The following is a 72,089-nucleotide window of genomic DNA, read 5'->3' as shown; positions in this document are numbered from 1 at the left end:
GTAAGAAAAACAATAAAAGAAGGATTAAAGCACCCAACAACATAAAAGTTTCCTTCTGGCACAGGCAAACACCTGGCAACTGAACTTAAAGCTAGGTCAGAATATAATGAATTAAAAAAGATGTTTAGATATACCTTTCCCAAAAACCCTGAAGCATTTCTGCTAGGTTTGATGGAAGAGGAAATTGCGAAGATAGACCAAAGACTATTTATCTACGCCACAGTAGCAGCAAAAACTTTAATGGCCCCAAAGTGGAAGTTACAGGAGTTACCAACGATTGTGGAGTGGCAGGTGAAGATGATGGACTTTGCAGAATTGGCCAAGCTGACCTGCAGGATTCGAGACCAGGAGTAAATTTATAGTATATTTGAATAATAATTGCAAAATAAATTTCAAGACACTAGCAGGATTGAAATAAATCCTACAAGGTGGACAATAGAGTTAAAGAGCTAAAATGTGAGATAGGACTTGAAAGCGGAAAACCTGCTAAAGGGAGAGAAGTCATAGGCTTGGCAGAGCAGAAAGAAAGAAAGAGAGAGAGAGAGAGAGAGAGAGCGCTAGGATAGAAGAGCTACAGTATAACATTTGATTAAAATCAGCTTAAACCAGTAAAGGCCAAGGGTTCGTTTTATAACGCAAGGTCAAAGTGCATTGTCAGGATGGGCATTCTGTCTGCGTAAGACATTCTGAGATGCTGGAATGCTGATTGGGTGTTGGATAGGAGGGCAATGAAATGAACATTTTGTTGCAGGCCATCACTACACCAGGTGATGTGTGTGGCGCTGTGGTCTAAACCACTGAGGCCCTTGGGCTTACTGATCAGAAGGTCAGCGGTTTGAATCCGCCCGACGGGGTGAGCTCCCACTGCTCTGTCCCCGCTCATGCCAACCTAGCAGTTCAAAAGCACACCAGTGCAAGTAGATAAATAGGTACCACTGTGGAGGGAACGTAAACGGCATTTCTGTGTGCTCTGGTTTCTGTCACTGTGTCCTGTTGCACCAGAAGCGATTTAGTCCTGCTGGCCACATGACCCAGAAAGCTATGTGTGGCCAAACGGCGGCTCCCTTGGCCTGAAGGCGAGATGAGCGCCGCAGCCTCATAGCCGCCTTTGACTACACTTAACCGTCCAGGGGTCTTCTTCCTTTTTACCTTATACCAGGTGGCAGTGAGTTCCAAAACTTCAGTGCATGTCATACAAACGGGGACTTACCCTTTCCTGTTCTGAATACCCTGTCAATCAGTTTCACTGGATAACCTTCACCATAGAAACATGGACCTGGGTTTTTTTTTGGGGGGAGGTCCAAACTTCACATTCAAAGCTAACATTGAGAAATTGGTAAAATTCAAATATTTGAGGAGATTCTCCTTTACGGCCTTAGACCTGTGCCATTGCAATCAGGGCTGGATTTAGGTTTGATGAGGCCCTAAGCTACTGAAGGTAATGGGGCCCTTTCTAGGTCCAGCTGTCCTTTGTCAACAACAAATTGTCGCTGTTTTTTGTGTTGAATATATGCTATATGGTAATTTATGGATCTAATAGGTATCTAAAGCCATTTGCACATGCAGAATGTAGGCACCCTATATATAGAAATGAGCAAACCAGTGATATTTTAGAGAACAGGATAGCAAGTGGGGCCCATTACTTATATCACAGGTGCCTAAGCAACACAAAACACAGTTGCTGTATGTAGGTTATATTTTATTTGTTTTTTATCTTATATTTTGGAAATGTACATCCAGTTATTTTTCCTTTAATATATTTTGGAACCCCCAAGAGACTGGGGCTAAAAGCTATAGCTTGTTTAGCTTATATGTAAATCAGGCACTGTTTGCTGTAAATAAAGGTAAAGGGACCCCTGACCATTAGGTCCAGTAGCGGACGACTCTGGGGCTTCGGAGCTAATCTTGCTTTATTGGCTGAGGTAGCCGGCATACAGCTTCCAGGTCATGTGGCCAGCATGACTAAGCCGCTTCTGGCAAACCAGAGCAGCCCACGGAAACGCTGTTTACCTTCCCACCAGAGTGGTACCTGTTTATCTACTTGCACTTCGTGCTTTCGAACTGCTAGGTTGGCAGGAGCAGGGACCAAACAACAGGAGCTCACCCCGCCACGGGGATTCGAACCGCTGACCTTCTGATCGGCAAGTCCTAGGCTCTGTGGTTTAACCCACAGCGCCACCCGTGTCCCTTTTGCTGTAAATACCCTGGAGTAAATTACAGTAATTCACAAGACAGCTACACAGAGCAAATGACTGCAAATCTCGGCTTGCAGGTAAGATACACAAGGTGTCCCCTGCTGCTTGTTGATGTAACACTTCAGTGATCCTCTTGATGCAGTGTTAACATGTTTATCCGAGCGACCCCCACCCTGGCGTGACATTTATCGCATGCTGGTATCTACTGCTGCTAAACGCTTAGCTCAAAAAGGCTCGTTTGATGCATCTCCACATTGGGCCCTACACCTAACGAGAGCCTGTCACAAGGTGGTTAAGTTCAGCAAATTGAGTGATCTTGACAGCTGTCTTGTTCTGTAGCTCTTTTCCCAGGTGTTCCTGGCATGATAACCGGATCTTTGCTTTCACTACAAAAGTAAACTGGATTACAGCGAGAGAGAGAGAGAGAGAGAATGAGAGAAAAAGAAACAACACTGGGTGCTGTCCTGGCTATTGGCACTACCATAACCTTTGATCATTAGTACCAAGGCACCAAAATCCATCCCCTTCCATTTTGGCTCAGTGGTAGAATCCATGCTTCATGGACTGAAGGTCGCAGGTTCAATCCCTGGCACCTCCAATTAATAATAATAATAATAATAATAATAATAATAATAATAATAATAATAATAATAATAATAATATATTTACACCCCGCCCATCTGGCTGGGTTTCCCCAGCCACTCTGGGCGGCTTCCAGAAAAATATTAAAATACAATACAGTGGTACCTCAGGTTATGAACTTAATTCATTCCGGAGGTCCTTTCTTAACCCCAAACTGTTCTTAATCCAAAGCGGGATTTTGCTAATGGGGCCTCCTGCTGCTGCTGCACCGCTGCCACGCGATTTCCGTTCTCATCCTGGGGCAAAGTTCTCAACCCGAGGTACTACTTCTGGGTTAGTGAAGTTTGTAACCCGAGGTACCACTGTAATTCATCAAATATTAAAAGCTTACCTAAACAGGGCTGCCTTCAGATGTCTTTTAAACATCAGATAGTTCTTTATTTCCTTGACATCTCGTGGGAGGGTGTTCCACAGGGTGGGCGCTCATCTGGTTTGGGCTGGGTGTTCATCAGTATGCAGATGACACCCAGCTCTACCTCTCCTTTAAATCAGAACCAGTGAAGGTGGTGAAGGTTCTGTGTGAGTGTCTGGAGGCTGTTGGAGGATGGATGGCGGCTAACAGATTGAGGTTGAATCCTGACAAGACAGAAGTACTGTTTTGGGGGGGCAGGGAGCGGGTGGGTGTGGGGGATTTCCTGGTCCTGAATGGGGTAATTGTGCCCCTGAAGGACCAGGTGCGTAGCCTGGGAGTCATTTTGGACTCACAGCTGTCCATGGAGGCGCAGGTTAATTCTGTGTCCAGGGCAGCTGTCTACCAGCTCCACCTGGTACGCAGGCTAAGACCCTACCTGCCCACGGACTGTCTCACCAGAGTGGTGCATGCTCTAGTTATCTCCCGCTTGGACTACTGCAATGCGCTCTACGTGGGGCTACCTTTGAAGGTGACCCGGAAACTTCAATTAATCCAGAATGCGGCAGCTAGACTGGTGACTGGGAGTGGCCGCCGGGACCACATAACACCGGTTCTGAGAGATCTGCATTGGCTCCCAGTACGTTTCCGAGCACAATTCAAAGTGTTGGTGCTGACCTTTAAAGCCCTGAATGGCCTTGGTCCAGTATATCTGAAGGAGTGTCTCCACCCCCATCGTTCTGCCCGGACACTGAGATCCAGCATCGAGGGCCTTCTGGCGGTTCCCTCATTGCAAGAAGTAAGGTTACAGGGAACCAGGTAGAGGGCCTTCTCGGTAGTGGCGCCTGCCCTGTGGAACGCCCTCCCAGCAGATGTCAAAGCAATAAACAACTATTTTACTTTTAAAAGTCATCTGAAGGCAGCCCTCTTTAGGGAAGTTTTTAATGTTTGAAGCTGTACTGTTTTTAATATTCAGTTGGAAGCCGCCCAGAGTGGCTGGGGAAACCCAGCCAGATGGGCGGGGTATAAATAATAAATTACTATTATTATACCGAGAAGGCCCTCTGCCTGGTTCCCTGTAACCTCACTTCTTGCGTTGAGCGAACCGCCAGAAGGCCCTCGGCGCTGGACCTCAGTGTCTGGGCTGAACGATGGGGGTAGAGATGCTCCTTCAGGTATACTGGGCCATGGCCATTTAGGACTTTAAAGGTCAGCACCTTTAAAGCCCTAAAGCTGGCTGACACGCCTACCTTAAACCCTAGGGACCCAATACCAGCCAATGTAGACAAGGAGTGGAGAACCTTTGACTCTCCAGCTTGTTGCTGAACTACAAGCCACAGAGGCAAAAATGGCCACAGCAACAGATGTGAACCATAGGCTGGTTTCTTTTTTGCACACACCGCTCTTGTCCTCCATTCAGGCAAGCAAAGGGCATTCCCAGAACTCAAGGACACATTCCAGCAGGGCAAAAACTCATCCGAGTTGCCAAGCAAGGGCCAGTAATGTGTGCGTTCTGGGCAGAAGGGGTGTGGAGACTATATTTGGACCCTGGGCTTGGATTGGATAGCCATCTGTCAGGGATTCTTTAACTGCAATTCCTGCAGGAGTTTGGACTGGATGACCCTTGGCAACCCTTCCAGCTTTCCAGTTCTCTGACCCTTTTTACTTCTCAGCACATGGTCCCTTTGCCTGCCTGCGCAGCCTGATCACAGCTCTTTTTCAGCCAGCCTCGTTCTTTCTTTTCTTTCCTTTTTGTAAAAGAAAAAAAAGGAGTAAAATCCAATTTACTAAACTAATGAAGGGTACTTCGTGTGGCTTTCTTTGTATTCCCGACGCTTTGCATCGGCAATGGTTTATAAGATGCATCAAAAGGCATTTGCAGGGGCGTAAGGCACTAAATTAAAATCCAGTTGTAAGCAATTTGCTTGCAAATAAGCAATAGCTGCTCCCAGACCTACTTCCCACATTATGAGAAGAAAGGGTATATTGTTTTCTCAGGAAGTGAACATCCAGGCAAACGTGTGGCCTCATCCTTCTATTCTTTATCAGCAGAATGCCCATTGTTATAGGGGATTTGAGTACAGGGGTTTATACCTGTACTCTGAGAGCGGGTGGGTGAAAAAAGTATCTGTGTGTGCCAAACCTCCCACCTTTCTTGTAAGATCCCAACTATCGGGAATTGGACGGGGAGCAGATTCTTCATTCATTGCAATTCTATGCTCATTACAACACTGTCTTCATGTGCAGGATTTTAATCCCCCCCACCCCCACTAATTTGAACATCACCCATTCGGGTAGGTAGCCGTGTTGGTCTGAAGCAGTCAATATATATATATAAAATGTCCAGTAGCACCTTAGAGACAGTGGCGTAGCGTGGGTTGTCAGCACCCGGGGCAAGGCAAGTAATTTGTGCCCCCTAACCCGTGGATTTGCGCCCCCTAACCCGTGGATTTGTGCCCCCTAACCCTAACCCCCAAATGTTGCGCCCGGTGCGGCCGGCCCCCCCCCCTGCACCCCCCACGCTACGCCACTGCTTAGAGACGAACTAAGTTTGTTCTTGGTTTAACCTTTTGTGTGCATGCAAACTTTTTCAGATAAACTAAAACGTAACAGAAGTCACCAGACCCTTCCACGATTCGGATTCTGTTCGTAGACAGAGGTAAAGTTCTCAAACCAGGACAATATTTCCGGTTTTGCGGACTTTGTAAACCAAATCGTTCTTAAACCGGACTGTTCTTAAACCGAGGTACCTCTGTATAATATTGATTGTGTTCGAATCTTCCTATTTTCAGTGCTTGATTTATAATGTAGAACACAACTACTTTATGATATGATCCTGGGACTTCTGGCTCTTGAGTCCTTCAGAACTGTTCACCAGGCTAGACTTGAATAGCAGATGGTGATGATGATTAAAAAAAGAGAGAGAAAAGGCTCCTCTTATGTTCTTAATGGCCAGCTCCCCATTTCCAGAAACGCTGGGGGGGGGGATAATTCAATGACTCGGCTACATTAGTTAAAAATAAAAATAAAATCTGTTATACATGTGTTATAACCCTCTGACACCAGACGGCGCTGTAGAGCTGAAACCGGAACTCTATGAAATTTTCCATTGTGAGCTTTAACATGTCCCCCCCCCCGCAGAGAATTTTTAGAGCGTTTTTAATAGCTGTGTCGATGCAGCCCTAACTTAGCTATTCAAGACTAGGCTGGCGAAGAGGTCTGGAGGATTCAAATCCTTGCACGTTATTTAGAGACATTTTCGTTGGCCCATTGCAGTGGTTCTCCAAGGGTGTGTTGTGTGCCACACTGGCAGTGGCGTAGCGTGGGTTGTCAGCACCCGGGGCAAGGCAAGTAATTTGTGCCCCCTAACCCCTAACCTGGAGGGACGCGGGTGGCGCTGTGGGCTAAAGCCTCAGCGCCTAGGGCTTGCCGATCGAAAGGTCGGCGGTTCGAATCCCCGCGGCGGGGTGCGCTCCCGCTGCTCGGTCCCAGCGCCTGCCAACCTAGCAGTTCGAAAGCACCCCCGGGGGCAAGTAGACAAATAGGTACCGCTTACCAGCGGGAAGGTAAACGGCGTTCCGTGTGCGGCTCTGGTTCGCCAGAGCAGCGTTGTCACGCTGGCCACGTGACCCGGAAGTGTCTCCGGACAGCGCTGGCCCCCGGCCAATAGATGTGAGATGGGCGCACAAACCCCAGAGTCTGTCAAGACTGGCCCGTTCGGGCAGGGGTACCTTTACCTTTACCTTTAACCCCTAACCTGCCACCGCTGCCAGCTTCTTCTTGCTGCTGCCTGGTCTGGTCTGGTGTGGTTCTCTCCTGCGCTCAGCGCTGCGCTGGGCGGCCGCTGCACTGTCCCTCCCCCAGATAGCCCCTCGCTCTCTCTCCGCACCGCACCTCCCCACAGTGGGCGGCGACCCGGCGGCTGGGATAGGATTCGCACAGCCAGCACTGCAGTGAGAGAGAGTGAGTGAGCCAGGTAGGGGCAGAGAGCTGAGAGTGCGAGCGTGCCCCCCCCCGATGTTGCGCCCAGTGCGGCTGCCCCCCCCTGCACCCCCCACGCTACACCACTGCACACTGGTGTGGCAGAGAGGATGGCAAGTGCAGCGGTGAGACTAAAGGATAATCAATATAATATTTTGGGGGCGAATGCTTTGTGTTCTTATGTATCTGCCTTGTTTTATGCTTTCTGGCTGTCCCGTGACCATATTATGAAGGAGTTTTGTTCTGTGCTATAGCACAGCTAGGCATTGTTGCTGTTTGTTTTCCAATGTATTCCTCCTCAGCACAAAATCAGGGGTGGCATAATAATAATAATAATAATAATAATAATAATAATAATAATAATAATAATTTATTTATACCTCGCCCCCCCTAGCCAGAGCCGGGCTCAGGCAGACTAACATCAGTAAAATTACAATAAAAACAAAATGGGGGAGGAACCAATTTAAAATACAGGTTAAAAATACAATTTAAAATGCAGCCTCATTTTAATAGTAGCCCATAGATCAAAACCACAAGGGGAGGGAAACATAAGGGTCAGACTGAGTCCAAACTTAAGGCCAGGCGGAACAGCTCCATCTTGCAGGCCCTGCAGAAAGATGTCAAGTCCCGCAGGGCCCTGGTCTCTTGTGAGAGAGTGTTCCACCAAGTCGGGGCCAGTACTGAAAAGGCCCTGGCCCTAGTTGAGACCAATCTAACCACCTTGCGACTTGGGACCTCCAAAGTGTTGTCATTTGTGGACTTTAAGGTCCTCCGTGGGGCATACCAGGAGAGGCGGTCCCGTAGGTATGTGGGTCCTAGGCCGCATAGGGCTTTAAAGGTCAAAACCAGCACCTTAAACCTGACCCTGTATTCCACCAGGAGCCAGTGCAGTTGGTAAAGCACTGGATGAATGTGATCCCGTGGCAAGGACCCCGTAAGGAGCCTCGCTGCGGCATTCTGCACCCGCTGGAGTTTCAGATTTTTATTCTGAAAGTGTGGCTCAGAGAAAAACATTTGAGAACAGTTAATGAAAGGTTTACCTTGATATGGAATATGGTTTTTTTCCCTCTCCTCCTGGGCCAACACAGCTACTTTCCTGTTTCCAGGTATGCTTAGTCACCGCCCTTGGTGAGCAGCTGCCAACAGGGCATGTTTAACTCCCTTGATTGCATTTTTAGGACATGAAAACCTTGTTCAGCTCAGCTTAGCAGGAGTCCAGGGGGAAATCTGGATCCAGAAGGGAAATGTTTCTCCTGCTTCTGGCGATAGGTTGATCATGGAAATCTGCAAAAGATGCACTGCCATAAAGAGACCTTGATAGAAGAAGGAAAGGAGAAGGGAACGGGCACAGGGATTTCTCCTCTCTGATACCACAAAGAGAGCTGCTGTCAGTCAGTGTAGACTGGGGTGGGGGGTGGGATAGAAACTTTCCTTTTCATCCCGAGCGCCACATTCCCTTCCAGGCAGCGTTCCACGCCCACATATGGGGGGGGGCAGAAACAAAAGTGGGTGGAACAACAACTGCAAATTTGATAAGTCACTTTGAGTTGCCTTAGAAAAAAAGCAACTCACACATTTTATTTATTTATTAACTTTATTCTTCTTCTTCTTATTTATTTATTGAATTTACATACCACCCTATAGCCGGGGGTCTCAGGGCAGTTCACAGAACAAAATCAAGATATAAAACCTCAAAATACCCAATAAAAATAACAACAACGCAATAGCCTCCTTCCCCCACCGCCCCCAAAAAACACATTTTAAAAGGGCATAGGATGTAAAGGAGATCAACCAAAGGCCTGGTTAAAAAGGAACGTTTTTGCCTGGAACCTAAAGGTGTGTGATGAAGGCGCCAGGCGAACTTCCCTGGGGAGAGCATTCCACAGACGGGGAGCCACTGCAGAGAAGGCCCCGTTGTCATGTTGCCACCCTCCGGACCTCTCGAGGAGGAGGCACATGAAGGAGGGCCCAGAAGATGATCTCAGGGACCGGGTAGGTTCATATGGGAAGAGGCAGTCCTTGAGATATTTTTCAGGCTCTTTATCTCACCCAGGGCAGCCCAAGGTGACTTAACAACCAAAGAAACAGCCAACAAGCCCCACACAGGTACATTAATTTTTTTTTTTGGAAATCATATTTATTGAACAATTAATAAAGGTACAGAATTAAAAACAAAAACATTAACAAAAACAAAAACATTTAACAGAATAAGAGAAAAAGAACAAAGAACACCAACAAATAAAACAGAAAAAAAGATTAGAGTTTTCATATCCTATACTTCATCACTAGTTTCTTGACCTCCTCACACCTCCCTTTTTGTATTCCAGTTCAGATATTTAGTTCAGCAAATCCTTATCCTCTATCCTTAACTTTACTCAATATCTTAACCTATATTAAAAATACATTTTCCCTCATTATCAATCTATATTTACATATTCTTATTAATCTTTTTACCAACACCGCTTATTTTCCATCCAACGTCCATTTAACATTCATAAATTTTACAGTATTTCTGTAGATATTGTTTAAACTTTTTCCAATCTTCTTCCACCAACTCCTCTCCCTGGTCTCGGATTCTGCCAGTCATCTCGGCCATTTCCATGTAGTCAATCACCTTCATATGCCATTCTTCCAGAGTGGGTAGATCTTGTGTCCCACACAGGTACATTAAGACCAAGAGGAAAGAGAAATATCTCAAGAACATTTCACACATCCCATAATAATCATGTTTACCTTTGTTATACTAAGCTTGTTCCTACGCTCACTGCAACAGCCCTCTCTGTCCTCATCAAGGACCATAGCTCAGGGGTAGAACTTTTCATGCAAAAGATCCTATAGAACAGCAGTCAGCAAACTTTTTCAGCAGGGGCCGGTCCACTGTCCCTCAGACCTTGTGGGGGGCCGGACTATATTTTGAAAAAAGTAATAATGAACAAATTCCTATGTCCCACAAATAACCCAGAGATGCATTTTAAATAAAAACACACATCCTTCTCATGTAAAAACACTAGGCAGGCCCCACAAATCACCCAGAGATGCATTTTAAATAAAAGGACACATTCTACTCATGTAAAAACACACTGATTCCCGGACCGTCCGCCAGCCGGTTTTAGAAGGCGATTGGGCCGGATCCGGCCCCTGGGCCTTAGGTTGCCTACCCCTGCTATAGCATCTCCAGGTTAAGATCTGTGTTGGGTCAAAGGTGAACAGTTCTGGAAGCTCTGCAGACACCATCTTGGTAGTCAAGATAACCCCACAATTAATTGGTAGCTGTTGAAGCAATGAGCTCCTATATGTTCAGATTCACTTGCTTTGATGCTATTCTTATCTGTGGGCTTTGATTGCTGGGCTCTGAGCCCAGAATGGGGTGATATTCGTAAGAGTTGGGTATTTGCCAGCTGTGCCCTCATCTATAGACCAGCAGCTTTTGCAGAATCAGAGACCCCAGAGATATTGAAGCAGTTGATCAATTCTTACACAACAAAAAAACCCGGCCATCAACTTATGTCAATCTTTGTTACTAGCAAACAAATTTTATATACAGGTATTGAGGGTGGAATGGAATAAAGAATTAGAGATCTCAATTCGACCTCACAGTGGGAAACTGTTTTAAGTGGTATAACAAGGGCATCTCTGGGCCTTAAATCAAGGCTCATACAACAGAAAATAATATTTAGAATATACTGCACCCCATTACGTTTCTTTAAAAAGGGGCTATCTAAAGTATCTAACTACTGGAGATGCAATAGGGACAATGCTTCTCTAAAACGTATGTGTTTTCATTGCCCTATACTGAAAGATGTCTGGCAGAAGGTAACTGAAACAATCAACAGAACTGTATGGGGCAAAATGCATTTACTGTACAGAGCAAAATATCCTTTTGAATTATATGCCCAGCACCTGGAACCTTAAAAAAGGACAATATGAGTGGACTCTCCATGCCCTCACAACAAAAAGACCGATATTGAGGAATTGGAAAAATAACAATCCACCTCCCTTCTACAATTGGATCAAGGACTTACACAAACTTGCAACATATGATATAAACACAGACTTGCCATGGGCAAATTCAGTGATATTTGGAATCCATTCTTACAAATACTGTAATAGGTTAAGATCTGGTGAACTATAATAACAACTTTGTAAAGTACAGTGGTACCTCGGGTTAAGTACTTAATTCGTTCCGGAGGTCCGTTCTTAACCTGAAACTGTTCTTAACCTGAAGCATCACTTTAGCTAATGGGACCTCCCGCTGCTGCCACACGATTTCTGTTCTCATCCTGAAGCAAAGTTCTTAATCCGAGGTACTATTTCTGGGTTAGCGGAGTCTGTAACCTGAAGCGTATGTAACCTGAGGTACCACTGTATACAGTTTTGGTTTTCTCACCCCCCCTTTGTTTTCCCTTCTACACAGGTGCTGTTTCTCTTCTTCTTTTTCTCTCTTTCTTTTTTGACATCTCATCATGTTTAGTGCACATATAATTATGTATTTTTCTAACTTTCAATGAAGATGTCTTTTAAAAAACAAAACCTATGCCCTCAACTGGGCAGGTGGAGTGATGGGAAGTCCTAGACAAAGTGACGAATGCTGCTTTGTGTATAAAGAATCCATGCATGTTTGCTTCGGCTCAGACAAGCCATCTCCTTTGGATAGCTTAGGCTGTAGAGCATCAGACTTTTAATCCCAGGATTGTGGAATCAAGCCCCACATTGGGCAAAAGATTCCTGAATTGCACTAAAGATTGGACTAAAGGACCCTCGTGGTTCTTTCCAGCTGTACAATTTTATTTTTCCCTGCTGTGGTGTCCGTTCCGCATCTGCAAAGACTAGGAGAAACTGACCAGCTAATTTGCCGTACTTCTAAAAAAGGGTAAAGGACCCCCTGGCAGTTAAGTCCAGTCACAGATGACTCTGGGGTTGGGACGCTCACCTCACTTTACTAGCTTAGGGAGCCGGCGTTTGTCCGCAGACAGTTTTTCCGGGTCATGTGGACCGCTGACCGTTAGGTCCAGTCATGGCTGACTCTGGGGTTGCAGCGCTCATCTCGCTTTATTGGCCGAGGGAGCCAGTGTACAGCTTCCGCATCATGTGGCCAGCATGACTAAGCCGCTTCTGGCGAACCAGAGCAGTGCACGGAAATGCCGTTTACCTTCCCGCCGGAGTGGTACCTATTTATCTACTTGTACTTTGATGTGCTTTCGAACTGCTAGGTTGGCAGGACCAGAGACCGAGCAACGGGAGCTCACCCCGTCGTGGGGATTCGAACCACCGACCTTCTGATCGGCAAGTCCTAGGCTCTGTGGTTGAACCCACAGCACCACCTGCATAAGGACACTGAGAGTAATTAGGGGACACATCCTTAGAGCTACAGTTCCCGGCTGTGACATGACACAGTCTGCAAACCCTACTACAGTGGTACCTCGGGTTACATACGCTTCAGGTTACATACACTTCAGGTTACAGGCTCCGCTAACCCAGAAATAGTACCTCGGGTTAAGAACTTTGCTTCAGGGTGAGAACAGAAATCGTGTTCTGGCGGCGCGGCGGCAGCGGGAGGCCGCTTCAGGTTAAGAACAATTTCAAGTTAAGAATGGACCTCCGGAACAAATTAAGTACTTAACCTGAGGTACCACTGTACAAACATCTGTTGCTTTCTGCAGTTTTTAAGTGCAGTGGCTTTCCCCCAGAGCATCCTTGGAATTGTAGTTTGGTGATAGTGCTTTTGGATTCCACGGCACTATGCATTTAAGGCAGCTACTTCAAAGAGCCTTGGCTCCCCACAATGAATCCTGGGAACTGCAGTTTCCTAAGGGTGCTGAGAATTGTTAGGAGACCTCTACATTCCTCCCCACAGAACTACAGTTATCAGAGTTCCCTGGGAAGACAGCTTGCTTGTTAAACCACTCTGAGAACTACATCTCTGTGACGGGAACAGGAATCAGCATTGCTTTGGTCAAGCTCAGTAGGGAGCAAGGTGGAGAGGAAAGCAGAATGAACTGGCTCCCCTTGACACCAGCTCTCTGGCTCCACCTGCTGTTGGGCTCCATGTCTTCTACCCTACCAGTCGCAATGAGCACCGGCCACCACTGTGTGGCTGTCCATTGCTGGGAGCAGAAGGTTGGGCTACTTGCCTTTTGGGTTCATTTTAATTTTTAAATCTGCATCTAGAGAAGAGCTATAAGAAATGTAAGGCGGGGGGTCAGGTAGTTACCCCCACAGGTAAGTATAGGGGCTTTTGAAGTAGGAAAAAGCATACTTATTCCCCATCTGTTAAATGGAGCCCTAAAAACACAATACAGGCAGCAAAATTATAGTGGTTATTTTTTCTTTTAAGTATGAGACACTATAATTTTTCCTGGTGATTCAGGGCAGGCCATGAGATGAGTGGAGGAATATCTTACGCACAGTGATCCAATCAGAATGTTTCAGAAAACATCCAAAAAAAAAAACGAGGCTGCAATTTGCCAGACCTGTGTCCTGCGGAAGGACGTGCTGTGGGCTAAGAAATGTATTTTATTTTTTTTGCAAAGAACAACAATAAAATGTTGTTGCAAACACACACAGAGTCCTTTGCAAAAAAAACGGACTGTAGCTCAATAGTAGAGTGTCTGCTTTGAATTCAAAAGGTCCCCTGTTCAATTCGCCAGCATCTCCAGATACTGTTATGAGAGAAGCCGCTCTGAAATCTCCAGAGAGTCACTGCCAGTCAGAGTAGGCATTAGTGAGTAGACCCTCCAGGTGTCCCTATTTTCAGGGACATCCCTGATTTAGAGAAGCCGTCCCAGTTTCTGATTTGAGCCCCAGAATGTCCCGCTTTTCCTTAAAGGTAAAGGGACCCCTGACCGTTAGGTCCAGTTGCGGACGACTCTGGGGTTGCGGCGCTCATCTCACTTTATTGGCCGGCGTACAGCTTCCAGGTCATGTGGCCAGCATGACTAAGCCGCTTCTGGCAAACCAGAGCAGTGCACAGAAATGCTGTTTACTTTCCCGCCGGAGTGGTACCTATTTATCTACTTGCAGAGGGTATGGAGTTAGCTGACCCCCGAGCCATCTAAGGGATGTATAGGAAGGGTTTTTTTCATGTTTAATGTTTTATTATGTTTTTGTATATGTTGGGAGCTGCCCAGAGTGGGGTATAAATAGTAAAATTATTAATATGGACTGGGGCGTCCCTATTTTCATTGGAGAAATGTTGGAGGGTATGAGTACAGGCATCTCATGGCATGCAAATCATGTGCTCGACATCTCTAGCTTTAAAATAACGCTAAGGGTCTAGTCCTCATGGTTCTGAACCAAGCGCTGACATAAGAAGCTGCCTTTTATCAAGCCAGATCATCAGTCTGTCTAGTTCTGTATGGTCTGTGCTGCCAAAACAGCAGCTTTCCAGGGTTTCAGGCAGTGTGATCCTCCCAGCCCTACCTGAAGATGCCAGGAATGGGAACTGGGCACTTCTGAATGCAAGGCAGATATTCTACCCCTGAACTACAGAGATTCCCCAAAAGACTCGGGTCCCAGGCCCATGGCACAGATTTCCCTTGTAAAAACCAGAGGTGCCTGCCTTATATTGACACAGAGCATTGGTGCCTGTAATGTGTATGGGTTGCTCGTGCGTAAGTTGCCGCCTCTCCAGGCTTTGTTGCCTTGCTAAACCTTTCAGTCTGGACAGCCCCTTCACTTCGTGGCTGCCTCAGTCGCTAGCAGAATCCATCAGTGGGCGTTTCTTAAATCTTTTCCAACATAAAAGTTGTTTGACACCCAGTCTCCTCCTACTCTCTCTGCGCGGAAGTCTTCTGCGCAGGGTGGGCGTGGGTAGCAGAGGACCTGTGCTCTCCCCGCTGGTGTCTGGTGAAGAGTCCTGGAGCCCTCTCGCCAATTCCCCCATCTGCCCCCCTTTATCCCTGGTGTTGCGCTGATTTCCTTCCCCAGCTGATGGGCTGCCTCTCTCCCTGCTGGGCCCTTCTCCAGCATCATTTGAGAGCCTTCCCTCCGCCTCTAGCTCCGATGTCAGTTCCCTGACAGTGCCCATTGGGAATTGTGCGGCAGAAGGCAGGGGGTGAAGTGGTAGGTGGAGCCAGAGCCAATGATCAGCAAAGCCAACTAATTCTTCTAATTATTATTTATTTTAAATTAATTTATTAAATTTGTATACCACCTTTCATCTGCAGATCTCAGGGCAGTCCATGACATTCTCATTTTTGTGCCCATCCTTCTGCCTGCTGACTTTTCCCAAAGGCAATACTGAGACTAAGGCTGCATCTACACAGATATATATATATATATATATATATATATATATATATATATATATATATATATATGCAGGTTTTGGTGTCTTCGGGTGTCTTCCCGTGTAAGAGTCGGGGTGTCTGTGCGACGTTTCGACGAGGTCTCACTCGTCATCTTCAGGCTGGTGCTTTCGGCTTCTTGTTACTGGAACAGAGCAGAGTCTGGTGTTTGAGTTCCTATAAATACTGTTGAGGGGTGTGGTGTATAGCCTCCAACGTTCTGGGTAGAGAGGAAGTTCCTAGATTAGTGTGCCTTTTCTTCTTTTGTTCCTTAATTACTTGAGGGATATCTTGGGTGATTTCATGAGTGATATTCTGAATATCACTGGGTGGGTCATTAATTACTTGAGGGATATCTTGGGTGATTTCATGAGTGATATTCTGAATATCACTGGGTGGGTCATTAAGTGTAGATTAGTTGCTAAAGCTCTCGTGTCTTGACCTCTTGAGCTTGTGAAGAGTTTTTCTGAGAAGATGGCTGTGCTGCATTTAGTTGTGCTCTGGCTTGGCTTCGTGTATAGGGGCGAGCTATGGTTTTGTGCCTTGTGCCAGCCAGATCTGTGTAGGGATTGCAGGGGGGTGCAGCATCCGGAGGTGCCACTATAGTTTGGTTGCTGGATGGAGTCTGTAATATGTCTGTGGAGAGGGTCTGGGTTTGGGTCTGGTGTGGTTGATTGGTGACGGCGTTCTGTGTGCCTCTGGTTCTGGTGTCGGTTTTTGTGGGGAGGGCTAATTTCCAGATGTCTGGCAGGCGGGACGTGTCGTCACGCTTGTTCATGTTGTGAGGGTGTTTCTCTATCTCGATGGCTTCCATGATTATTCTCTTGTGGTGATGTTCCATGTTAAAGAGCAATTTGGAATCTGCAAAATTAATTTCGTGTCCTGTTTCTTTCATGTGTTGGAAAAGAGAGGAAGTTTTTTCTTCTTTTTTGACGGCATTCTTGTGTTCTGCGATACGTGCATTTATTCGTCTGTTTGTTTGTCCAATGTACGTGGCTGGGCAGACTTTGCAGGGTATTTCATAGACCCCTTGGTTTTCCAGCTGGATTTTGTCTTTTGGGTTTCTGAGGATATTGGCTATTTTTTGGTTGGTGCAGAAGGCTGTTTTGATATTGTGTTTATGGAGGATTTTGCTGATTTTGTCTGTAGTGCCCTTGATATAAGGAAGGAGGGCCATGCCATTGTTTTCTTCTGTGTCTTGGTTTTTGGGGGGTGTTTCTTTTTGGATTAGCTTCGTAACCCTGTTTTTCTGGTATCCATTGGCGATTAACACATTTGAGAGATTCTGTAACTCAGTTGTCAAGTGGTCTTTGTCAGCCAGGCGTTTGGTTCTGGAGATGAGAGTCTTGGCTACGGAGTTTATTTGTGCAGGGTGGTGGTGTGATTGTGCATGTAAGTAACGGTTGGTGTGTGTTTTTTTCCGGTAGATAGTGTGTCCTAGGGAGCCATCAGGTTTTTTGTAGATTAGGACGTCAAGAAAGGGGAGTTGGTTGTTGTCTTCTATTTCCATAGTGAATTGTATTTTGGGGTGTAGGCTGTTGAGATGTGTGAGGAAGCTATCTAGTTTTTCTTTCACGTGTGGCCAAATTACAAAGGTGTCGTCAACATATCTGAGCCAAAGTTTGGGTTTGTGTTCTGACTTGTCTAAAGCATTGGTTTCAAAGTGTTCCATGTACAGATTTGCGATGACCGGTGAGAGGGGTGATCCCATGGGTGCTCCTTCTATCTGTTTGTATCTTTGTCCATTGTGGATGAAGTACGTATCAAGGGCACTACAGACAAAATCAGCAAAATCCTCCATAAACACAATATCAAAACAGCCTTCTGCACCAACCAAAAAATAGCCAATATCCTCAGAAACCCAAAAGACAAAATCCAGCTGGAAAACCAAGGGGTCTATGAAATACCCTGCAAAGTCTGCCCAGCCACGTACATTGGACAAACAAACAGACGAATAAATGCACGTATCGCAGAACACAAGAATGCCGTCAAAAAAGAAGAAAAAACTTCCTCTCTTTTCCAACACATGAAAGAAACAGGACACGAAATTAATTTTGCAGATTCCAAATTGCTCTTTAACATGGAACATCACCACAAGAGAATAATCATGGAAGCCATCGAGATAGAGAAACACCCTCACAACATGAACAAGCGTGACGACACGTCCCGCCTGCCAGACATCTGGAAATTAGCCCTCCCCACAAAAACCGACACCAGAACCAGAGGCACACAGAACGCCGTCACCAATCAACCACACCAGACCCAAACCCAGACCCTCTCCACAGACATATTACAGACTCCATCCAGCAACCAAACTATAGTGGCACCTCCGGATGCTGCACCCCCCTGCAATCCCTACACAGATCTGGCTGGCACAAGGCACAAAACCATAGCTCGCCCCTATACACGAAGCCAAGCCAGAGCACAACTAAATGCAGCACAGCCATCTTCTCAGAAAAACTCTTCACAAGCTCAAGAGGTCAAGACACGAGAGCTTTAGCAACTAATCTACACTTAATGACCCACCCAGTGATATTCAGAATATCACTCATGAAATCACCCAAGATATCCCTCAAGTAATTAATGACCCACCCAGTGATATTCAGAATATCACTCATGAAATCACCCAAGATATCCCTCAAGTAATTAAGGAACAAAAGAAGAAAAGGCACACTAATCTAGGAACTTCCTCTCTACCCAGAACGTTGGAGGCTATACACCACACCCCTCAACAGTATTTATAGGAACTCAAACACCAGACTCTGCTCTGTTCCAGTAACAAGAAGCCGAAAGCACCAGCCTGAAGATGACGAGTGAGACCTCGTCGAAACGTCGCACAGACACCCCGACTCTTACACGGGAAGACACCCGAAGACACCAAAACCTGCATTCCTATACCCGTGAAAATCTACGAAAGCATATATATATATATATATATATATATATATATATATATATATATGTTCTGAAAACGCTCGGGGGGGATGTTTTAAAGCTTACAATGGAAAATTTCATAGAGTAACGATTTCAGCTCTACAGTGCCACCTGGTGTCGCAGTGTTATAACGCACGTATAATGTTTTATTTTGACTAATGTAGCTGAGTCCTAAGGAAGGGAAAGCTGGCAGGCAGGGCTAACCCACGGACTGCTTGCAAGTACGAAGGTAGGCAAGGAGGTGGGACTGACTGAGGGGAGACTGAGGTTGGTGGCAGAGGCAGATTTAGGGGAGCGCAACTGGTTCGCCTGCAACGGATGCCGGGCCAAGCTGAAAGAGTGCCTCAGGGGGGAGCTGCAACAATGATGTGGAATGGAAGGTGAGAGGCAGAGAGTGCCAAATTTTGGCATTGCAGAGGGCAGCACTGAAATTTGAAAGCCCAAAGTGCTCCAGGCAAAGGGCCTTCTCAGTGGTGGCGCCTGCCCTGTGGAACACCCTCCCATCAGATGTCAAGGAAATAAACAACTACCTGACTTTTAGAAAACATCTGAAGGCAGCTCTGTTTAGGGAAGTTCTTAATGTTGGATGTTTTATTGTGCTTTTAATATTCTGTTGGGAGCTGCCCACCCAGAATGGCTGGGGAAATCCAGCCAGATGGGAGCGTGTAAATAATAAATTATTATCATATTATTATATTATCCATCGTTGGGTGGGTAGGATCACGTTCTCCCAAACAGATCAGCTTCCACTATTCCCATCTAGTTCAATAGTCTCTAATTATTATGCAATTCTCAGATGTGGGCAGGGAACTTATCCTGCTCACCCTCCCTGACTTCCCCCTCCCCCTTTTAATTTATTTCTGACAGCCTACACAGTGGAAGCCTGGATGTCTTCTAAATCAGATCTGTTGCAGTTGCCAGTTCTTAAATGTTGACAGATGTTCATCTCTCAAGCCTTTCAATATTTGTTAGAAATGAGAGTGTCTCAATGAAGGGAATGACTGACAAGGAGCATGGCAAGCTGCCTTTTCACTGAGCCAGACCCATTGGTCTGTCTGGTTCAGTGCCGTCCACACTGACTGGGAGCTGCTCTTGGAGCCTGTCTTGAACCACAGGCCCAAAGGAGGGCATATTGGAGTGGCTGGGTGCAGGATGTCAAAAACATCAGAACAGCCAGTTCTAATGCTTTATTTAAGAACATGTAAGATATGTAGACGCAGGTGGCGCTGTGGTCTAAACCACTGAGCCTAGAGCTTGCTGATCGGAAGGTCGGCGGTTCAAATCCCCACGATGGGGTGAACTCCTGTTGCTCGGTCCCAGCTCCTGCCAGCCTAGTAGTTCGAAAGCATGTCAAAGTGCAAGTAGATAAATAGAGCATGTCAAAGTGCAAGTAGATAAATAGGTACCGCTCCGGCGGGAAGGTAAACGGCATTTCCGTGCACTGCTCTGGTTCACCAGAAGCGGCTTAGTCCTGCTGGCCACATGACCCAGAAGCCGGCTCCCTCAGCCAGTAAAGAGAGACGAGTGCCACAACCCCAGAGTCGGCCACGACTGGACCTAATGGTCAGGGGTCCCTTTACCTTTACTTCATCTTAATATGCTACAGTTCCCAGGATTCTTTTGGGGGAAGCCAGGACTCTTAAAGTGGTAGAAGAGGGCTTGAAATGTATGCTATGGATGTGACTATATATAATCACACTGTAAACACATCAGAACAAATGCTCAATAAAGACCGGGCATAGTCTGGTTGAATGTTCAATGAGCAGGTCATGTGGAGGAGACCTTTGTTCTTCTCAATGGACTTCAGATCAATGCATGGGCTTTAGAACTGTCTGCAGCTATTGCGAAAGACATCTAAGAACAAAACCTCCATGTTCAGAGGCAGTCTACCTAAAAGGATCAGGTAGAAAATGATGGAGAAAACCTTTCTCCTCCTGGACTAGGCAGTCCAATGGACTGATTTATTATAAAGCAGCTTCTGTCGTACCTGAAGCTACACTTTCCCAACAGTGTTCCACAATAGAGGAAGGGCAGGATTAGGCCCGCTTGTTTCTGGAAGACAAACTGGGGACTGGAGGGCAAGCACTTTGGATGTGCCTGTAGAATCGCTTGCTTCCCTCCATCAAATCTCCTCTTGGTCAGACTCATGCTGTGGCCAATTAAAGACGATCTTTGTCTCCCTGGAAGAAATTGTGCAGCCTAACCTTTTAGCTTGAAATAGCAAATCAATAAGGAACTTTTCAATGCACGGACCCGATGGAACGTTGCCAAGGAAGAACACACGCCGAGTGGCATTTTAGAGGATTTCTCTTTTTGGGCCAGGAATTTGCAGTGTTTGTGCCATCCGGGATTATATGCGCTAACCGTGAAGTCGTTCTCTGAGTGCCACTCCTTTATGCTGCCAAAATCGTGCCAACTTCAGGCAGGAAGGAAGAATCATCAGGCTTGGGAGAGCCTCAAGGTTTCCAGACGTACAATAAATCCTCCGGGGGCGGGAAATATACCCCGATGCATGGGTGGAGAACTCAGGTCCCAGGGAACAAATGTGGCCCTCAATATCTTTTTATATGGCCCTTGGGAGCCTCTGCAATTCAACACCACTCTTCCTCCTGATTCTGCTTGGCATTCTCCTTTAGAATTTTTAACTGGGCTGTAAGGTAAAAACTCTTGACTGTACCTCTTTCTTATCTGGAGAGAGGGTAGAGAGGGAGTGTGCTTAGAAACTAATCTACTGAAAAAAGGTAAAAGGTGTATCCTCGATCCCCACCTCTTTTGCCTCGGGCCCTGTCCGCCACCGACAAATGCCTCCCAGGAAGGTAGCCCGGAAGCGAATGGTTAAAAAATGTTCCCCACCCCTGCCCTAACGGCCCAATGAAGGATAAGGAGGCTGAGGGATCAGTGGCCGTGGGATGCTGGTTGAGTGTTTGGAACAGGTACAGAAAATGAGGGCAGGAGCAATGGAGTGTATTAACTTATGGTCTGCGTGTGTGGTTTGGGAGCTGCACGGTCAGGAAAAAAACAATGCTGTCCAGGGTTGTAAAGACTGTGGAGAGAATAATTGGGTGCACTCTTCCCACCTTGGATCAAATCTATGCTTCCAGGTGCCATAAGAAAGTTGCAGAGATAGCGCAGGATAGTGCGCACCCCGGAAATGATCTCTTTCAGCTTCTGCCTTCTGGAAGAAGGTACAGGGTTATAAAAGCTAGGACTAGCCGCCTGAGAAACAGTTTCTATCCAAATGTGAATTTGGTTTTAAACGCAGTGTAAGGTAGTCTCTATGTGAGTATATTGTATTTAATTATGGGGTATCAGAGTTTTTGGGGGGCTAACCAGGCGGGGATAGTTGGGATAGCAGGCTTGTTGGTTTTTGAATGTCTGATGTAGATTTTTTTCAATTTCATTGTTCTGTATGGGACAATGACAATGAAGATTATCGTATCATAAATTAATGGACAAGGACATTACAAGGGCTGGAACCTGAAGAGAAGCGCTTCAACATACTGCAACATTTCGTGGCAGACCCCACTTGTTAACGGAACAATTAACCCTGACATACAGTTCCTTGGCTAGTCAAGAAGGCTTTTTAGCCAGAGGATGAGAGGAGGGGGGCATTCTTTGCTTCACTGCAGCTTTACAATTCTATAGAAAACACACACACACCCGCCAAAAAATGTGCTGAGTGTACAGTAACTTCACATCTCTCTCTTTCTCCAAAAAATATTCTGTCCGGACTTCAAAACACAGACTTAACCAACAATATCCCACGATAGCAGTCAACACTTTGTACAGAGAAGGCAAAAGGGGTGGGGGGGAGGCGCACTTTCGTTGCTTCATTGACTTGTTTGTGAAAGCTCAGAGCCCCTGTTGCTGGAATCTGCGTTCCGCGCTCTGGAGGGAAATCAAAACACGCTTCCCTTTGCAATGTGCTTTTCCGTCTGAGTTTACTTGCCATTACCCCTTGCAGCAGAAGGGAGAAGTGGTCGATCGGAGTATATTTGTGGGAAGAAAAGAGGGAGATGTACCCTGCTCTAAAGCCTCACTCCTATTTCCCAGCTCCAGAGATAATTGACTCTGAACGAGGTCTACACATTTATTCATAAAACAGCAGCAGACTTCATTTGCATCACAAGAAGCCCTGCAAGAAACTAACCATAGTTCTCTCTCTCCCCCCCTCCCTCCCCTTCCTACTGCCCCTGCTCTTGTTGCTGGCCAGCCCCACTTATACCTCACCTCCTTCCTTTACCCCCCACCCAAACTCCCATCTACTCTCAGCTCCTTCAAGTCCCCCCCCACAAATATCCTCCTAGCTCCTCTGTGTTCCTCCATCCCTGCTTTATTTAAATCTCTGCTGTTGTTTAAAACAGCCATTTTAAAACCCACCTTCACTTTTGCTTCCCCTGCCTGACCACACAAATCTAGGATTGTAATGTGGCACTACAAATCACCCAGTGGGGGCTGCGTGATGGCAGTCCTACAGATCCTGAAGCTGAGGCTCCAATACTTTGGCCACCTCATGAGAAGAGAAGACTCCCTGGAAAAGACCCTGGTGCTGGGAAAGATGGAGGGCACAAGGAGAAGGGGACGACAGAGGACGAAATGGTTGGACAGTGTTCTCAAAGCTACCAGCATGAGTTTGACCAAACTGCGGGAGGCAATGGAAGACAGGAGTGCCTAGCGTGCTCTGGTCCATGGGGTCACAAAGAGTTGAACACTACTAAACGACTAAACAACAACAACAACATTCAGCATGTGCAAATGGCTTCAGATACCTATTAGGTCCATAAATTACCATATAGCATATATTCAACACAAAAAAGTGACAATTTGATGTTAACAAAGGACAGCTGGACATATAAAGGGCCCCATTGCCTTCAGTAGCTTAGGGCCTCATCAAACCTAAATCTGGGCCTGTCTGCAGGGCTGTGTCCCCCTCCTGAGAACTCACTGAAGGGCAAATTCCCACATACACTGCCCTCTGAGCTCTCTTGGACAGAAAGAATAGGGATGCCATAAAGAAATACATTGCTATCTGCACTGTGCAGAACATCAAGCATTGATGTTTAAAGCCATGTCTACATTAGCTGCTGAAAAGGAATGGCTTGCTAAGGAAATAAGGAGAGACCGGGGGGGGGGGGGGGAGAGGGAAAAAAAAAACCAGGGCTGCACAGTTTGCATCTTGCTGAGGCCAGCAGCTCCAGAGCCTTGCCAGAGACCCACCAAATTGGATTAACACATCCTTTTACAGTGTCTCTCCACTGAACTCAGAATCAAGGCCCCTTGGAGATCTCCCCTCCCTTTTGCTCAGATATATAGAGTTCTGGTGACATGATTTATTTGGTGGCCATGCAGAGAGGAAAATAACAGGCTTCCCAAGAAAATGGGGATTTGATTTCCCCTTTGGTCAGGCTGCAGTTTTGTCAGCTTTCTCTCTTAAAAATTATTATTTTTTATCCCTGAGCTGTTTTTCCCTGTAACGCCAAGGTTGTTCACTCTTCGGGGCTGTAATAAGACACTTAACTTCAGCTGCACATGAGTTCTCGACAGTTTAATACCTACAGACTGAGCTGCTGTGAATCTTTGGGGCTCAATTACTGTGCACGGTGCAGAACCAAACTGGTGAGAGGCAGCCTCTAAAATGGGGGCAACTTGTCTGACCTCTCTCAAAAGGCACTTCCCCCATGTTCAGCTTCCAAGTCTTCTTCTTGGGCTATACTTGTTGCCGCCAAACCCTCTCCAAGAGACCAATAACCAGCATTCCTGTTAAAAGCTGACTCCTGTGTTAAGTGCCACACTCTTTTCTTTAAAGCACCTCTTTCCTTCTCTAAGTCAGGTTGCAATCCTGTACCCACTTACCTGAGTGCAATTAATTCCCAGTAGGGCTTCCTTTTGAATAGGCCTGGACAGAACTGAGATGAAAACGAAGCTAATTTTCATTTCTGTTAAGGCCGTTGGCAAAGCAAATTTGGTGCCCTTCCCTTTGCAAATTCATAATGTGTAAATTTAATTGGGGTAATAAAGAAGATCATAATACTTTGCATAAGCATGAGGGACAGATGCAAAGCTCTATTGTGTACATCAGCAAATATAAATAGATCCTCTGTCCCTTCTGATTCCCTTGTGATGGAATGTTCCGATGGAGCTGATGCGATTCTTCTGAAGCGTTCATAAATTGTACTTCCTTGTAAGAGTCCCTTATATAATACCCAAGCAATGCCAATTTAGCTGGAGTGGAACATTTAAACAGCTGGGGAAATATGAAACAAATGCATAGCAAATGAATTCATTAGGACTGGCACTATTAGGACAAATTCATTATGATTAGCATCCTTGAAAGGAACATCTAAAGATGGGGCATTAAAAAAAAGGAAGATGAGAGACAATGTAATCGGAGTGCCCCAGCGGCACTCCATCCTCCATCTCTGCGGCTATTTGATTGATTGACACCACCCTTTTAAAGGATGCTGTGGTTGCTTTGGTAGGATCAAAGAGACATTCATGGTGGCCAGCTCACAAGAGTGGAGCCTTTGAAGTTTCATCAAAGAATGTGTAAAGAAATATTGTACAGTGGTACCTCGGGTTAAAAACTTAATTCGTTCTGAAGGTCCGTTCTTAACCTGAAACTGTTCTTAACCTGAGGTACCACTTTAGCCAATGGGGCCTCCTGCTGCCGCCGCGCTGCTGGAGCACGATTTCTGTTCTCATCCTGAAGCCAAGTTCTTAACCTGAGGTACTATTTCTGGGTTAGCAGTGTCTGTAACCTGTAGCATCTGTAACCTGAAGCATCTGTAACCCGAGGTACCACTGTATGCTTAAGAAAAGAAGATGGGACTTTGGTAGAAACACAGGTGCCTACAAGAAGATAAGAATAGCCTGCAGTATCAGGCCAATGCCCCATCTACTCCAGCATCCTGTTCTCACAGTGGCCAATCAGATGCCTGCGGGAAATCAGCAAGCAGGATTTGAGCCCGAGAGCCCTCTCCCCTCCTGTGGTTTCCACCTACTGGTATCCATAAAAAATACCACCTCTGTCAGGCGTCAGAGGAGCCACCCCTCCCCCCACAGTACATTGCCAGGAATGGATAAGACAAGGAAAGTTCTTACCAATGCATTTCATTCAATATTCACAGAGAGAGGCTTAGAAATGCAACCTCTTGGAGTAATGGTGTTGCTCCGAGTGAAACCCCACCCTCTCCATCTCTCCCACTTCCTCATGAGTCATCGCTACAGGTGCTGGAAAGTGCCTTTTGCCTTTGAGCCCTTTGCTCTCCTACTTTCAAGGATCGCCGGGTCCTGGGAAGGGGGGAGTTTCGGATGCTTTCTAAAGACACTGAGTCCGTCAGCGGTCTCTCCCCTGATGCTGCTTCTTCCTCCCATTATCTCCCAGCTTTTCCCCTCATCTGCCTCTGAGCTGTGACCTCCCTCAAACAATTTATTGTAATTATGAAATGTCTCCTTCTTCTCTGGAAGGGTCAGGCTGGGGAGGTGGCCTCCACCACTCCTCCTCTGCCCAGTTCCTGTCAACATCAGACCGTGGCGGCAGAACACAGACATCATGGCTCATAGCCTTCACTTGCCTTTTCCTCCAGGACTTTGTCTTAGCTATCTAGTTTGGACAAAATGGGCTATTGGCCTGATCTACCAGGCTCTTCTTAGGCTTTCAATGCTTCTGAACACCAGTTGCTGGAAACCAGGAGTGCTTAGACCCTGCTTGTTGGTTTCCCTCAGTCATCTGGTTGGCCAATGTGAGAACTGGACTGGATGAATATTGAGGACAGGCAGAGTGAAGTGACAGAGCTAGAGCGCATCTAGCCGCTGTCTCCACCATTCAAAGAGATGAGCGGCTCTCAGAGAGCTGTCCAGGGTCCTGAAACCTCTGTATCTGGCACACTTTGCTCTTGGCTTGTACAGTGGTACCTCGGGTTAAGAACTTAATTTGTTTCGGAGGTCCGTTCTTAACCTGAAACTGTTCTTAACCTAAGGTACCACTTTAGCTAATGGGGCCTCCCGCTGCTGCTGCATGATTTCTGTTCTCATCCTGAAGCAAAGTTCTTAACCCGAGGTACTGTTTCTGGGTTAGTGGAGTCTGTAACCTGAAGCATCTGTAACCCAAGGTACCACTGTAATATGGCTGAGGGACTTGTGGCCTCCCAAATACTTCAACTCCCTTCACCCCATATCATTTGGCCATGCTGGGAGTTGGTCCAACACCATCTATCCCCCCCCCCATATGACATGTTTGCTTCCTTTCCTCAAGATGTCCTGATCCTTCCCCTGTATTTACATTCTGGAACCTGGTAAAAAAGTAAAAGGTAAAGGATCCCTGGATGGTTAAGTCCAGTCAAAGGTGACTATGGGGTTGCAGTGCTCATCTTGCTTTCAGGCAGAGGGAGCTGGAGTTTGTCCACAGAGAGCTTTCTGGGTCATGTGGCCAGCAGGACTAAACCACTTCTGGTGCAATGGAACACCGTGATGGAAACCAGAGTGCACAGACACCTCATTCCCGCCACAGTGGTACCTATTTATCTACTTGCACTGGCATGCTTTTAAACTTTTAGGTTGGCAGCAGCTGGGACAGAGCAGTGGGAGTTCACCTCATCATGAGGATTCGAACCGCCAACCTTACGATCGGCAAGCCCAAGAGGCTCAGTGGTTTAGACCACAGCACCATCTGCATCACCTGGATCACTGATTGGTCTCTGCCTGCTCTGGTGGTCCCTATTCTCTTACTGTGTTTTTAATATTTGGTTGGGAGCTGCCCAGAGTGGCTGGGGAAACCAAGCCAGATCCGTGGGGTATAAATTATTATTATTATTATTAACCACATTCAGAATGCTGGCTGTACCATCTGCCTCTTATTGGTTCTGCTTGGGACATAGAAATGACTTGTAGGTTTAGGAGCATGGAAATCTACATCAATAATAATAATAATAATAATAATAATAATAATAATAATAATAATAATAATATTTATTTATATCCCGCCCTCCCCAGCCGAAGCCGGGCTCAGGGCGGCTAACAACACTAAAATAGTGCAACATTATAAAAGCATTATAAAAATTAATTAAAATCAAAATTGATGGCAACCATAAACTAAAGTTTTGTAAAGATTGCCAAAGGAGGGAGTCAGGCTGCGCCCTGACCAAAGGCCTGGTGGAACAGCTCTGTCTTGCAGGCCCTGCGGAAGGATGTCAAGTCCTGCAGGGCCCTTATCTCTTGTGACAGAGTGTTCCACCAGGTTGGAGTCGCAGCCGAAAAAGCCCTGGCTCTAGTTGAGGCCAGCCTAACCTCTCTGTGGCCTGGGACCTTCAAGATGTTTTTATTTGAGGACCGTAAGTTCTTCTGTGGGGCGGTCCCATAGGTACGAGGGTCCTAGGCCCTATAGGGCTTTGAAGGTTAAAACCAGCACCTTAAACCTGATCCTGTACTCCACCGGGAGCCAGTGCAGCTGGTATAGCACCGGATGAATGTGATCTTGCAGCGAAGACCCCGTAAGGAGTCTCGCTGCGGCATTCTGCACCCACTGGAGTTTCTGGGTCAGTCTCAAGGGCAGCCCCACGTAGAGCGAGTTACAATAATCCAGTCTGGAGGTGACCGTCGCGTGGATCACAGTGGCTAGGTCAGGGCGAGAGAGGTAAGGAGCCAACTGCTTAGCTTGGCGGAGATGAAAAAATGCCACCTTTGTTATAGCTGCAATCTGCGCCTCCATGGAGAGGGAGGTATTGAAGATTACACCCAAACTCTTAACGGATGCTGCTGGCACTAACTGCACCCCTGCAAGAGATGGGAGTTGCCCCCTCAATCCCATATCGTCCCGTCCCAGCCAGAGGACCTCTGTCTTCGAAGGATTTAACTTCAACTGGCTCCCACGTAACCATCCAGCCACAGCTTCCAAGCATCTGATCAGTGTGTCTGGGGCCGAGTCAGGATGGCCATCCATCAACAGATAGTTGGGTGTCATCAGCATACTGATGGCAGCCCAGCCCAAAACTCCAGACAAGCTGGGCGAGGGGGCGCATAAAGATGTTAAAAAGCATCGGGGAGAGTATCGCACCCTGGGGCACTCCACACACCAAGGAGTGGCGGGATGACAATTCCCCCCCAAGCGCCACCCTCTGTCCCCGACCAGAGAGAAACGAGCGCAGCCATTGAAGGACTGTGCCCTGGATCCCCACGTCGGCAAGGCGGTGGTCCAGAAGTTCGTGATCGACCATGTCGAAAGCTGCTGATAGATCTAGAAGAATCAGCAGCCCCGACCCGCCTCGATCCAGCTGTCTACGAAGGTCATCTGTTAGGGCGACCAGAGCCGTCTCGGTCCCATGACCAGCGCGGAAGCTGAACTGGAATGGGTCCAGAGCCGATGTTTCATCCAGAAACCCACCAAGCTGTTCAGCAACCGCTCTCTCAATCACCTTACCCAGGAACGGAAGATTCGAAACCGGGCGGTAATTGGATAGATCTAAAGGATCTAATGGTGTTTTCTTTAAGAGCGGGCGCACCACTGCCTCCTTCAGTTCCCCTGGGAATGTCCCGGTGCCAAGGGAAAAATTGATGATATCCCCCAGGGGGGCCCGCACCTCGTCTGGACACGCTCTAATCAGCCAGGACGGGCACAGGTCGAGAGGACAAGTGGTGGGCTTTCCAGCTCGGAGGAGTCTGTCCACATCGGCTGGGGATATCCGGTCAAAGTCGTCCAAAGCATTGTCCACCCTGCTCAGGGTTGCCTACAGAGGTTTCAGGAAGAGGACTTTTCCAGTGCTACTTGAAGATGCCAGGGACTGAACCTAGGACCCTCTGCATAAAAGGAGGGTGTTCTGCCACTGAGCTACACGGAGCTGCCATTCCTTATTCTCATACGCTCAACCAACATCAGCAACATGTTGTTTCTTGGAAGTTGACCCTGAAAGAGGTAGGTTTCCTGGACAAGTTTCTACAAAGCAGTTCCAAATTATTCAGGAATGTGTCAAATGCACGCTACTTTGTGGTGCAATTGTCCCGCTTGAATTATATGGTTGTCTGCATTATGCAAAAGTGCTATAAATTTTGGGCCTCCTGCAGCTAACTGGGCAAAGCCTTCCCTTTAATTAGAGTGGAAAGGAGCGAACCATGGTGGATTTATGGGACAAACATCAAGTTATTAAAATGCTTCCACCAAGAATGGTGTGGTGGTGTTAAGCTAGAAACCAATCCAGAGGTGAGGCTCTTGCACCAAAAAGGTCACATGACTGAGCCCCAAAATCTAGGATGACTAGCAGAGGGTTGGAAACCTTTAATTGATTCAATGGGTAGATTATTCAACTCAGTTGATTTAGTTGATTTGTTGGGGAGAACATATTGTAGAAAGTTTATTTATTTATATAGAATGTTCTGTCATAAATGTGTGTTATTTACCGCAATAAAACATAAAACCATACAGCAGGAACCGTTTAAAAAAGTCAAAAACAGACATCAATTAACCAATGTGGATGGATGTATTATTAATTGCCTGCCTAGGCCTGATGGAATATAAAAGTTTCCAGCAGGCATTAATGATTTTAACACTTGCTGGGTTAAGTTAGCTACAAAGTTAAGATCAGAATTGTTTGTTTTCAGGTGAGTTCGCCCATAATAGGGGGGAATGTTCTCACTACCACAGGCAATTAGCAGTTGCTGATTTTGGATCAGTTGTTGCCAAAATCCCATGGGGAGGTACTTTTTGAGCTGTTGCATATAGTAAGGAAATGTTTTGTTTTGTTTTTTTAAAAAGCAGTTCCTTACCATTTGGAATGGCTCAAAAGACACCTGTATGGAAAATGCACGCGGAAGACAAAATGTATATCAAAGAGTTAGTGATCTGATATAGTTACACTTTCTGCATCTGTTCCTTCCCCCTCCCTCCCTCTTGTTAAGTTTTTTGATAGTTTGAGAACAGTCTTGGATGTCCTGAGAACGTTGGGAGGAAGTGAAGCCCCCCCCCCACCGCTGTCTTAATCAGTTGTGGAGGATAGTACTGGGCAGAGTATAAACTAAACAAGCTATAGCTTAGGGCCCCACTCTCTTGGGGGGCCCCAAAAAATTTAAAGGAAAAAACAACTGGATGTACATTTCCAAAATTGTATTTCAGTTCAACAATTACTTTGATAAAATACATATTTTGTTATGTGCAGATGGCTTTAGATACCTATTAGGTCCATAAATTACAATATAGCATATATTCAACACAATAAACAGTGACAATTTGTTGTTGACAAAGGACAGCTGGACATATAAAGGGCCCCATTACCTTCAGGAGCTTAGGGCCTCATCAAACCTAAATCCGGCCCTGGTGCTGGGTACCTTCTTTGATGCTGGACATTGGTTTGAGAAAGCGAGGCATTGGGAGGGGGTGGCTAATAAATGATCTGCACGTAGACAGTCTTGAAAGCCACACAAGCTATCTCTAAAATTGGATGGTTTGGGGCAGAGTTTCTTTGAAGCTGGTGCATGGACTGATCAGCCATGGGGCCGTGAAAACTGAGGCTACCTGGGAGAGTCGCTTCGCCACTTCTTGAGGGCTTCCAAGTGGCAGATTGAAGTGTGTCGGATGCTGATGTGGTTGCTCGAGAGCAAATAGGCAAGACTCCGACCTATCTTTTCCAGGTTTTATTCGTAGTGCAAACTATTTACAGTGAATAGCATTGTAAGTTCATTTCTGGCTCAATCGCTAGCAGAATCTGGGAGTGGTCGGTCTTTGTACCTCCCCCAGCAGAACAGTCGCGTGACCCCCAACCTTCTTCACCCGAAACCTACTGGCAAAGTGGTACAGTGGTACCTCGGGTTACATACGCTTCAGGTTACAGACTCCGCTAACCCGGAAATAGTACCTCGGGTTAAGAACTTTGCTTCAGGATGAGAATAGAAATCGTGCTCTGGCGGCGCAGCAGCAGTGGGAGGCCCCATTAGCTAAAGTGGTGCTTCAGGTTAAGAACAGTTTCAGGTTAAGAACGGACCTCCGGAACGAATTCAGTACTTAACCCGAGGTACCACTGTACTTCCCTCCTCTCCTGTTTGCTCAGGCTCAGTGTTGAGGCTCTCCCTAGCATCCCCTGGTCACTGCACCTCCTCTCCACTGGAGGTGGGGGTTTCCTCCTCGCCAGAGAAGGAACTGCTTCGCGAGATTTTTGGAGGTTCCCTATAACACAACTGGCCTTCCACCTCTCGCCTCTGAGCTGATGGCAGTTCCCTGACAAAATGCTTGCTTGGTACATATATATTGGTTGCTGTTTAGAATAAAACCTTTAATCTTCTCACTCAGTTGTGTATTTTGTATTGCTTCTGAATCTCCTTTTAAAAGAACCGCCTTGCATTTGGCAAAAGACAACACCTCTTAGCGTGATTTTTTTTTAACCATGCATCTCTGCTTAAGCACAATTTGAGTATTATGTTAAAAGGCAGATGGGCTCTACCCACCAAGTGCTACAATGATGACATTGCTGCATTTCGAATTTTGGGTATCTGGCTTGCTGGGCAGAGAAAGCGCTCTCTTTCATTGACTCGATCAGTGTTTCTAGGTCTCAATGACATGGCAAACTTCCTGACGAATCTTTTCCATTCTGAAGCTTTGCCTGGCTCTATACTCTGGGTACCTGACCTGCTGCATCAGCCAGTCCCTCTCTGCTCAGCAAGCAACATCAAAGCCTTGCCGAAACAGTGCGTGTTTCCCTCTCTTCCCCACGAGAAGCCTTCTAACAATAAAACCGGCTCCCCCCTGCCCCTGCGCATGATGATGCAAAACTTCAAAGTCAACCCACTCCTTTAAAATCCCCCGGCCTCCTTGCTGGTCTCTGCAGAGGGGTGGGGACTGCTCTGCTCCTTTTAATGGAGGGGGGAGCATCAGGCCCCCATGGGAAGGCAGTCATGGATCAGTCTCAGTGTGAAACAACCAGCCTGGGAAAAAACAAACCTGAAATGTGAGTGAGGGACTTTTTAATTAACAGAGATGAACAACTTTTCTCATCGCAGGGCAGTTTGGAAAATAAGAAGAAGAAGAAGTAGGGTTTGGCTTTGATATCCCGCTTTATCACTACCCTAAGGAGTCTCAAAGCGGCTAACATTCTCCTTTCCCTTCCTCCCCCACAACAAACACTCTGTGAGGTGAGTGGGGCTGAGAGACTTCAGAGAAGTGTGACTGGCCCAAGGTCACCCAGCAGCTGCATGTGAAGGAGTGGAGATGCGAACCCAGTTCACCTGCATCCCCCCAGAAAAAGTACTGGATAACAACAATAATACCGATGGCTTTTGGGGCCCTTATTGCCCTTCCTCTGCTTCCCTTACAAGTGATATCTCAAAATCTCCAGTCCTAAGTTGCCTTGTTCGGTTTCAGTATGGATAGGCATGTGCCAGAGATAGAGGAGAGATTTTTGAGCACTAGAGTGAAGGTCTGTGACAAAGACAAACTGGCCAGAGGATGTTTTGAATCTGCCATTCACAGGGTGGTGAAAACTGTGCCTGTCGCAGAGTGTGGCGTATGCATGCATGTGCAAGGGTGTGTGGAGGGAGGCATGCGGAAATGTCACCATCATTTCCCTCTGGAAGATTTAAAGGTCGAGTCGGGGCCGGCAAGAGAACTTTGTACAGCAAACCATCACATTTGCTCAGTACCTTTCTCAGCCGAACCCCACACTTCCCCGTGTTGCCTGTGACCCCTTTGCTAGGTTAATGCTCAGATCCAACCGAAAGTGATGGAGAGAGAAAGGTCAGTCCTTGGTATTTCAGATTCCCCCGCCCGCCCCGTGCCTCACTTTGGTTCTTTTAGTAAGGAGGAAAGCATTCGAAGAAGAGGAAAACTCTGTTCCTGACACATGGGCCAAGTCCTGCTAGGTGCAACTCAGTCTCTGACGAACGAAGCTACTTCAGAGGCTCGCCGTGAGCCAGGAGGACATTTGTGTCACTGACCTCGCGCGCAACATTTTCAGCAACGAAAGGTCACAGTGGAATTGCTGAACTAGGATTCCACCAGCAGCTGTGATTCTTTCCCATTCAAACTCTGAATTTTTCTCAAGCTCTGGGTATAGAATCATAGAATGGTAGAGTTGGAAGGGACCACAATGGTTATCTAGCCCAACCCTCTGCAATCCAGGAATCTTTTGCACAACATGGGGCTTGAATCCACAACCCTGAGATTAAGAGTCTCATGTTCTACTGATTGAGCTATCCTTGTTGAAAAAATTGTAGAGTTTGAAGAGGCCATGAGGATCATTTACGCCAGCTCCCTGCAATGCAGGAATCTTTCACCCAATGTGGGGCTTGATCCCACGACTCTGGGATTGAGAAACTCATGCTCTACCCACTGAGCTGTATTGCAGGAGTGAAGCTGACCTCTTCAGAATGCTGTTGTGCTGGGCCTGGGGGTAACCTGTGAAACGCGATCCACGACTGGTGCAGAATCCAAAGGTTCCGCTAGGAGTCAGTCCGACAGGGCCAAGGCAGGTCACAAGGCAGGAAACCAGGCAAGGACAGGTACAGGATCTCTGGCATACAGCAATGTTGCTCCTGCAACCTGGGGCGAGGTCCGACAGCCTTTTATCTTTGTCGGGGTAGCAGCCGGTCCTGATCCCCCGGCGACTCACCTCCCTGTTTCGCCCAAAGGCAAGCACTAGTGAAAATGACATATAGATGCACACTGGACTGGGGGAAATTGCTTGCAAAAATGTGCACATGAGGCGAATTTGCGGTAAAAATGTGATTATATGGCAAGATGCACAGCAAATTTCTAATTAAACTATGGCTATGGGGATTTGAGAGCATGTCATTCCTGCTCTTACAGAGGGGACATAGAATCATAGAATTGCACACATGTTTGCCTTCAGCCTCTCCTCTTATAAGTTGCGCTCCCAAAGGGAGGGGTAGCAGGGTGACCATGTGAGACCTCAGGCTATTGGGGAAGGGGTTGGAGCCTGGTTTTTATTAGCCTCTCTCTCCCTGAGCTCATCCTCCCATACCTTCCAAGTGTCCTGATTTTCTAGGAACAGCCCCAGTGTGCTGGGCCCAGGGGTAACCAGAGCAACGTGGTCCAGGTCTGGTCCCAAATCCAAGGGTTCCACTGGGAGTCAGTCCGACAGGGCCAAGGCAGGACACGAGGCAGGAAACCAGGCAAGGACAGGTATAGGATCTCTGGCATACAGCAATGTTGCTCCCGCAACCTGGGGTGAGGTATAGGATCTCTGGCATACAGCAATGTTGCTCCCGTAACCTGGGGTGAGGTCTGACAGCCTTTTATCTTTGTCAGGGTAATGGCCGGTCCTGATCCCCCAGTGACTCACCTCCGTGTTTCACCCGAAGGCGAGCACTCCTTCTGCGAGTACTCAGGTCTCTCCTTCTCTCCAACCTTAGTCTCTGCTGCTCAGGAGACCTCGGTGGGTTACTAAACCCAGAGGCTGCCTCAGCCTCCCCTGACCCAACTGGTAGTGGAGCAGCTGTAAGTGATAGCCCAGCTGAAGGCAACGAGGTAATCCCCGCATCTGGAGCCAGGGCAGGCTCAGGCCCCTGACTTGGCCCAGCTGGTGTTTGTTGCAGGGGAACCTGTGGAGACTGGGACTCTTCAGGATCAGGCCCCAGACTTGGTTTCAGATGATGCCTGAGGCAAAGGATCCGGTATGGAATGAGTCTCCTCTGGTTCCGAGTCTGAGCCCGAATCCCAGGTCATCACAGCTGTGGTCTTTTGCTACAGAGCTAAGTAGATGCCGCAATAAACCAGTTGCTGTTTAAGATGCCACGAGGCTCTGTGAAGCTTCCCACCACACCCCAAGAAACGCATATGCCCAGATGTGCTGTTGCATAAGACGCATCCATAAAGAGAAGGCCCTGGATTAAAAATTCTGTATCCCATTAGTGCCATATACTCATAGGATCTTTGCTCTCATTAAAAGTGAATGTGATTGCTGCCACTGCTAAGTGACAAACTCCCACTTCAAATTGGACCTCTCCCCCAGCCGCCCCATCTCAGCAGTTTCTCAACTGCTTCAGGGATTTGGAACTGAGTCTCATCAGCAGTCTTGTGAAATTCCTGTGCTGGCAGGGGTGGGTTTGTCTCACCCACCCCTTGGAGGAAAGGAGACTCAAGGCAAGGGGTCAGCAAACTTTTCCAGCAGGGGGCCGGTCCACTGTCCCTCAGACCTTGTGGGGGGCCGGACTATACTTGGGGGGGGTGAATGAATTCCTATGCCCCACAAATAACCCAGAGATGCATTTTAAATAAAAGGACACATTCTACTCATGTAAAAAAAAGCTGATTCCTGGACCGGGTTTAGAAGGCGATTGGGCCAGCTCCAACTCCCAGGCCTTAGTTTGCCTACCCATGCTCAAGGCTATCGCCTTCTCTAGGGGGAGAGGGGGTGTGGCAGCCTAGAAGCCATGAGAGTCCATAGGACCAATTTAAGGGAGAAAAATAGCCTTCTGTTAAGGGCTGCTCCACCTCCCTCCCTCTGCAGAGTGGGCACAGGCGGACTTTGGGGATCTTCTGCATAGCACCCTGTGTGAGGTACCCCAGAATGGATCTTCTTAATTTTGTGCCCCCTCAGCTGTTCACCCTGAGTGAGGGAACTGCCTGCACCACCCCAAATCCAGCACTTGTAAGGGCTTTGTCTAGTCAGCTTTGATGGGGCTGAGTTGGAATTTTGGGAGAGCTCCTGATTGGCTCTTGGGACTCTTATTCACACTGGGACTTATTCACACTGTAGAGCATCTTCTGCTAATGTGGAATTACTTGGCAGATTGGCATTCAGTGCAGGTAGATCTAGATTTACTAAATCCCTGGGGCACTGGGTGGGTGGGGGAGGTGCTCTTGAGTTATCACCTGGAGCTGGAAGCTTGGGGATAATTGGGAGGTTCCCTTAGGGCCTGGCCTGTGTGTCTGGGATAGCTCAGTTGGTAGAGCATGAGACTTTTCATCCCAGGGTTGTGGTTTCAAGCCCCACATTGGGCAAAAGATTCCTGCATTGCTGGGGGTTGGACTAAAGGACACTCGTAGTTCTTTACAATTCTACGATTCATGGTGAATGCTGTACAGTAGGGCTTGAGGGAGTCGGCTGGGGTTCCCTTACCTAAGGCTCACTTAGCAAGGAGGGAAGAAGAGAAGAAGAGGAGTTTGGATTTGATTTTATCACTACCTGAAGGAGTCTCAAAGCAGCTAACATTCTCCTTTCCCTTCCTCTCCCACAACAAACACTCTGTGAGGTGAGGGTGGCTGAGAGACTTCAGAGAAGTGTGACTGGCCCAAGGTCACCCAGCAGCTGCATGTGGAGGAGCGGGGAAGCGAACCCGGCTCACCAGATTACGAGACTACCGCTCTTAACCACTACACCACACTGGAGGGAGACTCTTGCCCACTCTTCCTGGCTGGGGAGCACATAACCTGGTAGTTCATGTGCCATGAGGCTGAGAGATGATCCTTCATTATCCTAGTCAAACACTCTAACCCCATGGTTCCCAATGTAGGGCACACACCCCACAGGGGGGCAATTTGATGGGGGGGCAATTTGAGAATGCGTTATAATAATAATAATATAATAATAATAAATTATTATTAGACCAAGTGAATGGCCTTTTAGACTTCCTCCATGTGAATAGGAGTTCAGCTCTTGAATAATAAGAATTATATGTCACAGGCAATTGGGAACCACTGCTCTGACCACTATGCCATGTTGGCAGATGGTGTGGGCTGCAAATGGATTTTGGGCAGGTAATTGCCAACAGTACTGCGCTTGGACAGCTGACTATATGATGTTGCCTTACACTGAAAAAGCTGTTGGTTTCCCAAGCATTCAGTAGTCTACTGACTGGAAGCAGTCCTTGCATGCTTGGGCAGTTGGGTATCTTTTTGAAGCTCTCTTAACTGAAATTGTTTATTAAAGAAAAAAGGATGAATACAGGAACTGAACCAGGGAAGGGACCTGCTCTAATACAGCTCCCTAAATACGGCTTCCCCTCTCCCTGGTATGAGTTCCTAGCACTGTTTGAAGGCTTGTCTATTTCAGCAGGTTTTTTTATAGGGATTTAATTACTTGGCTGGACTTTGGTCGTTTTGACTGTGACTTGTTTAGCCATCTTTCATGCACGCCTTTTATTGTTGTTTGTGCAGTCAGCCTGGTCTTAAGTTTGATGATTGGACCCTGCCCTGGCTGAAAGGAGAGTTAAAATTACTGTTGCACCCACTTCAGTCTCCCAGTGGCAAGAGACTACAGGGGTTCTATTTGGGTTTCATGAGAATGAAAGTCACCGGAGGTGGTGGTGTCTTTAGATCAGGGGTCAGCAAACTTTTTCAGCAGGGGGCCGGTCCACTGCCCCTCAGACCTTGTGGGGGGCCGGACTATATTTTTTTGGGGGAAATGAACAAATTCCTATGCCCCACAAATAACTCAGAGATGCATTTTAAATAAAAGGACACATTCTACTCATGTAAAAACACGCTGGGGCTAGATATAGAAGGTGATTGGGCTGGATCCGGCCCCTGGGCCTTAGTTTGCCTACCCATGCGTTAGATCCTGTAACAACAGATTCTAAGGAATAATGGTAACTTGTAGGGATATCCTGGGCCCAAGATCTCAGTAGCAGGAACATCTTTAGCATATGCGGCGCCAGGGTGCAAAGATACACCCAGCGCCCCCAATTTTTTTTGGGGGGGGGCAGGTCAAAGTTGTTGAGCTTTTAAGGAGGGGAGCAGCAAGAACTGCTAACATGAAAAAATAAAAAGCGGCAGCAATAACTCCATCTTTCCATTTTTGCGATCATGTGAAAATGAAAGACACTACTGGGGGTGCTGCCAGATACATTGATTCTGCAGCTCTTCCGCAAAAGAGAACGGAAATGACCCATCAACTGCAATCACCCGCGGATCGCGATTAAGAGCTTAGGCAGTTTCAGAGCCAGTGTGGTGTAGTGGTTAAGAGCAGTGGACTCGTAATCTGGGGAACCGGGTTTGATTCCCCGCTCCTCCACATGCAGCTGCTGGGTGACCTTGGGCCAGTCACACTTCTCTGAAGTCTCTCAGCCCCACTCACCTCACAGGGTGTTTGTTGTGGGGGAGGAAGGGAAAGGAGATTTGTTAGCCGCTTTGAGACTCCTTAAGGGGAGTGATAAAGTGGGATATCAAATCTAAACTATTATTATTATTATTATTATTATTATTATTATTATTATTATTATTCAGCGGTGGGTGCCACCCAGAATAAAGACAGCCCTGCTCAGTAGTATAGCTGGTGAAGATCTTAGATTCTGGAGAGCTTCAACCAGTCAGAGTTGTCAGCATGCTGTTAGTTGGATCAATGCTCTGTCTTACCATGACTCTCATGCACCCTCAAACATTTCTCTGATGAAAATAGGGACTAATAATAATAATTATTATTATTCTATTTAAACCCTGGCCATTGACTGGGTTGCCCCAGCCACTCTGGGAGGCTCCCAACATCTATAAAACATAATAAAACATTAACCATTTTTTAAAATAAAAAAAACCCTTCCCTATACAAGACTGCCTTCAGATGGCTCTGGGATCAGATAGCTCCACACCTTCCAACATTTCTCTGTTGAAAATAGAGACACCCTACCGTACCCTCCAATATGTCTATATTTCAATGAAAATATGGGTGTCTTAAAGGAAAAGCAGAACATTCCAGGATCAAAGCAGAAACTGAGACAGTTCTGTAAATCCGGGACTGTCATTGGACAATAGGGACACTTGGAAGGTCTGCACTCATGGATGCAATCACCATGCAAGACTCACAGATACGAGCAGCATGCTGCACCTTCAAAGCTTTTCATGATTGAGATATCCCTTCCTTCTGCATCAAATACTTATTTATGAGTGGCATGATCCCACAGTGAAGTCCTCTCACACAAAAGGCTCTGTTGCCCATGTGGTGTTTACAGTAGAACTGCCTGGTAAGTTTAACCCAAAGCTTACAATTTCATCTTCCCCTCCAGCGATAAATCCCATTCAGCGGCTCATGAAAGTCTGCTAATTTTTTATCTTCCAAAAAATGTATTGGATACCGCAGATCTAAAAGAGATTTCTCCTGGTGATTAAGATTAATGGGAGTGTTTTCTCAGTTTCAAATGATCAGATTTATTATCTGCTTCAGGTAATGTTCAGCAACAGTATATCTTTTCCCCCTTTCCCCTCTTCATTTTGCAGCGAGAGAGTGTGCGCTACAGTCCTTTGGCAGCGGAGCATTCAATAAACGGGAAAGTCTGTTAATTAAAAAGAAGAAATACTTTGACACCATACTACAGTATTTAAAATGCCACGCATTCCCTACATTTAACTGCAATCAGCCAAATTGACTTTGCAGCTTCATAATTGCACTAAATTAATCTCTTATTTCATTTGCTGCACAACCAAAGGTTTTAGTCTGACTGCATGTTAAATCTAAGTAATTTTCTAATTATAGGAGGGGGTGATGGAAGCTCTTTATTAACACTGGTAGTGGTTGAAAACTTACATGCCTTTGAAAATACAGGTAAGGCTTAGGTAGAGGGAAACTGATGAATAATTGAGCCAAAATATAGCACAGCTGTGTCGTTTTAAAAAGGAAAGGGTTGTAAACCTGCCCCCTTATGTTTCTGGCTGCATGTAATTCATTCTCATATATACTGATATATCAACCTAAGTAGCTGCCTTATACTTGAGTCAATTGGTCCATCTAACCAGTATTGTCTACACGGACTGGCAGCAACTCTCCAGGGTTTCAGGCAGGGGACACTGCGTGACCAGGCGGCGACAGCCCCAGCCCCCAGGGATCATAAGGAAGGAATAAAGACTCTGATGTTATATGGAATTAAAATAAAGACACAACTTTATTAAACTTCTGAATGTAGGAAGACCTTGGCTTAGGCCTTGGGTGCGCATCCCTCCCAGACTCCCAGCCGGGGGGAACTGGGGCTCATCAGGGTAAATGAGATATGGGGGTGCTGTGTGAGACATAAGTGTAGCAGGCAGCCAAGCTCATATCCCCACATACAGGGTAGTTCACTGACAACCTTTCAGTTTATGGTCAGTGACACCCACACTGTAAAGTGTGAGTGCTCATTCTCAACCGTACCTGGACGCACCAGGGAAGCTGGTGTTTAGGGAAGCTTTTAATGTTTAATAGCTTATTGTATTTTCGTGTTTTGTTGGAAGCCGCCCAGAGTGGCTGGGGAAACCCAGCCAGATGGGCGGGGTATAAACACTAAAATTTAGTATTACTACTACTACTACTACTACTACTACTATTATAGGACCTAAGACCACCTGTATGTAAAACTCATGCTCTTCCACTGAGCTAATTCATCAATGAATCAGTTTATTATGGTCATAGACCAGCAGTATCACTGAGCTAAGACCTTCCTGTGAAAACAAAAAAACAAAAACCCCAGCATTGTCTATACATCTACAATACTGCCTTATTTATTTTATACTACAGTACATTGATTATTGCTTTCATTTTATGGCTCAGTGGTCTCGTTAGATAGTAAAATTCATGTTTAATTGCTGTTTTAGGAATAGTTTTGAAAAGTCTGGAATGGATTAATCCATTTTGCATTACTTTCTGTGGGAAAGTGTGCCTTGGTTTTGGAACGCTTTGGTTTTGGAATGGACTTCCGGAACGTATTAAGTTTGAGAACCAAGGTACCACTGTATTGGACGAGACTGCCCATTGTTTGGACGCAGCAAAGCTCTTCTTACATTCTGACTCAACCTTTTGACTCCATCCATCAGCCCCTGGTTCTCCCTTGGTTCTGCTCTGGTAATCTCAGTCTGTGCAAGACATTTGCTGAAATTTGCCAGTCCTCGACACGGTGTACTTTCTTCCAGCCTTGTTCTCATCTTATTCTTTCTCTCCCTCCCTCTTTTATATCTGAAATAGTGTTGAAATATTGAGACAGATGGAAGGGCACCTGCAATGTGGTGATATGAAGGGCACTTCAGGTGTTTGATATCTCCCCAGCCAAGTTTTCAGTCATGGTTGGCCAACGTCCTTTTGCTCCTTGACTTTGTGTAAAAATGCCAAGAATTGTAAAGGGGAGGAAAAGATTCACAGGGTGCTGTGCTAGATGGGATGCCGGCAGCAATTCACCCTCAAGTTCAAGAGAGCTTACAGCCTCTGTGGGTCAGAGGTGGCAGGCTGCGAATGGCAACCACTGAACCCAAAACAATGGGTGGCTTGACTTTTAAATAAACTACGGTATGCAAATGGTATGGCAAATAAGGTATGTTGTGGAGATAACGCTTCGCTTTGCAAAGGCAAACCTTGCACCAGACATGCAACAGTATGTCAAGGAGTGTTATGCCTGCTTTCCCTGACCTTTTGCCTTCTTGGCTAGAAAACAGGGTTTTTCCCCGTGATCTTTTGTCCTCTCACAATTTGTTTGTTAGACATAACATAGCTTGACTGGAGCATGGCGGGGGACAGCAGACGTAATCAAGTATCGGGGGGAACATTTTAGGGAAACACCTGCTGACACGTGTATTTGCTAACACTGGAAATGTGCTTAGATGGAAATATGTTAAGTTCAGGGTGGTTTCCTACTGTTTCCAATTGTTGACTTCTGCTAATAAAAGGAGCCTCGGCAGAGCTAGCCGGCAGCTTGCTTGGAGCATGCTTGCCAGCGTGCTTCTGCACAGCTCACCTGCATCCAACCTCCTGGCGTCTCCGTTATTCCTACAGTATGTCCTCTATGCAGCCAGAGAAACAGAAATGACTCAAATGTGGTTCAGAAGCAAATAATGGGATGGCTCATTATCTTCATGGAGGATGAAGCTATCGATGGCTACCCGCCACAATGGCTATGTTCTGCCTTCCATGGCAGGAGGCACCAGTGCTTCTGAATACCAGTTTCTAGAAACCTCAGAAGTGGAGAGAGCTCTTTTTTAAAAATATATTTTTATTAGTTTTAAAATATAAGATTATAAAACATATCACACAATTCATCACAAATACCCTCTTATTAGACTTCCATCAGCACCTCTGACAATCCTCCGTCTTAATCACTTCTTACGCATTTCCTAACTTAATATTGCCTTTACATTTTAACACAACCCATCTCCTTCTTCATTTTTGCAATATTTCTAATATTAATCCTCACAGAGCTTCTTGCAAACCTACAAACGTCATCTGGTCATCACAAATACTTTTCAGATAATCCGTAAATTTACTTCAAGCCTCGGTAAACTTCTGGTCCCTCCAGTTTCGGATCCTTCCCGTTAATTTATCAAGTTCCGCATAGTCAATTAATTTCATCCTCCATTCTTCAATTGTTGGTAATTCTTCTTGCTTCCATTTTTGGGCCAATAGTATTCTTGCTGCTGTTACTGCATATAAAAAACCTTACATTCTTTTTTATTTATATCATTTCCAACAATACCCAAGAGAAATGCTTCTGGTTTCTTTATAAATGTATATTTCAACATTTTTTTTCAATTCGTTATATATCATCTCCCAGAAGCCTTTCACCTTTTTACATTCCAGAAGCGGAGAGAGCTGTTGTGCATGAGTCCTACTTGTAAGCATCTGGTTGGCCACTGTGAGAAAAGGATGCTGGATTTCATGGGCCACTGGCCTGATCTAGCAGACTCTTGTTATGTTCTTGGCTGAGTCCTGCAAGACCTTCTTGCTTCTTTCCACCTGGCTGGGGAGGGCAAGGCCCTGACTGACTGACTGATAAATAAAAGAATGTCTATTCATCCGCTATCCAGGCCAGCAAAATGAATGATCACAGTTCAAGGACACATTCTAGACGAGCAAAAAAGAACTCCAAACCACTCAAGGAGGGAATGCAATACGACTAGAAACAGTCATCACCTGGGGAGGATCTCAAGTGCCAGAAAGAGAGGTTTAGAGGGCCACATTTGGCCTAAGCTCCCCCATTCCTGTTTTACTACTACATCTGCTGCTTTGAGGGAACAAAACTATAAAACGAATTAGTCTGCAGTCCGAGTCTGCCAGCATTGCACACAGCCCCCCCCCCATTCATGGCACAGTTTTCTCCACCAAAGTCCTCTGAAGGTCAGTGGAATGATTTGTTGTTCCTTACACTCAGTGAGAGCAGAAGCAGCCGGAATGAAAATAAGTCCTCCTTTGATCCTCCCCCTCTTATCTATCTTATTGTCAGTACAAGCGCATTTCAGAAACCATCCCCTGGCAGTCAAACTTTTAATAAGTCCTCTTCTCTATCCACCGTGCCTTTCAGCAGTCAGTCTTCCAGAACAGGCTGACTAGTGGATTTGGGTCCCCGCTGGTCATACACATACAAGCATGCTTGTGTTTGGTGTTGCATGAAAGATGGTGTCACATTTTGCATGGTGAGTCCCCCCCCCCCAGTGGAAATAATGACACATGACATGATTATTAAGGTTAATGGGCTAAATAAGGCCACGACTTTATTGGTTACAGGTGAAGAGCGGTATTGGCTTAGGCATTCGACTATATCCAACTTCAGCCTGTCTGCTAGAAGTCCGGGAAGCGTTAACCACCAGTAGGGGGAGTCCTGCTGATGCACATCAACTAGGAACTCCCCCGGGGTCACCGCTAGGGGGCGTGCCGTAGGCCCTCACCTCCATAGGCTTCAGACAGGGCCACGCCCCCTGGAATCCTTTACCGGACTACCCTTCAATATGTGGGGCAGGCAATGGCGCTTCCTCCCCTCTTCCATCTACAGAACAATACCAATGACTAACCACCAATACCCAGAAAGTTGTGACGATTTGCTACAAGGTAGGCAAAAACCAAGTGACTGGTGCCACTTAGTCAAGTGGAAAAATTCCTACCAGGCTCCTCAACGGTGACCAACCAAGGTCCATAGCAAGGTCAAGGAACGAAAACCTTATAGGGCGGGAGGGTGGGAAAAGCAGGAACAGCTGGTAAGCAGCAAAGAGGGAGATCCCTGGCCACGTCCTACTTTAAATAAGGCAGGCCACACCCCCAGAGCCAGCTGATTTGGCTGGCCAGGAGGTGACGCAGCTGGGAATCCCCCCAATCGCGTGGTGGGGCCGTGAAGCCAGCAACTCCACCTCCTCAATGTGTGCTGCTGAGCTGCCAGTTCAAATCTCACCTCGGATCTTAACTCACCAGGAGGCCTTAGGCAAACCACATTTACCCAGCTCCACTTTTTCAGTGTGGGCTGAATAACTGCATTGGTGCACTTTGCAGGGTACCTGAGATACATGAGAAAAGACTCTGACTGTGGATCCATCTAATCTTCCCACAGCTGCTGGTTCAGATCTTACCCTGGCTCTAAATTTTCCACCCTGGCTCACAATTTTCTTATGAGTGATAATGTGACAGAGTCCAACCCCCTGCAATGCAGAAATCTCAAGTAGATCATACATGACAGATGGTCATCTGACCTCTAACAAAGCACCACTCCAGCCATGCAGACAATACCCAACAGTGTGAAGTAGGCGGAAATCACATGACCCAGGTCAATTAGTGTCACCCCCTCCCCCCCCAAAAAAAAATCCCTACTCAGTCACCTCAAAGAAGGAAGCCACCAGAGCCCAGACTGGAAAATGGGAGGGAACCTCAATGTGCGGAACTAGGTATACACATGATGGAATGTTGGGTGTGAGCTAGCACTATAAAATACTGGTTGCATTGCCATTTTCATTGCCAGCCTTCAAGTCTGCTTTCTGATTTCCATACCTAAGGACTCTTATAAATCCAGATGGTTCCAAGTCTTACATAGCAAAATCAGATCTATTGATATTGACTTGGAACTCTTATATAATTCAAGTGAGCAATATTCAAACCAGATTAAGGGACACTGAAAAACAAAACATCAAGTGGGCTGTAAATCAAATTTGCTCCCCCATGTTCTAGGTCTTAAATACAACAGATAGCAGGGTCACGTTTATTTGAAAATTAACAATTCCAGTCCAATGCAGGGTCTTCATGTGAGCCCAGCTGAATGCTTCCCCCTCAGCTTTTGTCAAGGGCAGATATTAAAACATCCCCAGAAATGATAGGCATTGTGGATGTTGTTTGAATGTGCCGGACACAATAGAACATATTATTTTCTACTGTCCATTGTACAACCAGCTATGCAAACGTGTACTATCCCCTTTTATTGGGGTAATCCAACATTGCAGCACAATGAAAATATCAGATTCCTATCTGTCTGACATTAACCCGGAAGTAACTGCAAGGGTGGCAAAATTTTTATTAGTAGTAGTATCTCTTAGTGGTGAATGGCACTATTTAGCAAGAAGAAACTCCAGTGAAAACCCTCATTATTACATATTTTACATAGCTGTTTATTTGCATATATTTTAAAATTTCATATATGGGTGTTCTATGATGGCCTATTTTTGTAATGCCTAATAAAGGTTTGGCAAAGTAAGGATGTCTCAATGAGAAGATGGGAGAGCATGGTCTCGAGGGGTCTTAAATAGGCTGATCTCCCATTCCCCCCAATAGGGCAAATCTCCCCATGAGGTTGCCCACATTAACCCTGTGGGAGAGTCCATCTCTCCTCTTCTTGCAGGGGAGGAGGGTGTGGCAAATGCACACACACACACACACACACACCGCACTAAGGGGAAGGAACAGAATTATAAACTTGGTCGCTCTTCTCTCCACAGGTTCCAACTTGTCAATAGTCTTATTGCTCTTATTATTAAGGGGAGCGGGTGGTTTAGACCACAGTGCCTCTTGGGCTTGCTGATCAGAAGGTCGTGGTTCAAATCCCTGTGATGGGGTGAGCTCTCATTGCTCTGTCCCAGCTCCTGCCAACCTAGCAGTTCAAAAGCAAGTAGATAAATAGGCACCGCTGTGGTGGAAAGGTAAACGATCTTTCCGTGCGCTCTGGTTTCCGTCACAGTGTTTTGTTGCACCAGAAGCGATTTAGTCATGCTGGCCACATGACCCAGAAAGCTGTCTGTGGACAAACGCCAGCTCCCTCGGCCTGAAAGTGAGATGAACCCTGCAACCCCATAGTCACCTTTGACTGGACTTAACTGTCCAGGGATCCTTTACTTCACCTTCACCTTTATCTGTAGCTCTTTTGGTTCAGCTGAGGACGAAGGTATCTGTTCTTCTGAATTTGTGTGCTCTTCTTTTCTGCAGTGACGCTAAGCAAGAGGCTTTCACTTTCGTGCATGATCAATGCCGCTCCTGTTGGCTTCCCTGGCTATTCAGCTAGAAGGTAAGAGATTATTCCAGAACATCAGTTCCATTACAGATCACTGCCATTCCAGAGTTCAGAGGGAAAACGTCCGTCATAATTATGTTATCCAGATCATTATTGCTCTAATAGCTACAGAACAGCAGGCCTCCCAGGTTGTTATCCGAACATTTTACCAAGTAATACTGGGGCAAGAGTAAACATTTGCTTGAGATCTTTGTGGGGGCATGTAGTGCAGCCTCTGCCATTTATCCAGATGGTTAATTGAGCAACCAAAATTGATTTAGGTCTACCCAGAGGTCTATCAAAAGAGAGGGGGCAGTCTGGCAGTGAAGGGGCAGAGGGAGGTGCACAGGTTGCCTTCATGAGTCTCCTTTTCTTGCTCCTTCCCCCTTCCACCTGGTGGATGGGGCAAGCATACATTATGCTTTTGGTATACCAGTTGCGTGGTATACCCCCTCCCCCCTTGGGAAATAAAGGCACAGGACACGGTATTTTAAGGTTAATGGGCGTAAAAGACCACAACTTTATTGATTGCAGGAATTGAGCGGTATTGGCTTAGGCATTGGTCCTATCAACTAACCGGCTTGAGCCTGATTGCATGAAGGCCGGTAAGGGTTGACCACCAGTGGGGGGAGTCCTGCTGATGCACATCAACTAGGAGCTCCCCCGGGTTCACCGCTCGGGGGCGTGCCTTAGGCCCACACCTCCATAGGCTTCAGACAGGGCAACGCCCCCCGGAATCCTTTACTGGACTACCCTTTGCTTTGGGGGAAGGTGATGGTGCTTCCTCCCCCCCCCCATTTGCATAACAATACCCCTACCAATGCCCAACTGCCAGTGCCGAGAAAGTTGTGATGATTTGCTACGAGGTAGGTGAAAAACCAAATGGCTGGTGCCAATTTGCCAAGTGGGAAAAATTCCTACCAGGCCCCTTGACGGCGACCAACCGAAGTCCATAGCAATGTCAGAGAGCTAAACCTAAGGGCGGGCAGGGTGGGAAACTGGAGCAGCTGGAATGGGGAAGAGAGGAAAATCCTCGGGCGCGCTGGCCCAAAATAGCCTAGGCCACGCCTCCCCGGCCAGCCAATTGGCTGGTTGGGGAGATGACGTGCCTGAGGATTCCCTCATTCTCGCAGGGGCTGTGAGCCAGCCCCCGTGTGGGCCCGCAACCCCACCTCCTCTCCAGTTCGGAAGTGGCTGTGCTGGAAACCACAGTGCTTGAAATGTGTGTTGTGGCTATGACCAATGCAACACAGAAAGAGAATGGCAGGGTGGGGGAGAAAGCAAAGGTGTTATTGATCAAAAGACAAAGCTAACACTAATCTGACTGTAGGCTGTGAAGGGGAGAGGATTTGTACTTCACTATCCCCATAAATCTTCCTCCATACTTCCTTCTCCGTGAAGAAAACATCCATCAATCCGAGTAGGTGGATAGGTGCTGATCTGGCCTCTTGGTGGCCATTTGTCTTCCAGCAGCATCCATTTACCCCTTGGCATCTTCAAGGCATTAAAAGTCTGCACAGGGAGTGGTCCCTGGTGCCTGTTGAAAATATCAAGGGCAAGGGAGCGTTTCCAAGTGGAAAGCAGCAGGCGGAAGCCCAAAAAACTGGAATGCAGCCATCATCAATTGCAACGATATTTAGTTATCCATGCAAAGGCAGCACAGATGCTTGGCCTGTGCAAAGCCCCCTGGTTCAGTCCTTGGCATCTCCAGTGATCAAGGCTGACGAGGACCTGTGGCTTGCCTGTATCGGAAAGCCACTGCAGGTAGGAGTTGAGAGCACTGGGAGAGATCAGTAGGAAGGGATGCTTTGGAGTCCCAGGCCACGTTCCGTTCTGGTAGGGGGCCAGAGGGAAAACTGGGCCTAAGAAGAGCCTTCTGGATCAAGCTAATGGCCCATCTCACCCAGTGTCCCGTTTTCATAGTGGGCAGCCAGGTACCCCCCAAAAGAAGCCTGCAAACAGGACACTGATCACTGTGATGGCCTAGGACTTGGGCTCGGACTCAGAACCAGAGGAGTCTCAGTCCTCACCAGATCCTTTGCCCCAGGTGGCATCTGAACCAAGTCTGGGGCCTGATTCTGAAGAGCCCCAGTCTGCACAGGTTCCCCTGCAACAAGCACCAGCTGGGCCAAGTCAGGGGCCTGAGCCTGCCCTGGCTCCAGATGCGGGGATTACCTCGTTGCCTTCAGCTGGGCAATCACTTACAGCTGCTCCATTACCAGTTGGGTTAGGAGAGGCTGAGGTGGCCTCTGGGTCTAGTAACCCACCGACATCTCCCGAGCTGCAGAGACTGAGGTCTGAGAGAAGGAGAGACTTGAGTACTCGCAGGAGGAGTGCTCACCTTTGGGTGAGACAGGGAGGTGAGTCGCTGGGGGATCAGGACCGGCCGTTACCCCAACAAAGATAAAAGGCTGTCGAACCCTGTCCCAGGTTGCAGGAGCAACATTGCTGTTTGCCAGAACCTGCCTCGGACCCTGTGCCTGACCTTGCCTGGTTTCTTGCCTCGTGTCCTGCCTTGGCCCTGTCGGACTGACACCTCGTGGAACCCTTGGATTTGGGACTGGACCTGGACCGCGTTGCTCGGGTTACCCCTGGGCCCAGCTCAATCACAAGAACAACTCTCTCCCATACTGCAGCTTCCACAACTGGTATTCAGAGGTGTTGAGACCTCCAGCTGCAGAGGGAGAGCTTGGCCATTGTGGCTGGTAGCCATCGATATCCCTCTCCTTCATGGAATCGCCAATCCTCTTTTTATAGAATCCCGGCTGGTGGCCATCAATGTCCTCTGTGACAGTGAGTTCCATAGTCTAACTGAGCACCATGGGAAGAAGGGCTTTAATTTATCGCTCCCCAGTCTTCTAGAATTCAGCTTCATTTGATGTCCATAAGTCCTATTGTTATGTGAGAGGGAGAGAAATGTCTTTCTACCCACTCCTGCCTCTAGGCTGGGTCTTCCTAGTTGATGGGGAGATAACTCTAGTAGGAGGCATGACGGGGGCTGGTTCAGGCTGTTCTCCCTCTCTTCTCCTGGGGTGTCTGGCATAGACAGGGATCTCTCAAAACAGACTATTTGACTCTACCCCAACTGCAAGCTCAGCACTCACATCCCATTCCCCTTTCTCCAGCTGAAAAGGAGGAGGACTCCCAGAATGGGGGTCTCAAAGAAATCTTTCTCTCTGTGTGTATATATACTTTATTGAAAAATAAGTATAAAATTATAAATGCACATGGTAAAATAAGACATGAAAAGAATAAAAGAAAATGGCACCCTCATAAAAAATAACAAAAGAAACCTTATAAACATTACATGATTGTTCTTGTAGTTAACCTAAACTTAACCTAATACAGTGGTACCTTGGTTTAAGAACTTAATTCATTTTGGAGGTCCGTTCTTAACCTGAAACTGTTCTTAACCTGAAGCACCACTTTAGCTAATGGGGTTTCCCACTACCGCTGCGCCACCGGAGCACAATTTCTGTTCTCATCCTGAAGCAAAGTTCTTAACCTGAGGTACTATTTCTGGGTCAACGGAATCTGTAACCTGAAGCGTATGTAACATGAAGCGTCTGTAACACGAGGTACCACTGTAAACAAGTTATTCTACTTGGCTGCTTAGGAAAGCTGGAGACCAATGTGCAGGAAATCCCCCAGGTACAGTGGTTTTTTTTATAATAAAAAAAAGAATTCCAAATATTGTTAGATTTGTCCATGACAAGTCTACATTTGTACATTATTTGTTCATGTGTTGTGAGTTTCACCAACAGCCCAGGATCAGAAGACTGCCAAATGGCCTGAAAAGTGTGTGGGGGGGGGGTGTCAACTTATAATAAATAAACAAACAAACCCAGTGTTGCATAAAGCTCAGACAGAAGGAAACGGAAAAACTCGGATTTATTATGCAATTCTCAGAAGGATATGGGGGATCATTCTGTTTACCTTCCCTGACCTTTTTATTTTTCAGTCCATCTTTTAATTTATTTCTGACAGGACACACAATGGAAGTCTGGGTGCCTTCTAAATCAGATCCGTAGCAGTCGCCAGCTCTTAAATTTTGACAGATGCTCATCCTTCAACCTTTCAAAATTTGTTAGAATTAGGAGCGTCTCAATGAAGGCAATTACTGACAAGGTCAGGAAACTCACCAAGATAATGTCGCTGAAGCCGACTGTGACCAGGCAGAAGGGATGGCTCTGGTCTCCTCCAACATTTGGCAAGTAGCCAGTGTTAATTTCTACTTAACCCTTCACAGAAGACATTGGGTGTGCCTTTCATCTCCTACATTACCACGATGGGAGAGAACGCACTCTGATCTGCAGATATCGACTGAGAACAAGCTGACTTTGATGGGAAAGAGTAGTTTTTTGGCGGGGTTGGAGAGGTATCCAGAAAGTACAAAAGAAAAGAAAAAAAAAGATTGGCTGGCTTTGTTACAAAGGTATAATAATATATATCTCCTTTCCTTCTTTATTAAACTCTTTCCATGAAGAAATGTGCCGTGCTATAAGTGGTTTAGGAGACTGTGTCCTTTTAAATGATGATGGGGAGGTTACTGGTGCTTTTCGTGGTGCAGATTTGTCTTGTCTAGACAGGCAGAAAAGAAACTGCAAATCAATTTCAGGTTTTATTAGACGGAATGTAATTCTACATCAGTCACATTTGGGCCTGTAGCCAAAAAGAGATTTCTATGAATAATTTTAGAAAGGATTTCAGATGGGTGAGATCAGAGTTGGCTGCTTGGGGGGGGGGCGAGACGACTATTATGGGAAAGAAAGGAAAGCTTTTGGTGAATTAAAAAGGTGGGGGGGGGAGAGTGCAGGTTCCTTGTTAAGTATGGCTTTTATCATCTATCTCTTCATTCAAACTTGATCCATAGAGTTCTCTGGTGCCAGGTGACTGTCATAACTCCTGACTCTTGGTGCGGACACTGACACTGAGTTAAGTCAAGGAGTGCAAACAGAATACAGAAGATGTAGGATATGGAAGATTAAACATAACATGTCATTCTTGGATAGCTGGGCATCATGTAGAGAAGAAGAAGAAGAGGAGGAGGAGGAGGAGGAGGAGGAGGAGGAGGAGGAGGAGGAGGAGGAAGAAGAAGAAGAAGAGTTTGGATTTGATATCCCGCTTTATCACTACCCTAAGGAGTCTCAAAGCGGCTAACATTCTCCTTTCCCTTACTTTTCCCTTCCTCCCCAACAACAAACACTCTGTGAGGTGAGTGAGGTTGAGAGACTTCAGAGAAGTGTGACTAGCCCAAGGTCACCCAGCAACTGCACGTGGAGGAGCGGGGAAGCGAACCTGGTTCACCAGATTACGAATCTACCGCTCTTAACCACTACACCACACTGGCTCTCACAGGGAACTTCCTTATCCTGAGTCAGCAGTCATCCATCGAGCTCAGTATTGTCCACACTGGCTACCTGCAGCATTTTCCTCTTCTCTCATAATTCTATAACTAGGCGTCACCCAATGAAGCTGGATGTTGGAAGATTCAGGAGGTGATGATCAGGGCCGTCTTTAGCATATGCGGCACCGGGGTGCAAAAACTCTGCTCCTCTCAGCAGTGGCTGTCGGCTGGCCTGGCTCTTCAGTCACCGGACTCCAAATCTCGGCCCTGGACTCTTGACCTGGTGCCCCAAGAGCCCGGCGCCTGGGTGCCCCGCACCCCTAGATGCCTATGGGTAAGCCAGCCCTGGTGGTGGTAGCCACCAAACCTGGGAGGCTTCAAAACCTCATTAGACACATTCATGGATGAGAGGGCTATCAGTGATGGTTGCACACTGCCATCCCAGTTGCATAGCCTGTTCTAGAAGGGTTTGAGCTCTTGAAAGAGGAGGTGCGTTTTCGGGGCTTCCCTTTGATCCAGTGTTGCCACTTCAGACCCCAGTGCAGAGCAAGCCCTAATACAACCGGTCCTGAAAGACCTACATTGGCTCCTAGTACATTTCTGAGCACAGTTCAAAGTGTTGGTGCTGACCTTTAAAGCCCTAAATGGCCTCCGTCCTCCACACCCATCGTTCAGCCCCGACACTGAGGTCCACCTCCAAGGGCCTTCTGGCAGTTCCCTTACTGTGAGAAGTGAAGTCACAGGGAACCAGGCAGAGGGCCTTCTCGGTAGTGCACCCTGTGGAACACCCTCCCGTCAGATGTCAAGGAAATAATCAACTATCTGACTTTTAGCAGACATCTGAAGGCAGCCCTGTTTAGGGAAGTTTTTAATGTTTGAAGTTTCATTCTGTTTTTAATGTTCTGTTGAAAGCCACCCAGAGTGTGGGGTATAAATAATAAATTGTCATCATCATCATCATTACAATTTTTTCATTTTCATATGCAATGTAACATTGCAATTAAAAATTAAAACACCGACTTCCCTTCCGCCCTTCCCTGGCTTCCTGCCATTATCCTTTAGCACTGCATTTTCTGATTTCTCCATATCTTCTCTTTCTCATTTCATCTCCATATATTTTATACTGCTGAATTTATTCTAAACCTGCTAATGTTTTAACCTGCTTGCAGTGGTTCTTCATATATTCTGCAATCTGCTTTAAATCCTCTTTCCTCTTCCTCTCTAATCCCATCCCTGGCCATTCCTGGATCAGGAGATTCTGGTCACATCAACCCAAAGCCAGGGTGTATTCCAGGGGGGCCACCATGGCACCTTACAGATGTTGGACTACAACTCCCATCAGCTCCTGCAAGCATGGCCAGTGGTCAGGGAGGATGAGAATTGAAGTCCAAGAACATCTAGAGGGGCACCATGGACTGTGGGTGGTGTAGAATTTTCAAGTTCACTGGATTCACCATGGCAGATTCGTGCCATGTACATGGGTCAGCGCACGACAGAGGTGTCCATGTGAACGGGCCCTGCATTGCATTATCAAGGTTCTGCCTGCTTCCTCAACCTTTCTGCCACAAAAAGGTCAAACCACCTTAATGCTGGAGGGAGGCCTTTGCTGGTCTCCGCGATTTAATTTCACGTCGGCAATTCTGCTCAATTCCCGTGCTAATCTATCTGCTCAGTGAGCTGAGGATGAATGGATGGAAGGCACTTCCGTCCCTTTGCCAAGTTTTCCATCAGCTTTTGCTGGGATGCAAATGTGTTGGCAGAGAAAAATGATGATCTATGGAGGCGATGTGTAGAGAGCTCTCATCAAATCTTCTTTCTTCTTTGCAACGAAGGTGTGTGAAGGAGTCCCTCAGAGATAGACCCAGAGTTGAGAAGAGTCAGCAGCAGCTGGCCATTGGGGCCAGACTCTCAGTGGAAGCAATTCCTGGTGTTTAAAACTGCAGCCCATTCTCATTGCAAAGGTCTCAAGCCTTGCAATGTTTCCCATTGAAAATAGAGGCACACCTATTACGGCTGCTACTATATAGTACCATCCTTGTACATGGCTCTGAATACAGTTAGAATAAGACATCTACACCAAACTACTACTACAGCTGCTATTTACATTTATCCCCACCTTTCCTTAAGCAGCTCAAAGTGGTATACATAGGTCTCCTCCCCCCAATTTTATCCTCAAAACAACCCTGTGAGCAGTGCTGGGTTTACATATAAGCTAATCAAGCTATAGCTTAGGGCCCCACTCTCTTGGGGGCCCCAAAAAAATTTAAAGGAAAAAAAACCTTTAGACAAGTTAAAAAACAAATAAAATAAAACCTACATACAGCAACCGTATTTTGTTTCGTGTAGGCTCCTATGATGTAATTAATGGGTCCCCAATCATTTTAAGTTAGAGCTTAATAATTATTTCACTATTAATATACTTCTTCTTAATTGTATTTCAGTTCCACAATTACTTTGATAAAATACATATTTTGTTATGTGTAAATGGCTTTAGATACCTGTTAGGTCCATAAACTACCATATAACATATATTCGACACAAAAAACAGCGACAATTTGTTGTTGACAAAGGACAGCTGGACATAGAAAGGGCCCCGTTGCCTTCAGTAGCTTAGGGCCTCACCAAACCTATATTTGCCCTGCCTGTGAGGTAGGTTAGGCTGAGAGTGAGTGACTGGCCCAAAAATCACCCACTGAACTTTATAGCTGAGTGGGGATTTGAACCCTGATCTCCCAAGCCTTACTCTAAGCACTACGCCACAAAGTGTAGTGCCTGTACAAGAGAGGATAGGCCATCAAACCAGACGGAAACTGCAGCACAGATAGGCTTGCGCCAGCGCCAACAAGATGACTCCTCGCTCATTTCCCTTTGCCTTTGCAGCCCGAGTTCCACACGTTGATGATTGCTAGTCATGGAGGATATGATGGGTGCAGTCAGGTGCGTAATAAACAGAAAGTCAAGCAAAGAACAGAAACTTATAGGCCACAAGGTTGACTTTGTCCTCCCTGCCAAAGATGTGTTGTCTTTCCTTGACAACAGCATGGTTAGCTTGTCAAAATTTCATACATCAGTGTTGTTCTCCTTTTCAAAAAGATGCATCAAGAATGCATATTCAGAACATCCTGTTTTGTTTCAACGGAGGACCGCTTGGGAGCAGAGTATTTCAAGGCACTGAAATCAGCTAGGGATGGAGGAAAAATTTGACTTGGTACACATTTAAAGGAGAATCTGTTTAATTTGCGATTTCTGAAACAATAGGTGAACTGCAACACAGCCTTCCTTTCAAAATTGACCTTCTCTTAATTTTGTGATGCAGTTCTCCAACCAAAGTTACTCATCACAAATAGGATACCACTGGGCAGAGTGAGGCAGCTGCCTCAGGGGTGTGACTGTGTTCTGCAGACTGCTTTGCACCCCTTGAGCTAGCCTTGCTGCTTTCTGGTACGGTGGAGGGTGTGGAAGTAAAATTCAGTTGCCAGTCCGACCAGCTTTTGGATATGGAGAAGGGCTTTATCTCAAGGGTAGATCATCTAGCTTGCATTCAGAAGGTTTCACATTCAGTCCCTGGAATTTCCAAAGAGGGCTGAGAGAGGTCCCCATCTGAAACCATGGAGAGACTATGTCAGTGTCAAGGAGTTGTTAGGCGAGCGCAGGTCGTCCACAGGGCAGGAAGAACGTGGGGCATGAAAAGCAATTAGCTTTTATTCACAGAAAGCAACAACATAGCAGAGTTACTCTGGCTCAACTCATTCAGCTTGAGATGTTGCTGAAACTGAGCACTTGCCCTGGCTACCTCCTCTAGCCTCTCATACTGGATCCCTCCCAAGCAGATGGAGACAGCGGAGAGGGAGTGAACTCCTCCTCTGAGTCTGCCTGGCCCATTGCTCAGCAACATGCAGGACTCTCCCTGAACAGGGTGTAAGGGGGGGCAGCAGGACTGGGACTGCCCAGCAGTTGGGTAGCAAGGGCAACCTCTGACTCCTCTCTGCCTGAGTCTGCGTTCACACTGTGACTCTCAACCTCTAACTCTGCCCTCCTTCTCCTGACTCCCCACTTGATTGCTCAAACCCTCAGTTTCTAGCACCTCCCAGCTCGTCCCTTCTGCAAACTGCTTTTCAGTGTCCGACCACCATGATCTGGGGTCTAAGTGTGCTGGTCCCATGGGTTATCCAAGAGGTGAGGTCCAAGTCCGGTTCATGGTCAAAGGTGCAATGTGGAGGCAGTCCGTAGTAGCTGCAGGGCAGGGAGTTGGGTGAAGCCAGGAACAGGTTTGCAAGCAGGGAGCCAGGGCAGGTCAGGAGCTCAGGCAGGAAAGCAGGACAGGGTTCAGGCAGGAACTAGCAACCAACAATGTTGCTCCCGCAACTTGAGACTGGGGCTGGCCGGCTTTTATATGCTCTGAGGCACAGGGTGGCCCCGATCCTCTGGTGACTCGCCTCTCCTGGTCTGGAGGCGAGCACTCCTCCTGCAGGAACTTAGTTCCCTCCGCCTCTCTGCCCTGAGCCTCTGCAGCTCAGGAGAGGCTGGAGGGTTACCAGACCCAGAGGCAACCCCAGCTTCCTCTGACGGGGCTGAGAGTGGAGCACCTGCAGGCAATGGGTCCTCCATCACTTCAGGAGCCAGAGCAGACTCAGCTGATGCCTGCACCTGAGGATCCAGCACAGGTGAGGACCCTTTGGGCTCATACCCCAGCCCCGGCTCAGCTGGGGTATGAGCCCAAAGAATCCCAAGCCATCACACTAAGTCTTCTTCTTCTTCTTCTTCTTCTTCTTCTTCTTCTTCTTCTTCTTCTTCTTCTTCTTCTTCCTCCTCCTCCTCCTCCTCCTCCTCCTCCTCTGTCCTCCCTGGGGTCCCACCATTCTTCCTCATCCAGCCAGTCCCTGACAGTCAGTATAGACAATACAGAGCTTGATGGATCAATGATTTGACTCACTATGGGGCAGCTTCCTGTGGAATGGGGAAAAGCACCATCTGTTTGGCCACAGGTACCCCATCTCTGTGAAAAGTAGGCCTGTATCCCTTCGGCCTCTTTGTCATCTTTCTGCTATTGACTGCCCACAATCATTGTTACCTTCTACCATGTTGGGTCCAGACAAACACCAGGAAATGGTTCGTTTGGGGGGCCTAACTGGCCCATTTAGAAATCTACCATTCCCATTTGCTTGTATCCCAGTGAATTGGGTCGTTCCTGACCAAGTCACATGCAAGGACCCACCAATTGGGCCTCTGAGGCCTCAACGGAGAGTTTTGTCTTACAAGTCATCTGTCAATTATGCCAGCAGGGCCTGGGGATTAGTTGTTGAAATTACTGCTTGATATCTCTGTGGCTAGATAATAAGGGAGCAACTTTTCCTAGACAAAGAGCATTCTAATTGGTTTCTACAATCTCCTTTGAGTATATGGCACGAATATTAATAATGTGAGGGGAAAAGGAAGGTTAAATAAGGTTTTGCTCACGCCAAAAAGCGATAGTCCAAAAATCCAGAAAGCTTGAAAGAGTGACGGGAAGTACAAACAGATGGCATTTGAATCCTTCCCTTTAGGGGGAAAATGTCATTCTTGACAATCCACATTGAACAGCTTCCCTGTTTAGGATCGAGACAAGAACAAAACATTTTTATTTTATTTTTTGCCTTCTTGCAGTGGCAGGAACTAAGAGCCCAGAGCATTGCTTTGGGAGACGTTTATAGGCTCTGATAGATTTCCAGAAACGCAAAAGTATTTTAGTAGCTTGTCTTTATTTCTGTCAAAAGAAATCTGAAGCAAATGCCACACAATATTTGGCCAGCACATGACATTTCAGAGCTCACCCTTATTGTAAGCTTAAACTCATGTGAGGCAAAGGCAATTGATGCTATCAGGAATGATATTGGAGGTGGGAAGGGGAGAGAAGGCCAATTAAGGAAAGATGCTCTCTAAAACAATTGCTTTCAATTATATATATATATATATATATATATATATATATATATATATATATATATATGCTTTCGTAGATTTTCACGGGTACAGGAATGCAGGTTTTGGTGTCTTCGGGTGTCTTCCCGTGTAAGAGTCGGGGTGTCTGTGCGACGTTTCGACGAGGTCTCACTCGTCATCTTCAGGCTGGTGCTTTCGGCTTCTTGTTACTGGAACAGAGCAGAGTCTGGTGTTTGAGTTCCTATAAATACTGTTGAGGGGTGTGGTGTATAGCCTCCAACGTTCTGGGCAGAGAGGAAGTTCCTAGATTAGTGTGCCTTTTCTTCTTTTGTTCCTTAATTACTTGAGGGATATCTTGGGTGATTTCATGAGTGATATTCTGAATATCACTGGGTGGGTCATTAAGTGTAGATTAGTTGCTAAAGCTTTCGTGTCTTGACCTCTTGAGCTTGTGAAGAGTTTTTCTGAGAAGATGGCTGTGCTGCATTTAGTTGTGCTCTGGCTTGGCTTCGTGTATAGGGGCGAGCTGTGGTTTTGTGCCTTGTGCCAGCCAGATCTGTGTAGGGATTGCAGGGGGGTGCAGCATCCGGAGGTGCCACTATAGTTTGGCTACTGGATGGAGTCTGTAATATGTCTGTGGAGAGGGTCTGGGTTTGGGTCTGGTGTGGTTGATTGGTGACGGCGTTCTGTGTGCCTCTGGTTCTGGTGTCGGTTTTTGTGGGGAGGGCTAATTTCCAGATGTCTGGTAGGCGGGACGTGTCGTCACGCTTGTTCATGTTGTGAGGGTGTTTCCAGAACCAGAGGCACACAGAACGCCGTCACCAATCAACCACACCAGATATATATATATATATGCAGGTTTTGGTGTCTTCGGGTGTCTTCCCGTGTAAGAGTCGGGGTGTCTGTGTGACGTTTCGACGAGGTCTCACTCGTCATCTTCAGGCTGGTGCTTTCGGCTTCTTGTTACTGGAACAGAGCAGAGTCTGGTGTTTGAGTTCCTATAAATACTGTTGAGGGGTGTGGTGTATAGCCTCCAACGTTCTGGGCAGAGAGGAAGTTCCTAGATTAGTGTGCCTTTTCTTCTTTTGTTCCTTAATTACTTGAGGGATATCTTGGGTGATTTCATGAGTGATATTCTGAATACCACTGGGTGGGTCATTAAGTGTAGATTAGTTGCTAAAGCTTTCGTGTCTTGACCTCTTGAGCTTGTGAAGAGTTTTTCTGAGAAGATGGCTGTGCTGCATTTAGTTGTGCTTTGGCTTGGCTTCGTGTATAGGGGCGAGCTGTGGTTTTGTGCCTTGTGCCAGCCAGATCTGTGTAGGGATTGCAGGGGGGTGCAGCATCCGGAGGTGCCACTATAGTTTGGCTACTGGATGGAGTCTGTAATATGTCTGTGGAGAGGGTCTGGGTTTGGGTCTGGTGTGGTTGATTGGTGACGGCGTTCTGTGTGCCTCTGGTTCTGGTGTCGGTTTTTGTGGGGAGGGCTAATTTCCAGATGTCTGGCAGGCGGGACGTGTCGTCACGCTTGTTCATGTTGTGAGGGTGTTTCTCTATCTCGATGGCTTCCATGATTATTCTCTTGTGGTGATGTTCCATGTTAAAGAGCAATTTGGAATCTGCAAAATTAATTTCGTGTCCTGTTTCTTTCATGTGTTGGAAAAGAGAGGAAGTTTTTTCTTCTTTTTTGACGGCATTCTTGTGTTCTGCGATACGTGCATTTATTCGTCTGTTTGTTTGTCCAATGTACGTGGCTGGGCAGACTTTGCAGGGTATTTCATAGACCCCTTGGTTTTCCAGCTGGATTTTGTCTTTTGGGTTTCTGAGGATATTGGCTATTTTTTTGGTTGGTGCAGAAGGCTGTTTTGATATTGTGTTTATGGAGGATTTTGCTGATTTTGTCTGTAGTGCCCTTGATATAAGGAAGGAGGGCCATGCCATTGTTTTCTTCTGTGTCTTGGTTTTTGGGGGGTGTTTCTTTTTGGATTAGCTTCGTAACCCTGTTTTTCTGGTATCCATTGGCGATTAACACATTTGAGAGATTCTGTAACTCAGTTGTCAAGTGGTCTTTGTCAGCCAGGCGTTTGGTTCTGGAGATGAGAGTCTTGGCTACGGAGTTTATTTGTGCAGGGTGGTGGTGTGATTGTGCATGTAAGTAGCGGTTGGTGTGTGTTTTTTTCCGGTAGATAGTGTGTCCTAGGGAGCCATCAGGTTTTTTTGTAGATTAGGACGTCAAGAAAGGGGAGTTGGTTGTTGTCTTCTATTTCCATAGTGAATTGTATTTTGGGGTGTAGGCTGTTGAGATGTGTGAGGAAGCTATCTAGTTTTTCTTTCCCGTGTGGCCAAATTACAAAGGTGTCGTCAACATATCTGAGCCAAAGTTTGGGTTTGTGTTCTGACTTGTCTAAAGCATTGGTTTCAAAGTGTTCCATGTACAAATTTGCGATGACCGGTGAGAGGGGTGATCCCATAGGTGCTCCTTCTATCTGTTTGTATCTTTGTCCATTGTGGATGAAGTACGTGTTGGTTAGGCAGTGGTTGGTCAGGTCCAGGATGTATTTGGGGGGGTTGTATTTGTTTTGAATGGCTGTCAAGGCTTCATTAATGGGCACTTGAGTGAAGAGAGATACAACATCGAAGCTCACAAGTAGGTCATCGGGATGTAGGTATTGTTTCTTTATTGTTTCTATGAACTGGAAGGAGTTAGTAACGTGTGAAGCGATGGATTCTGCATAGGGCTGAAGTTGCTTAGCGAGAAATTTAGCGAGATTTTGTAGAGGTGAGCCTATGGAGCTGACTATTGGTCTGAGTGGTGTTCCTTCTTTGTGTATCTTGGGGAGACCGTAGAGTTTGGGGCATCTGGATGATTTTTCTCTGGGGATGATTCTTAGCTGGATTTCTTCACTGATAGGAGAGGCTTTTATTTTGGATTTGGTGGTTTTTTTCCAGATAGGTGGTGGGATCTGTTTTTATAGGTTGGTAGGTAGGGTCTTGGAGTAGATTTGATAGTTTTGCTTGGTAGTCCGATGTGTTCATCACAACAGTGGCGTTGCCTTTGTCTGCTGGGAGAATGATTATGTTGTTGTCTTTCCTCAGGTTGGTGAGTGCTTTCTGTTCTTCTTTGTGTAAATTGCTTCTGGGTGGTTTGCTGGAGCAGAGGATGTTGGTGACTTCAAGTCTGATTTTATTGGCTTCATCTGGGTCGATTTTGGTCAGGCTAGCTTCGACTCCGCATATGATGTTTTCCGTGGGGATGCGTCTCGGGGCGACTGCAAAGTTGAAACCTTTGGAGAGTACTTTGGTTTCAGTTGGGGTGAGGATCCTGTCTGATATGTTATGTACTGTTTGTTTCATGGGTTGTTGTGGAGGGTGGCTGGGCTTCTGGCGTTTCTCTAGTTTGTAGAGTTTGTTGGTGTGTCTGTCTGTCTTATGTGAGGTCTCAGTTTCAGCTCTCCAGACGGCTAGTTGTTTGCATTTGTCCCAGAGTGCAGGGTGGATTTTGTTACATAGTTTGAGGTGAAGAGTGAGCAGATCTTTGTTGGTTTGGTTTAGTAGGTATCTTTTCTTATGTATTTCGTTTCTGATTAGGGATAGTTCAGTTCGTTTCAGGATCCTTTCGGTAGCTGGGGTTTTAGAGTGGAATTTAAGTTGGAAGCATGTGGGAGTTAAGTTGTTGTCTCGGCAGTTGCGTAGGAACAGGAGATCACATAAGATGGTGGCTCTTCGGATTTCTAGTTTCTCGTAGGTTCTTGTCAGCTGGAAGGTTTCCTCCCCGTAGAGGTGAGATATTTGCTTTCGTAGATTTTCATGGGTACAGGAATGCAGGTTTTGGTGTCTTTGGGTGTCTTCCCGTGTAAGAGTCGGGGTGTCTGTGCGACAAAAGAAGAAAAGGCACACTAATCTAGGAACTTCCTCTCTGCCCAGAACGTTGGAGGCTATACACCACACCCCTCAACAGTATTTATAGGAACTCAAACACCAGACTCTGCTCTGTTCCAGTAACAAGAAGCCGAAAGCACCAGCCTGAAGATGACGAGTGAGACCTCGTCGAAACGTCGCACAGACACCCCGACTCTTACACGGGAAGACACCCGAAGACACCAAAACCTGCATTCCTGTACCCGTGAAAATCTACGAAAGCATATATATATATATATATATATATATATATATATATATATATGGATGGAAATTTAATGGACACAATAGAGGCAAACAGAATGGGTTGGAAAAGGTCTTCACAAGTCCATTTCCTAACACACAAAAATCAACATTCTAGGTTGGGGCTATAAATCATTTCCAATGTGTGTGGGTTTTTTTTACAAAAAAAAAATGTTATTGATTTTAAGTTTTGCAACCAATATCCCTTGGGCTCAGTATAAAGGAAATAATATTAAAAACTCAAATACATCAAACATCCAAGTACTTAGTTAGATTGGTTTTTGCTGACACAGGTCTATTCATCTTAGACGAGGTAGAATCAAGACCGAACTTGAAATGGCCACATAAAAAATGCATTGGGAAAGCTGACCAAAAAACCTTTTTCTTCACATGCTTAAAATACACATTTTGGTTTTTTTTTAAAAAAATGATATTTATTAGGAGTTTAAAAGTTACAGAAAGAGAAAAAGAACAATAGAAAATTAATCAAAACAACACAATACCTTACAATACCTCAAAAAAAGAAACACAAAAAACAAAAAAATGCAATAAAACAACGAAAAAACAGAACAAAAACATTTAAAAACACATCCAACCTTTCCATGACTTTACCTTTCATATACTTGTTTCATCGACCTCCTCACACCTCCCTTTTTTGTATTCTAGTTCAATTAGCTATTCCAGCAAGTCCTTTCCATCTTTCTCAATTTTCGTTCTAAAATTTAACTTAAGACAGTCTAACCTTAAGTTTCCCACTTTGGTCCATTAACAATCTACTTTTACTTAATTCTTTATAACATTTCTGCTAAAGCCATATAACTTCATTCCAGCATCCTTCTAACATTCATTAATTTTGCAATATTTCTGTAAATATACTTTAAATATTTTCCAGTCTTCTTCCACCGACTCTTCTCCCTGGTCTCAGATTCTGCCAGTCATTTCTGCCAATTCCATGTAGTCCATCAGCTTCATCTGCCGTTCTTCCCGTTAAAATACACATTTTGAAGGAGAGAACTGAAAAATGGTGTGAAGTTAGGGGGCTGGACTTCATTTCTCTAGAGCTATTCATTCATTCATTCAATTTGTTTATATCCCACTTTCTTTCCTTCATGGAGCACAAGGAAGCGTCTATAGTTCTCCTGCTCCCCATTTTATCCTCCCAGCAACTTTGTGAGGTAGCTTAGGCCGGGAGGCAGTGAGCGGCTTCCAAGGTCACCCAGTGAGAGCTTCAAGGCTGAGTGGGGATTTGAACTCTGGTCCCCCAGATCCTGGTCTGACACACTAACCACTACGCCACATTGGCTCTATATCCCTCCCATCCTCTGAAAGGAGCCCCAAGTGGCAAACACACAGGTAATAAAACAATTAAAACATAAGTTGTTTATTGGCTGTATGTTGCGTGGCGAGTCCCCCTCCCCCATTGGAAATAAAGACACATGACATAATTATTTAAGGTTAATGGGCTAAATATGGCCACAACTTTATTGGTTACAGGTGATGAGCGGTATTGACTTAGACATTGGTCCTAACTGACTATATCCAGCGTCAGCCTGTTTGTTTGAAGTTTGGGAAGGGTTAACCACCAGTAGGGGGAGTCCTGCTGATGCACATCAACTAGGATCTCCCCCGGGGTCACCGATAGGGGGCGTTCCTTGGGCCCTCACCTCCATAGGCTTCGGACAGGGCCATGGCGTCCGGAATCCTTTATCGGACTCCCCTTAAATATGTGGGGCAGGTGATGGTGCTTCCTCCCCCACTTCCATCTACATAACAATACCAATACCAATGCCTAACCGCCAATGCTGAGGAAGTTGTGACGATTTGCTACGAGGTAGGCAAAAAACCAAGTGGCTGGTGCCAATTTGCCAAGTGGAAAAAATTCCTGCCAGGCCCCTCAACGGCGACCAACCAAGGTCCATAGCAAGGTCAAAGATGAAAACCTTATAGGGCGGGAGGGTGGGAAAAGCAGGAACAGCTGGTAAGCAGCAAAGAGGGAGATCCCCGCTTGCATTAAATAGGGCAGGCCACACACCCCAAGCCAGCTGATTGGCTGTCCAGGGGATGACGTGGCCGGGGATTCCCTCAATCGCACGGAGGCTGAGAGCCAGCCACTGCGTGCGTGGTGGGGTGTGCAGCCCGCAACACCACCTCCTCTGAAGTCAGAAGTGGCTTTGCTTTAAAGTTTTTTTTTTTTTTTAAATACTGTGTTATGATGTTGTAACCTGCCCTAGGGCCTTAGGGTGAAGGGAGGGTGACAAGCAAGCAAGGACTACTATTCTATTATTCTAAGACTTCCTCGTTCCAACAGGCTTTTGGGAATTGACTGCTTTTAATCAAAGGGCTGGTGCTGAGCATGAGACTCTTAATCTCAAGTTCGTGGGTTTTGAGCTCCCCGTTGAGTGAAAGATTCCTGCATTGCAACAAGTGGGACTAGATTGTCCTCATGGTGTTTTCCAGCTCTACTATTCTCTCTCTCTCTCTCTCTCTCTCTCTCTCTCTCTTTGTGTGTGTGTGTGTGTGTGATAGGGAGATTCTTTTTTAAAAAAATGATTTCCATGTTTTTAGTGGTTCTTATATTTATCTGTCAGCCATCCCATCAGTGGTAAAGATGGAGGAATAAATATCTAATAATAACAACAACTCTTCTTCTTCTTGTTGTTGTTTAGTTGTTTAGTCATGTCCGACTCTTTGTGACCCCATGGACCAGAGCACGCCAGGCACTCCTGTCTTCCACTGCCTCCCGCAGTTTGGTCAAACTCATGCTGGTAGCTTCGAGAACACTGTCCAACCATATCGCCCTCTGTTGTCCCCTTCTCCTTGTGATCTTTCCTAACATAAGGGTCTTTTCCAGGGAGTCTTCTCTTCTCATGAGGTGGCCAAAGTACTGGAGCCTCAGCTTCAGGATCTGTCCTTCCAGTGAGCACTCAGGGCTGATTTCCTTCAGAATGGATACGTTGGATCTTCTTGCAGTCCATGGGATTCTCAAGAGTCTCCTCCAGCACCATAATTCAAAAGCATCAATTCTTCGGCAGCCAGCCTTCTTTATGGTCCAGCTCTCACTTCCACACAAAAACTCTACTATAAACTAATTCTTTTAAACCCACGATTTTCTAGGTGTCATGCAACCAAAGGAGAAAAACAACCAGTTGCATATTTATTTCTGGGAAGGGATCCCACAGAGCCGTTTGTCATAACACCCAGAATCATATGTTGTAAGATTTGTTCAAGAAATCCCACCGTGCCCCTAAGAGAGTGGCCCCTGCGCTTTTGAATCCATCATTTGTTATGAATCCATTCACTTTGAGGCTATTCGCATGATGCCTGCTTCCCTTCCTCTCTTCCGATGGAGCGCCTGCCTCTGTCCTTTTGGAAAACACAACGAGTCTTCAGTATCAGGAGCTGAGCAGATGTCAGAAGACTAACATGACAGAAATCCCTCTGCAAATATTGGCAAACTCGTCCCGTATTGATGTTCCGGCTAAACGAACGATGAGAAATATCATCTGTCAACTCCTCGAGGTAGAGCCAGAAATAAATAAAGAAATCAAAATATGTTTGCTTGGTAGGTTCATTCTGGAGATTTCAACCTTTAATCAACAGTCCTCGAGATAACAGAGAGGGAGCTGAACATATATATGCAATGCGGTGATACACAGGACCATCTTATGCGTTGGTACATGGGCGCCATCAGTGAAACACAGTACAGGTTGAAAATATTATGATTATTAATAATAATAATTAGCCACCCTTCACACTCAGGTACCAGGGCAAAAAGAAAAGTAGGTTCTAAAAATATGCACTTCAAGTATTAAAAGCCAGGGTAAAGAAGTTTGGAAACAACAGCAATTACCAACAGTAGAAGAATGGCGACAGAAGGTAATGGAATATGAAGAAATAACTAGATTAATGGGGAAAATTTGACAACAGGGTGATGAAACATTTCAAAAAGAATGGGAAAAAATTATGTCATAAATAGGAAGGATAAGGTGAAATAGTGAAACCAGTAGAACTGAAATAAACCTCATAATGTGAAATACAAAGAAAATTTCTGGATAAAGAAAATAATAAAAAGTAAAATGAATAATGTGATTAATCTAACCAATGGTAGTTGTAAATGAATACAGACAGGCAATAAGAACTGAATATACCAGGAGGATTTATTTGGCTATAGACACTCTGTGGACAAATACAAAAGAATAATAATATACAAAACAGATGAAGACAATGTGAAAAATTTAGATGTGATATAAAAAGCCAGAAGAAGGAAGGAAGGAAGGAAGGAAGGAAGGAAGGAAGGAAGTCAGCTCTTAGGAGCAAATATAAATGTAAAATGTAATACAATATGTGTATATGGAGCATGTAAATGAAAATCAGTAAAGAATATTATGGGGAAAAAAGAAAAAAGAAGTGGATCTTCATCATTTGCCAGAAGCTATGCGATGAAAGTGCCAGGCACGCCTCTCTGGGGTGGGAGTTCCACAGCTTAGGGGCCACCACAGGGAATGCCCTCTCCTGGGCTGCCACCACCCAGAGTCTCAGGCATGGAGTATCTTCTCCTCCCCCGGTAGCCTCAGAGGCAAGAAGAACAAAGAGTTCGTATTTTATGGGTTTTTTTAATTCCGTTCATCTGGTTGCAAGGCAAAAGATCCATGTCTCCACGCATAGGAGAAGTTGGCTACTCTGAGTCCCTCTTCTTCCGTCCCTGACAACATCCTGGATACCTACAGGAAGTCACAGGAGCCACAGCCCTCCACATTCTCTGTTCTTGAATGTAGAGGGGCCAGTGTGCCCTTGGACTAGGAGGGTCTCCCAGAATCTTCAGGGAGGTCTCTGCTGGCTGCTCACTCACTTCTCCCTCCTCCTCAACTACCTCTTAACTAGGCATTTCCTCATTCAGGGGTATATCATCCCTGTCTCCCTCTCCTTCTTAAACTGCTGGAGACAAGGGGGGGTGTGTGAAACTTCCCCCCCTTCCTCTTCTGAGAGGAGCATTTCCCATTCCTCCTGTTCAGCCCAGTTCCTGACACAGAGCCTCTGAGAGCGAAGGAATCTCTAAGAAGACCCCCTCTACTGATCTCAGCACCCAAGCAAGTGTGTAGGGAACACTAGGGCCCAAGATGATAACAGCAGCAGCAGCAACAACAACAACAACAACAACAATTAATTTATACCCCACCCATCCACCCAGTCACTCTGGGCAGCTTCCAACAAAATATTACAATACAATAGTGCATCAAACATTAAAAGCTTCCCTAAACAGGGCTGCTTTCAGATGTCTTCTAAAAGTCTGGTAGTTGTTTTTCTCTTTGACATCAGGTGGGAGGGCGTTCCACAGGGCCGGCACCATTGCCGAGAAGGCCCTCTGCCTGGTTCTCTGTAACTTGGCTTCTCGCAGTGAGGGAACTGCCAGAAGGCCCTCGGAGCTGGACTTCAGTGTTCGGGCTGAGCGATGGGGGTGGATACACTCCTTCAGGTATAGTGGACCGAGGCTGTTAAAGGTCAGCACCAACACTTTGATTGTGCCCGGCCCCTTTGCTCACCCAATAAAATATTTGATGGGGCCACGCCCCTCAAAAGTTGATGGGCATTGACATTCCAATAGTGTGTTGTTTCTTGTGATCAATTATTTTATTCAAGTTGGCACCCCTGGTAAGGAAGGAGGCAATCTTTCAGATATTTGGGGTCTGAGTTGTTTAGGGCTTTAACCACTAATGCGAGCACCTTCAACTGAGCCCATGAATGAACTGGCAACCAGTGTCACTGTTTTGAAATGGCGGTTATGTGAGATCTGAAGTGAACCCGAGCCAGTAAACAGACTGCTATATTTTGGACCAACTGAAGTTTCCATGTTGTCTTTGAGGGCAGCCCCACGTACATCACATTGCAATAATCCATAGTTGAAGTTACCAGAGCATGGAATACAGTGTATACCTGAGTAAAATATGCTCTTTGGAGATGGCAAACGAAGTGAATTGGGATGGATGACTCTCTCGATCTCCATTTGCCTTCACACCCGCAAAGAAGGCTCATGAGACAAAGCCTTAGAATAATGGTTATATTTATTAATCTAGGAGCTTGGAGGAACTGCAGAGGAAATTAACCGAATTCATAAATGCTTAACAGGTGAGGGTTTCAATGAGCTCTGTTAAAAAAAAAAAATTGGAAATTGTAGAACACATACAAAGTACACATTTCTTGTAAAAGAGACACAAAACTGCATCCCTCCAGACTCCTGGACATAAGATGTGTCTGTGGCCTCCTAGCTAAGGATTAGGAGGAAATGCCTTCCTCCTCACTAGGTGAGCTTTTGGGTATGAACCCTGTGCACTCAGGTCCTACTGTCCAGCGTTCACCCAAATGTTCATGTCAGGCCTAAAGGGCACCCCTCATATGGGCCTGATCTGTGGTATTGGCAGCCCCTCCTCTTCCTTGCTTGCTTTCCAGCAACTGCTACAAGCTGCCCAAAGGATGAGGCTGACAGCGGTGGCCGTGGAGACACAATGGTCACTGCTGCAGCCACCACTTGGGACAAGCACCGGCTCATCTTCTTCCCTGAGCTTGGTGGCGGCAGCATTGGCGGGGGAAAGAAGGGCATTCCAGGATCAGATTAGAACCTGGGATGGCTTTCGTAATTCCGGGTGTGGTGGCCTGGGACATGGGCTCAGACTCGGAACCAGAGGAGACTCAGTCTGCACCGGATCCTTTGCCTCAGGCGGCATCTGGACTGAGTCTGGGGCCTGATTCTGAAGAGCCCCAGTCTGCACAGGTTCCCCTGCAACAAACACCAGCTGGGCCGAGTCAGGGGTCTGAGCCTGCCCTGGCTCCAGATGCGGGGATTCCCTCGTTGCCTCCAGCTGGGCCATCACTCACAGCTGCTCCACTACTGGTTGGGTCAGGAGGGGCTGAGGAGGCCCCTGGGTCTAGTAACCCACCGACATCTCCCAAGCTGCAGAGACTAAGGTCTGAGAGAAGGAGAGATTTGAGTACTTGCAGGAGGAGTGCTCGCCTTTGGGCAAAACAGGGAGGTGAGTCACCAGGGGATCAGGACCGGCTGCTACCCCAACAAAGATAAAAGGCTGTCGGACCCTGCCCCAGCTTGCGGGAGCAACATTGCTGTTTGCTAGAAGCTGCCTGAGACCCTGTGCCTGACTTTGCCTGGTTTCCCGCCTTGGCCCTGTCGGAATGACTCCTTGTGGAACCCTTGGATTTGGGACAGGACTTGGACCACGTTGCTTGGGTTACCCCTGGGCTCAGCACACTGGGGCTGTCCCTAGAAAATCAGGACACTTGGAAGGTATGGGAGAATGAACTTAGGGAGAGAGAGGCTAATAAAACCAGGCTCCAACCCCTTCCCCAATAGCCTGAGGTCTCACATGGTCACCCTGCTACCCCTCCCTTTGGGAGCGCAATTTATAAGAGGAGAGACTGAAGGCAAACATGTCTACAATTCTATGATTCTATGTCCCCTCTGTAAGAGCAGGAATGACATTCTCTCAAATCCCCATTTGCTACAATCTTAATAAGGCTGTGGCCAAGTTTAATCAGCAATTTGCTGTGCATTTTGCCAGATAATCACATTTTTAATGCAAATTCGCCTCATGTGCACATTTTTGCAAGCAATTTCCCCCAGTACGGTATGCATCTATATGTCATTTTCACTAGTTTATGAATCTTCACCCACACTTTCCCATGATATATTCATTTTTGTAGCCTTTTGGTGGGGGGCAGTTTGAGGAATAGCAACATTGGGAGGAGTGTGCATCTTATCAAAGGACATCTACATTTTGGTTCATTTATCCTTCTGGGAAGTGTGGATGAAGCAGGAGGGCCTAAAAATGTGAACTGAACTGAACTTCTCTCCCCCGGTCCAATTGCTGTCATGGAGTGTCAGGCTGTAAAAGCCCATCAACATCTGAATGCTGTAAAACGAAAACTTTGTTCTAATGTCCCTTTCTCCCTCTTCTTGGCTACGTTAGCAATTTTCTCCGGTAGTATGTAAGGGTGTGTGTGTGTGTGTGTGTGTGTGTGTGTAGCCTCTTGATGCAAAGATACACAATTATGGGAATGTGTTTGAACAATATGATATGGCCACACTGGGAGATGTTATGTGTGGCTAAACTGTGATGCTGGAAGTCTTTGCCAAAGACAATGAAGCAATCTGATTTCCTTCCAAAAAGAGGGAGGGGATGAGGAATTAAATAAGTTTGTGTGTCTGTGTGTTGTGGGGGAATGAAATCTTATTGATTTACGATCTGCTGCACATCCCATTATCAAGGTCCTGGTTTAAGAAAATTCCAAAATTTGACATCCATCCACTGTACGACAATGCGAGGACTACTTCTGGAAATGCCGCCCAGGGAACGAGGCATAAATCCAAGTGTTATCTCCATAAAAGGACTATTGAATTACATGGCACAATAGGGACATAAATATATAACTGCTTTGCAGAATATGGCTGGAAAGGGAGCCCCGAAGCACTCCTTGCACAATGGCAGAACATTACTCCAAATGCATCACCAGAAAGCAAAGGACGGGAAATGAATCACACCGCATGTGTGCTTGTCAAGTTAAGAGGCAGCCCTGTTGTTGCCCTGTAAGACCGTAAGGCAAGTCCTGCTGGATCAAGCCAATGGCCCGTCTAGTCCAGCATCCTGTTCTCACAGCGGCCAACCAGATGACCGTGGGGAATGCACAAACAGGACCTGAGCACCATAGCCCCTTCCCCACCTGTGGTTTCCAGCAACAGTTATTCAGAAGCACCGCTGCTGTCTGCCATGGAGGCAGTAATATCCAAGGCAACACGATGACCAAGTACAACAGTGCAATGTCAATATAAACTCTTTATATAATCTATACAGAACGTTGAACAGTATGAAATATATGAAATATGCACTCTCTGCAAAACAGAAAACTTATAAATCTCTGCAAGTCACAAAATATGCACTCTTGACGGACTCTCTTGAAAACATAGAACCAAATAAACATAAGTCTTTGTCTCTGAAAGAAGAAATGGGTCAGATTCTTATCTGGTGGAAACAAGCCATAAAGCTTTGTTTTATGAAGTCTGACGCTGCCGAAGTGGTCCGCAAACAGACGTAGTGAACAGTGATTCCGGATATACCCACTGTTTCGTGGAATTCTTCTTCAGCACAGCAGAAGGATACAGAAATGCTTCATAAACCCATCTATATGGTGAATGGAATTGTAGATCAACAATTGCTATGGGGCAGTGGTCATAAAGTTATGGGAGGCAGAGCGTAGCCAGAGCATGAAGCCACCAAGAGTCTCATCCACCATGCATTCAGGTAACCCTCCTTTAAAGCCATCCAAGTTGGTGGCCATCATTGGCCTCTGCAGGAGCAAGTTCCATAGTTTAACTGCATCAAGAGGGACTTCCTTTCACCTGTCCTGAATCTTCCAACCTTCAGCTTCATTGGCTGTCCACAAGTTGTAGTGTAATGAGAGGGAGAGAAGAACTTTCCTCTATTCACTTTCATCATGTCATGCATGATTCTGTCACCTATTAGTCCCCTTTTCTCGAAACTAAAAGGTCCCGAACACTGCAACCTTTCCTCATGGGGGAGGTGCTCCACCCTCCATTTAACTCTGCCTTTTAGTGCCGAAGCTGTGATTTGGGGAAGGGCTGTAGCTCTGTGGCAGAGCATCCGCTTTGCCTACAGAAAGTCCCAGGTTCACTCCCCTAGATAGGGATGGCAGAGACTTCCTGTCTGAAACCATGGAGAGCTGCTGCCAGTCAGTACAGATAATTGAGTCGTGGGTGGCGCTGTGGTCTAAACCAGTGTTTCCCAACCTTGGGCCTCCACCTCTTTTTGGACTACAACTTCCATCATCCCTAGCTAGCAAGACCAGTGGTCAGGGATGATGGGAATTGTAGTTCAAAAACAGCTGGAGGTCCAAGGTTGGGAAACACTGGTCTAAACCACTGAGCCTCTTGCACTTGCCGATCTGAAGGTTGGCGGTTCGAATCCCCACGACGGAGTTAGCTCCCGTTGCTTTGTCCCAGCTCCTGCCAACCTAGCAGTTCGAAAGCCAGTGCAAGTAGATGAATAGGTACCCCTGTGGCGGGAATGGAAATGGCGTTTCCATGTGCTCTGGTTTCCATCACAATGTTCCATTGCACCAGAAGTGGTTTAGTCCTG

This window comes from Podarcis vaucheri (assembly GCF_965113315.1).
Source record: "Podarcis vaucheri genome assembly, chromosome: 14".
NCBI classification, from domain to species: Eukaryota; Metazoa; Chordata; class Lepidosauria; order Squamata; family Lacertidae; genus Podarcis; species Podarcis vaucheri.
Note: the sequence above shows the minus strand (reverse complement) of the source record.